The sequence below is a fragment of the Xyrauchen texanus genome, chromosome 13 (genome assembly GCF_025860055.1).
Source record: "Xyrauchen texanus isolate HMW12.3.18 chromosome 13, RBS_HiC_50CHRs, whole genome shotgun sequence".
In the NCBI taxonomy this organism is placed as follows: Eukaryota; Metazoa; Chordata; class Actinopteri; order Cypriniformes; family Catostomidae; genus Xyrauchen; species Xyrauchen texanus.
Window position 1 is genome coordinate 2,461,680 of NC_068288.1, and position 59,931 is coordinate 2,521,610.

General features: G+C 37.6%; 2 protein-coding genes across 3 annotated transcripts in view; both read left to right on the forward strand.

Moving 5' to 3' along the window:
• The window catches only part of LOC127654297 (protein N-terminal asparagine amidohydrolase-like), an 18,069-nt gene extending 13,260 nt beyond the window's left edge, over nucleotides 1-4,809 (forward strand). Inside the window, exons 9-10 of the mRNA XM_052141422.1 lie at nucleotides 3,924-4,037; nucleotides 4,132-4,809. Coding sequence (XP_051997382.1) covers nucleotides 3,924-4,037; nucleotides 4,132-4,302 — 285 coding nt within the window. The 3' untranslated portion in view covers nucleotides 4,303-4,809. The remainder of the gene's footprint in view (nucleotides 1-3,923; nucleotides 4,038-4,131) is intronic.
• Nucleotides 4,810-10,991: 6,182 nt separating this feature from the next.
• On the forward strand, nucleotides 10,992-57,596 carry LOC127654336 (activin receptor type-1B-like). Of its 2 annotated transcripts, XM_052141466.1 has the most exons (10): nucleotides 10,992-11,071; nucleotides 44,295-44,540; nucleotides 47,302-47,529; nucleotides 47,787-48,017; nucleotides 48,120-48,287; nucleotides 49,930-50,086; nucleotides 50,545-50,669; nucleotides 51,036-51,166; nucleotides 54,552-54,635; nucleotides 54,963-57,379. In XM_052141466.1, exons 1-10 carry the CDS (start codon nucleotides 11,008-11,010, stop codon nucleotides 55,086-55,088), a joined length of 1,560 nt encoding a protein of 519 aa, XP_051997426.1. In that variant the 5' UTR covers nucleotides 10,992-11,007; the 3' UTR covers nucleotides 55,089-57,379. The 2 variants fall into 2 exon arrangements, with proteins under 2 accessions (XP_051997426.1, XP_051997427.1); XM_052141467.1 differs by lacking the exon at nucleotides 54,552-54,635 and having other exon boundaries at nucleotides 54,963-57,596.
• The last annotated feature ends 2,335 nt before the right edge of the window (nucleotides 57,597-59,931 follow it).

The following is a 59,931-nucleotide window of genomic DNA, read 5'->3' on the forward strand; positions in this document are numbered from 1 at the left end:
TTCCTGTACAGGCTCTTTCCAAATTTGCTTGACATAACAGGCCATAAGCTGGAAATTGAGCGAGCTCACAGGGTTCCTTCTCAGTGAGCTGCGGAGGGAGACAAGCCCTGATCAATTCTGGTCATTTTCTGAGATCATCCGATAACAATCTTGGTTTACGCGAGGAGAGGAGTAAAGGAAGGTTTTCTTAGAAAAACCACAGCATTTTCTTGTTCCCAGACTTTGCGAATTCGACAAGAGAGAAACGTGATCGATTCAAGGAATGCAAGAAACTTTTACATCAAAGGAAGGTGACTTTTGCGCTGATTTTTTCAGCCAAATTGAGAATAGATGCTAAGGATGGCCATAAAACATTCACATACCCTCAAGTGATGTCCTTCATAAAGTCAGTAGTGTGAGGAAGCCATTGTGGTACTCACTTTGCAGCCACGTGGACCGACTCACTGAACAATCACGACTGTTCGAGGAAACTGAATGCCTTTTTAATTTCCTTTTTGTGCTGGTTCCACCTAGCGGCTGGAGTTTGTTTTGTGGAGTAACACTCCTTCTGGACACTTTGTGGATCAATCTGCATGCTCTTGTGCTTATGCCTCCTATTGGCTTGAGTTTGTTTTGTGGAGTATTTCTTGCAAGACATTGGAGTGATTTGGTCATTTGTTGCACTCATGTTGCAGCCGAGTGGGCCGGCTCACTTAACATTCGTTTGACTTCAAAGAAACTGAGTGTCTTTTTTCTTTTTGTGCTGGTTCCGCCTAGCGGCTGGAGTTTGTTTTGTGGAGTAACACACTTTCGGGACAGTTTTGTGGATGAAGCTGCACACTATTTGTGTTTATTCTGCCTGTTGGCTGAAGTTTGTTTTATAGATTATCTTTTGGTGTGTTATTCTGTCTCACAAAATTTTTATAGAAACACCGGACTTGAGGAATCTGATGGCAAAGTTGTCACGGGGGCTCTCGTAGGCGTGTATGGACTTTTTGAGTTTGGAGGGATGGATGCCAGTTGGCGCTGTCATGCACAGGGTTAATGCGCACATTTTTCTTTTTTCTGTTTGTTTGGTTCTGGGGAAGTATGGGGTTTGATTGTTGCATTAATGTTGGAATGTGGTTGTAGAGATTCAAGGGGAAAGGAGGGCCCATGACACAGGTTTTCTCCTTGTTCAGGTCAGTCTTTTTTTATTATATACAGAACGTTTGCTTTAAGTACATCGAAAACAGCTTTCTCTTTTACAAAAGGCAACAGCCCCCTCAATGGGGTTGCAACGGTATGAGATTTTCACAGTATGATAACCGTCTCAGAAAATATCACGGTATATGGTATTACACAATTACTATTATTAGTGAAAACAGATGGGTCATTTTATATATTTATTTATTTTTGAGCAAACACTTTATTATAAATGAAACTTGAAACCATTTATTTTATTGAAGTATGTGTTACACTTTTAGGAATGATGCGGCGTCCACTCTTGGTACATATGTGCAAAAAAAGTCTCCCTTTTGAAAATAAATAAATAGAAAAAATAAGAAAGCTAGCAGAATTATAATAAACTGAATTATAAACATGATAAAAAATTAACTGTAACTATAACATGTTATATAACTAAAGCATGTTAGTTTACATGTTATCATAACATGTTAAATGAACTAAATAAAATATAACATCAGCTGTGTGAGCTTTTAAAGTAATGTCCTATGATTATTAACAGTTAACATATACTGTAGGTGCACGACCGCTCAGCCAGACTGCTCCTGTCTGTACCTTTATCTCAGTAATTCTCAACTGGTTTTGCTTCAGGACAGATTTTACATTGGAAATCAAGTGTCGACCTGCCATAGATTAATCATAACCTGTATTTAATGTATCCTGGGTTGCATTTCCTTTTATGTTGCATAGTTTTGTTCATGGTTTTCCAGTACAAAGACATGCATCAAGTGTCATTATTTTTGTTGATGATGTCAACAACAAAATCTACAGGAAGTTGTCTCTCCCCCTTTTAAAAATTTAAGAGCTTATTTACTTATATGAGCCAATTATTATCCCGTTTGTTACCTAATATTACATATTTATACACATATTACACAGAAGGAAAGGCTCCTCATTACCATGGTTAGGTCAGTGTGCTAGTCTGAAATATAACAGTTTATTTTACTCATGTAAAATCCTGAAACAAATTATTTAGGTGATGTGTGCAATTATTAATATTTTTAACTATTTTGGTAAAGGGGCCACATCGCCTTGCTTCTCTCAGACATTTTCTCTGCTGCGCGTGTGTGTCGCAAGTTAATGAGTCTGACAGGCAGACAGGTTTCTTTCCACTTTATTGTTCTGTTTTGCCTTTGAACCATTAGTAGCTGCGATAAGAAAGGAGGAGGATTTTCCATGGGTGATGGCGCATAAGCTTTTACATTATGCAGATTATATTTTATTATTAAACTCCGACCTTTCTAGATATATGCCTTGCCTCCAAATAATTATTAATTCCTTTACTAAGTTCTCAGGATACAGAGTTAATTGGTCTAAATCCGAAGTTTTGGCTCTGACAGCGTACTGTCAAGTAACGGCTTTTCAGCCGGGTGCCTTCCAGTGGCCCAAACAGGGCATTAAGTATTTGGGTATTTTATTCCCAGCTAATCTGTGTGATTTTAGAGTTAATTTTGACCCTTTAATAAAAAGGTTTTCGAGCGATGTGGGCAGGTGGGCTTCATTACATTTATCTATTATTGGGAAGGTTAATATTATTAAAATGAATTGTGTTCCAAAATCAACTACCTGCTACAATCTCTCCCTATAGATGTCCCACTCTTTTATTTCAAGCAATTTGATAGCATAGCAAAGTCCTTCGTTTGGAATGGTAAGCATCCCAGATTACATTTTTGTAAGTTACCTAGGCCTATCCAAGATTTTGTTTTATTATTATGCATCCAGTCTCAGACATTTGGCTCATTGGTCGCTTCCACCTGAGAGAGCCCCTACCTGGTTTTGTATTGAACAAGAAGTACTTGCCCCTATCTCGCCATTGCAAAGCCTTTCTTGCAAAATAACCAGAGAAGTTCAGTTACACCCCCTTATCTCACATTTGCACGCGTTATGGGCAACAGTGTACAGGTTTTTTGGTGGTGTGTTAAGATCCAAGAATTCTTGAGGGTTCAGAGTTTTATGTGTGATGTATTGGGCACTCAAATTTCATTTTGCCCCAGACTCTGTATTTTAGGTGATGGGGCGGTCATTTGTATTGGGGATAAATACATAAGAAATTGGGTCCTAGCCAGTGTCATGATCGGTTGACAGATCATACTGAGAAGATGGAAGTTGGCTGGTGCGCCCTCATTTTGGGAGTGGTGCACGGAGATTGGAGGTTTGGCGGCATTTGAGTAGATGTCAGATAGAATGCTAGGCAACTTGGGTTGTTTTATATGAAGTGGGGCAGCTATCTGACCTTTTTGGAAGGTTCTCGGGGAGGGGCAGTGGAGTGATTATGTACATAATTTATGTGATTATTATTAATATATATATATATATATGCTGGAGCAGCTGCCCCCGCGACCCGACTTCGGATAAGCGGTTGAAGATGGATGGATGGATGGATGGATATATATATATATTTGTTTTATTGTGTTTGTGTGTGTGTGTGTGTGTGTGTGTGTGTGTGTGTGTGTGTGTGTGTGTGTGTGTGTGTGTGTGTGAGAGATTTGGCTTTGACTACAGGGATGTTTGTTGGGGGTCAGGGTGGGGTTGGGGATTGGGAGGGGGAAGAGGAATAATGGTGGTTACAAGTTCATTCTGTGCATATTTGTTTGGCTTTTCTGTTTCATGTCTTAGAATCAATTAAAAGTGTTAATCGGAAAATTAATGCGCATAATTATAATTTACATTATAAAAGTGCATTTAAGTGATTGTGAAGTATTTGTGTCTGTAACGGACAGATGGTTGAAGTGTACGATTCTAGCCGAGAGCTTGTGAAAATTGGCCCGTGCAGATGGACCCAGAGTGATGACATGGCCTTCTGGCTCTCACAAGATGATGAAATTATTTTACAAGTGTGTGTTTTTATTAGTCATGCGTTTCATTATGTTGTATGCTCTAAAAGATACATTTTTGTGACACATTCCTCATCTGGTTTTGTACCATCAGTACTTGTCCACCTCCCCGTATGCAGAACCTCCTCACTTCATCCAACACATCAAATCCACCGTTCAGTTCCTTTTGGATCATCTGACCTCTGACGGTCTGTTTCCTGGTGGACAGCCGCATTTTTACCGCCGGACTGAAGAGGGCAAGTGGAAGAGAATTTATCAGCAGTAGTTCAAACACTGGAGCCTCTGATGTCTGTAACCCACTGAATTTCAACTCAAGGCCTTTGGACATCTGCCATTTAATGTAGAAGCCCCTTTATACTGATCTGAAACCTGTTGTGCCATTTCTCTTGAAAGAGTTAAGATTGGGATTAAAGCGCTACAGGTTAGGTTAGTAGGTAGTAGGTTAATTTTAAATAGAGTGAAATATCTAATGATGATTTTATTACCTGCTGGCCCTTACACACAAATATGAGACTTTTCTGTTGACAGTTTTATTTTTTATATTTTGTTATTTGTTATGGGTGTGGATGCAAATGTGTTCATTTACACAGGGATCATAAAACAACTCATCTGCTTTCAGCACATTTGTGGGAATCTGTAAATATACTGTAGTGTGTTGTTCTTTGCTCATTGACATATGATCATTGAAATATTTTTGCCAATTGAAACATGGTATCCTTTTATATTGATACTTTTATTTTGTAACTATATATACAGTATATATATATATATTTGTGACTATTTCTTGTAAATGTGATTCAAATGCAACTTTCACTAGATATAAAGCTGCAGTTGTGAGAAATAAAGTTGCAATTACGAGAAATAAACCCACAATTGTGAATTTATTTTTTTACTCTGTGGCTGGATCAAGGCAACATATTTTTTTTTCTTTAGATAGTATTTGAATATGTATGTGTGTGTGTGTGTGTGTGTGTGTGTGTATATATATATATATATATATACAGTAAATAATCTGATGCAAGATCTCAAAATATCTGATTAATTTCCTTTTTTATTGTTTAAAACCCATATTAGGCCTATTCTATTCCAGAACAAGTTTTCATAAGTAAACTAGAACATACCTTGAATTTGTGAAAATGTTTAGATAAATAGCATAAAAGTGTGCTAACTTGTTAAACAGCACAACATTTTAACTTTAAAGCTGTTTTTCATCTACTGTATGTTGAATTAATTATTGTTTAGCCAGATACCATTTCTGACTAAATCTGCAAACAAAACAATGATCGTGTTTTTTTTTGTATAACAGAATAAGTGCTTCATGCTTCAGCTGTGACTGGACAATTATAAAAAAGATGGTTTGAAAAAGATCAAATGTTTGTGCACCTTAAGCATGGTTTGCTGATTTCTGACATATTTGTTTTGTCTCCATTAACATAATATTTTCTTAGACACTCTCACTGCAATGACAAACAGCTGTCAGAGGCAATCATTGCCAGGTGTTGATCCTTACCATTCTTACCTCCTGATCTCACTCTCCATTCACAAGCCGGTGCTTAACCACGCCCCCACCACCACATACCCCCACCGCTTGACTCAGGCCAGGGAGCCATCCGGCCTGCCCATCACAGCTCTGACCACTGGACCAGGTCTAGGTCTCCCTTTTTATTAAGATCTGTCAGCGGGCTGGTGACATCCAAATAATTAGGCACAAACCTTCTATAACAGCCAGCCAGCTCCAGGAAATGTCTCACCTCCTTTTTGGTCTTGGGTCTCAGGCAGGCCACAACCTCTGCTGTCTTATCAATTTGAGGACGCACCTGACCGTGACCCAAGTGGAACCCCAGATACCGTACATCCACCCGTCCAATTTTGTGCTTCTTGGGGGTTTGCCATGAGTACCGCCCATCGCAGCGACCTCAGAACCAGTAATTACTGTATATAAAGATGTCATCCAGAGAGGCAGCAGCGTACACAGAGTACACTCTGAGGACTACAGGTGCTAAAAACATAGACTGGGCCCCAAACAAACTGAACAGAAAGGTCATGAAATGGTGTAATCCAAACTGTGTGGAGAAGGCGTTTTCTCATGGGACATTGTTGTTAAGGGGATCTGCCAATAACCCTTCGTTAAATCCATTGTCAAATAAAAGCGAGCCGCCCAACCCATCAAGTAGTTCATCAATACAAGGCATTGGATATGCGTCAAATTTAGAGACCACGTTGACATTTCTATACAACAGACCGAGCCAACGCTCTTTGGAACCAGCACCACCTATTACTCCCATATTAATTCAACTAATTAGGACAACTATGTACCACTACTCCTGGGGTTGTTTCAATATGATGTTTTATGAGGTTGGTACAACAGGGAAAGGGTGAGAACAGTCTTTGCAACTGGGCCTCATCTGTGACATGGTGGTGAAAAGTGACCGGGGTGCATCAATTGGCTTTTAAGTTCACCTCCAGTCAAAGCGCCTCCCTCTCCGGTACCGCTGTCGCCAAAGCTACTGGAACCACCTCGCTCCATGGTTTTAAGAGGTTGAGGAAGTACATTTGCCGTTTAACCTCATAATCGACTTCCCTGACTCGCCGTGTGACCTCAAAGGGCCCTTGCCACTTTGTGAGCAATTTAGAGCTTGATGTGGGTTGTAATACAAGGACTTTATCTCCCTGTGTAAATTCCTGTAGCCGAGCTACTCTGTTATACAGCCGGGACTGACGTTCTTGAGCCTGTGATAGTTGCCCCAATGTGTGTAGATTTGCTGTCAGGTCAAGAACGTATTGAATTTCGTTTTTGCTGTTTGAAGGTCCCGCCTCTCAATTTTCCCTCATAACTTCTAAGACACTGTGAGGCTTACGTCCATACAATAATTCAAATGTGGAGAACCTCAGGGAGGCTTGCGGGACCTCTCGAACTGCGAATAACAGGGGTTCAAGCCACTTATCCTAATTCCAAGCATCTTTGTGTACGAACCTACAAATTATGTTTTTCAGGGTTTGATAAAACCATTCGACCAAGCTGTCCGTTTGTGGGTGGTACGTTTGTCCGAATCGATTTAATACCAATAATCCATACAGCTTGCATAGTGTACATGAAAATAGTCCCTTGATCAGTGAGGATTTCCTTTGTGATCCCCACTCGTGAGATGATTCTGTAGAGTGCCTCTCAACACTACGTGCTGAAAAAAAAAGATGATTCTGAAGAGTGCCTCTCAACACTACGTGCTGAAATGTTGCATAGAGGCACTGCTTTCAGATATTATGTTGCGTAGTCCACCAGAAACAACACAAAGCGATATCTGCGTGCCTTCCGCTCTAATGGCCCGACGAGGTCCATGCCAATTCTCTCAATGGGGGCCTCAATCAAAGGAAGTGGGCTCAAAGGCGCTCTTGGGGTGGCCAGCGGATTCACCAGCTGACATTAACATATGCTACACACCACCTGCGAACATCTCTGTGAATGCCCGGCCAATAAAAATGAACCATTATACGGTTTAGTGTTTTTTCGCACCCTAAGTGACCCACCATAGGATTATGATGAGCTGTCTGGAATAACATTTCCTGATGGCTCTCCGTCTGGCATTGCTCCACACGGCCATCCAGCTGGTAGAGGGCCACATGTCAGAGTAAGTGGAGAAAGGTGGACGCGGGAGACGGTGAATCCAAACAAAAAGCTTCCAACACACATGATCGAAACACACACACAAGTGTAGGCTTGGCTCTCTTCACTGGTGTCTGGCTCGCTCTTAAATCCGTCTCCAACTTTCACTGCAATGACAAACAGCTGTAAGAGAAAATCATTGCCAGGTGATAATCCTTACAGTTCTCATCTCCTGATCTCACTCTCCATTCACAAGCTGGTGCTCAACCACGCCCCCACCACCACAGAATATATCTTCCTACTAATTCATGTGTACTATTTACACATACCATGTTCTTTAGAGCAACACCAGAGAATCTGCCAGATAGATCTGTGAGCTCTTTAAGAAGACAGAAGTCCTGGTGGAGAAGAACCAAGTTGATTTCTTCACACCACAAATTTACAATTAACTGATTCAACATAAGACTCCAGCAGTTCATAGAGATTCATCTGCTGCAGAATCTTTTTAACAGCTGTGATTGTTAATTGTTCTCACATTCAACTGTACAATATGTAGTACTGATGATTAATTGTTGTCATCTTTAACAGAAAGGGAAATAAAATATGGTTTGAGTGAAAATAAATATCTCTATCATATATTTCCATTTTTACAGTATTTTTCATAGTAGAAGCACTTATTTGTTTTATTTGCAGGAGGTAAATTACAATTTTAGAGTTCTGCTTTGGAGCAATCCTGGTAATCATTGTTATGATTTTAATTTGCCTTTATGAGCATACTGGTTAACATAAATATATATACACCAATCAGCCACAACATTAAAACACCTGCCTAATAATGTGTAGGTCCCCCTCGTGCCACCAAAATAGCAACAGTTCTTCTCACTACAACTGTACAGAGCGTTTATCTGAGTTGCTGTAGACTTTGACAGTTTGAACCAGTTTGGCCATTCTCGGTTGAACTCTCTTATCAACAAGGAATTTCTGTCATCGGAACTGCCACTCACTGGATGTTTTTTGTTTTTGGCACCGTTCTGAGTAATTTTTTATTGTTTTGTGCGTGAAAATCCCAGGAGATACAGAAATATAGCAGTTACAGAAAAATATTCAAACAAGCCCGTCTGGCACCAACAATCATCCATGCGATTATCTAACCAGCCAATCATGTGGCAGCATTGCATATAATCATGCAGATACGGGTCAGGAGCACATCAGCCATCAGAATGAGGAATTTTTTTTTATCTCAGTGATTTGGACCGTGGCATGATTGTTGGTGGCAGATGGGCTGGTTTGAGTATTTCTGTAACTGTTGATCTCCTGGGATTTTCACATACAACAGTCTAGAATTTTATCCAAAAGGTGCCAAAACCAAAAAACTTCCAGTGAGGTGCTATTCTGTGGATGGAAATGCCTTGTTGATGAGAGAGGTCAACAGAGAATGGTCAGACTGGTTCAAACTTACAAAGTCTACGGTAACTCATATAACCACTCTGTACAATTGTGGTAAGAAGAGCAGCATCTCAGAATGCTATTCTGAAACTGATAGTCAAAAGACTCATAAACTCATCCATGAGAAGAGTCCACAAAGAGACAAAACTGAATGAATCGGTTTCAGCAACAGTCTACAGCCTGTACATTACTAAGTTTGCTCAAAAATTAAACTGAACAAAAATATGCTAAATGTTAATTAGTTAACTGTAAGTTACCTTACCATATTGAATTCTATAGAATTTAACGGAACAATATGTGTAAGTTTTATACGTATAAAAAAAGTTTGGGAAGTAAAAAGTTTGAATAATATAATTTGTGGCAAATTTATGGTATAATTATTGCGAAAATCTATATTATATTCAGCAAGGCAAAATGCATGTACTTTTACAGTAAAATATTGTCAAAGTTATGTTTTTGTTAGTAAAAAATATGAGTCACTGTGAAAAAAAGGAGAAAATAAATAAAGGAATAAATGTCTTGATCAAAAAATATAATTAGTTTTTAATTAAAGTTATTCCTGAATTTATTTTTGTATGACTTTTTTCCTTTATTTATTATTTTCTCTTTTTATTTATTGTTTTCTCTTTTTATTTTTATTCTTTAAAACTTTTTTTATTCTATTTTATTATTATTTATTTATGCATTCATTTATTTTTGTATTTATTTATTCCCACATTTATTTATTTTTGTATTTATTCTTACATTTCTGTCTCTTGTATGATAATTATGTGGGCGGGTCCTGCTTACCATTGGCTTATTGTAGATCGAAGCGTGTGCTCGATTGCTCTTGACTTGTTTTGATGTGACGTTAGGTCATAGACATATTGTGTAAACTATAGCTATTTGTGGGGCTAAAAACAAAAGAGCTTAAGTTAATCCAAGATTTATTGGTTATACTAAAATCACAAAATAAATGGGGAGCTGTTTCTTCAACAAATCCACAAAATGAGCAAGTTTCATAAATGATACGATTTAACCTTATGATTTTCTTTTTTTCCCCTGTGTATATAACTACATATTTTGATGTACGCAAATCCATAATATTGATTTCTGTTGTTATGATTGTTCATTGTAAAAGATACAACCATGCTTCATTTCCCTGATCGTTTATGTATGTATGTATATATAAGTTCTGCAATAAAAAAAAATAAATAAAAAAACTATAGCTGACGCTTCACATATATCTAGAGAGTTGCGCAACTTGCGAATGAAGTCGATAACCACGCATCAAATGACTATGTTTCATTTAGAGTAGAGGTGCTTATTGATGTTTTAGGAGAGCTGTATGCCGGTATGAATGTCGAAGCACATACTGGATTGATGATACTGATAAGTACTATTGAGCTCTTAACCAATGATGCACTGGAGCTACACAAGGACCGCCTCCCTCCTTTCCATGTTGCACACAGAAAAGTAAAAATAAATACGTGTATAAATAAATAAATATATAATGGGAATATATAAATATGGAAATAAATATATGTGGGAATAAATACATATAAAAAAATAAATGAACACATAAATAATAAATTAAAAGTTCAAAAGAATAAAAAATAAATATAGAAAATAATAAAGGAATACAATAATACATTCAGGAATAAATGTAATTAAAAACGAATTATATTTGTTTTATCAAGACATTTATTCCTTTATTTATTTATTTTTTAATTACATTTATTTATTTATTATTTATGCAGGTTTGGGCCTCCATAAGTTTTAAATATTGGTAAGTTAACATTTGATAAAAGCAGACCGAAATAAAGTGGAGCCCATGTTGTACAGATCAAATTAAATAATTACTACGCGGGCTCGAGCTTCACTGAAGCGCGCGCAGAAGCATCGTTATACGCGCATACTCAGTGCGATGGAAGTCCAGTGAGGATGGACTCTCGGCAAATCCTGCAGCTTTTGATCGTTTTGTCGGGATTAAACGGAGCCTGTGACGGTGAGTTTTAAATGTTTGTTTATTTCCGCAGTGTTTCGTTCACCAGTGTGTGTGTCGGTTTGTTTCGTTTACGTTTAATTGCTGAACATTTGGCGTTTAATACACCAGCAACATGGCGCTGGTATTTAACGGCTGACCCCATAAACTCTATTTTCTCCAGTATTTCTCAAATTTTTTGTTAGAAAGATGAAAAAAAAAAAAAAAAATGAGGCTCATTCAATTTTATTCTATCTATATGTGTAGTTTCATTAATAACGAGGAGGTATAATAAAGGTACATATGACAGAAACATTTACCCTTTAAAGGTAAAATGCTAGCCCGCTAACAGGCTAGCTCAGTTTAATACGTGGCTGTAAATCCGGGTAAAACTAAATACAACATCACAAACTCTTTTGCTTGTATCACTTCACAGTTAAAAAAATATTTAGGTTGATGCATACAAGGTACTTTTATATAAATCTGTAGTAAATCTGAATATGATTGTTAAAGAGCATCGTCAAATAATTAATATAACATCTCTATATTGAACACATCCTCTGTAGTTTATCGATGTTTCACCGATCTGTTGCATAATAACAAATGTAAGTTCTTTCACGTGTGTTCTGTCATTGTTTTTAGTTTGTTCATTGGTCTCTGGCATCGAGGAAGTGATATGCGCTATACAGTAATTATGATCAACATTGCAAACTCTTTGTTTGTTTTAAAATTTGGACTTAGTACCAATATGCTACTACTACATCAGATTGGTTTAGTTCGATTCAGACAGAAAAAATATGGGCTAGCCTATGCTCTAAGTCATTGTGACGTTAGAAGAGTTTAGCCTATAGGCTACATAACATACCTAAGCTACACACGTACTTTATATATTGCTATGTAAGATTGTTGTGCATTGTTGTGGGCTAAAGCACATAACTGGTAATCAGAAGGTCGCTGGTTTGATCCCCACAGTCACTACCATTGTGTCCTTGAGCAAGTCACTTAACTCCAGGTTGCTCTGGGAGGATTGCCCCTGTAATAAGTGCACTGTAAGTCTCTTTGGATAAAAGCGTCTGCCAAATGCATAAATGTAAAATGTAAACTTGCCTGTGAAGCTGTGAATGATAAGGTTTTCTTTAAAAATAACCAGTGATGCACAGGTTTTAGTATTGATTGTGAAACGGAGATCATGTTGTGAGATTTTGGGGTCTCTGATCGTTTGAAGGAGGCTGAAACACTGTTTTCTGCTCTATATGGAGACAAATAAAGGCATGACCGAACAGCGACCCCAATGTCTTTGTATCTGTCAGTCTCATTCCTTTAGCATCAGACAGTCACAGCTTGTCAGTGTTTGGTTTGAAAGGTGGTAACTTGTAGCCTGGAGTGCTTTCTTTACTGATGTCAAATGTGATGTAAAAATGAATGCTAGTGATGCACTGATCAGGAAATTTGAGACCGATCCACGATTTTTTTAACACTAAAATCGCCCGATACAGATTTTTTAAAAAGTGTCCTTTGCCTCACTTTTGCAAGTTATATTGTGCAGTAGTATGTTTATTACCCACACAGTTAAATTAAGGTAACACTTTACAAAAAGGTTCCATTTGTTAACATTATTTAACAACATTAACATAAACTAATGAACTTAATCTTAGTTACAACATAAACTATTACATTTTTAAAATCATATGTTGTAGTAAGTTAACATTAGTTAATGCACTATGAACTAGGGCTGAAATGAGTAGTTGATGTTATCGAAAAAACTATTGTCGACATAAATTTCTGTTGTCGAATAGTCATTTGAGATCATTTGAAACGCTAGTGATGACGGGAGAGCAGCACTTCAGCTCGCACTTGATTGAGGAGAGGATGAAAGAACAGCTCGCAGTCAGGGCTCCAGACTACAAAGATGTCTTGGGAGCCATTGGCTCCTAAACTGAAACATTAAGGAGCCAAATGGCTGTTTTAGTCACTAAATCACAGAATTGCTCGATTTAGGTTGCTGTTCAGAAACAAGATAGAAAGCAGAAGAAAAGACAGCTGATAACCCATTAATCAGAAGTTTACACAGTAAATAGTGGAGAAGATAAGTTTGCATTCCCTTTTGTCTCATAAATGTTCACAACCTTTTCATAATTTATATAAATATAACAGACAAAATAATTATTTTATTTAATATTGCTCTTCACAATCTACATTACAGATAATTACATACAATATAGTATGCACATATTAGTGTGTTGTGTTCTTGAGCATCAATGCATGTTTGCACCTTGCGTAAGCCAAGAGCAGTGAGTGGTTTTCTCATTTACTTGTTATGAATGTTTAATTATTATTAACAACAACACAGAGACAGCAGCTATTAGGTTACATTAACTCTTTCATGTCTGACGTTTTGATAAATCAACTTTTTCTCCACTGTTTACGTTGACTTAACTCATTGTGTTTACATGAATGCCTCACCAAGATGGGATTTTTGGCATCATTTTTAAATGTTTTTGACCATTCAGGCACTTATCTGTATTTGCCCTAGCACTTTTGGAGTGCACGCATTTACATATGCCCACACATCCAGAAGCCTCCTGTTCGTCAAACAGTGCACCTCTAAATTGACACACTCTGGATGATTTTCAACAGCAGAATGAATGTTGTAATAAGTAGCAAAGGCCTAGGCTCAAATATAGCTAGTAATTTTTTCATTATTGATGTTTTATTCAGTCTACTTAACTGGTTGGACAAGTAAAATTCTTTCACTTGCCCCTTAAAAAATGCACTTGTCCCAGATAAGAGGACAAGCAATAATGTCGAGCCCTGTTATGCTTTGGCTTCTATTGGAACTATTTTCATTGGCAGAGAAGAAATGCATGCTGACTATTTCTTGTCTGAAACATAAATTGGACGATTCAAAGCTTTTTAGCTATTGAGCCTACATGATTGTAGATTATATTTGTACTTTACAGTCAATGTGAAACCGTAATTACGCACAATGATTTTATTAGTTAAATATTTTTAATTGAGATCAAATGTTTGATTTACTGCAAATGTTTGCCAAGTATACGGAAGATTTAAAGCCCAGGTATATTTCGTTATTGCGTCTTCCAGATTGCCTCGCGCCTGGTCAACCCTGTTGCCTTTGCGAGTATACTCTTCTGACCGCAAACGAATACGAACGTGTTTGACGCATGCCCACTAACTTCTTTATGATACTCTTTTAGTAGAGTCAATGGCAGCACTGTAAACCCGAATAAGTTACCAGAACTCAAAAAAATTGAGGCAATCGATTGCCTCAATTTTTTAAAGTTGATTAACTTAAAAGTCAGAATTTTCCAGAACTTAAAAGGTTGGATGACTTGCTACTTGTACCTTTTGATAACAGTTACATTAAAAGTGCTCATTTAGCTCAACTCAAATATTTGCAGTTAATATGACTTAAAGGTTCGAGTTTTAAAACCACTGGAATAAGTTCACAGAACTTTAAAAAAATAAGTACACAACCACACCATTTTATGTTAACCAAACTCAATGTTTATTAGTTTGTGTTGTCATTGTTTTAAGTACACATTAGTCAAATATGTTGAGATTTTTTTACTTAAAAACATGTGACTCAAAGCTTAACATTTTTCCCTCAATTACATTGAGTTTAACTAACTTAATATATTTAAAAGTGATGAACGTCTGCTATTGAACAGTATTTTCTTGCCTGCTCCCTTTTAGCACACTGCAATGTTAAAATGAAATGGGAAAAATAAATAATTTTTTGTTCTATTTATTTTAATTTATAAATGTTTATACATTTATAAATTAAAATAAATAGACCAAAAAAATTATTTTACTTAAATAAATTGTAGAGCTGTAAGAAGTAGATTAACTGATTATTTGCAAACAAATTTTATTCATAAATTTGAGAGATTTTTAAGAAGGAAAAACTCAAATGCTCCAAATGTGTTCCTGGTCATTTAAGGCCCTAGGAAATAGATTTTTATCACGAATTTCTGAAATTGACCAGACAACTAATCATATAGTCTGGAAATAATCAGAGTAATCAAAAACAATAATAAATAATACCAAAATTAAATAATCTTTCTTTACATCTATAAAAGAAAAAAAAACACTGTGTGCTTTTGGCTTCCTGGCTAATTCCTGAGTAAGGCAACAGGGCAGCAATTTGGATGAAATTCCAAAAATCCTATAGACCGTTTAAGAAAAGTTTTACTTAAAACTCTAAAATGTAAATGTTTTACATTAACCAGTATCAAATGCACAGTGAAATGTGGGTCATCTTGTGCAGACCACAATGGTTGAGAAAAACATTAAAACATACAAAACATTAGCGTTACATTTGCATTATATTAATGAGAACAAAGGCATATTGGCTGAACACCTGCAAAGTAGTGCAGTAACTTTTTGAGGCATTATTTAGACAAAAGGAGATAACTTTGAACTAGCCTTTTATAATTTTTTACCCTGCAGCCTTGTTAGATGAGTTTCTACATCATCAAATCATTCTTGAGGGTCTGCAACCTGGGTGACAGTTTACCACTTTCTAGACCAAGTAAAATCTTTTGAGTGAATTCAAAAGTGTTGGTCAGTGCTTTGGGAAAGCTGAGGATTAGTGCATAGATCAGTCCAAAGATTACTAGGAAGGCATCTGCAAGTCTGGGGAGGCTGACCACGGCATCACTTTCAGTGACGACAGAGATTCTCACAGGGTGGTAGTGAACTGGACTTGTGTCATGGTCACTGATGACAGTAAGATCAGACTCGGTCTGAATGAATGAAAAAGAGATACTAATCACAAACTAACACATGGAACAGAACAGATGACATAATTTATCTTCCTTTAACCAAATACCTATTTTACAATGAAGACCTGGGTCTCATTGTAAGAGGTGAAAAACATAAGATCCATGTTCTGCACACATGAATCAGCCAAATTACCAGAGAATGTAAGTGGTGTGAGACCTAAAGGACATTTACAAGAAAATATTTTACTGAACATTTGTAGTGAGGAGAAAGAAAACAGACCATACACGAAAACAGTATGGGTAGACCAAAGAAATGTAAGTCCTAAAACATGTTAGTATTTTGATTAACTGTTTTCATAATACACAGTAGAATCTGTTAGTGACTTAAGGAGACTCACTTTGCAGGTTCTGAAAAATCCAGAAACGTCCTCATGCAGATACACAGGAAGGGCTTGGAGAACAGTATTGCGCTTGGTGTGGATGTCATGGATTTCCTATTCCGATATAAACAGAACTGTATATACTCGAGTTTACTGAACAAAGCTGCTTTTAAATTTTAAACAGTCCAATCAGAACATATGTCCACAAATAACCTGTTCACATCTTTAATGCAATCAGACAAATGGCAAACACAAAGTGGACTAATTGCAAAATTCACAAAGCTCATTTGAATCATTGAACCTGTTCAATGTTCCACTGGTTCAACCTATGAAATGTGTAATCTATTTACCTGTTCATCGTGGATTTTTAAAATTTCAGCTGAGCATCTGCTGTCTTCCCAGTTTTTGATACCTTCTGTCTGAATAAGGTCATCAGTCGAGGAAGATGGTGGTCAAGCTCAGCATTAAATGTGTTGGGCAGGTTCTGATTCGTAATCCGCTGGAACTCTGCATACAACTACATTGAAATAACTGCAGGAGGAGAATACAGCAACAACACTTAAAAAAAAAGTTCAATTTGAAGAATCTAGCACACATTTATAAAGCAGAAAATAGTGTCCAAATGAGTAAGTATCACAATTTTCACTTTAAAAAGAGAGAGCTGATCCATTTTACCTCGGACTATATTTTGAGAGCAGGCCAGAGGTCCATGAGCTCGTTCACTGGTGGGCAGGACATCACTATGGTCTGTCGGCGTAGGGGAAATATGGTCTCCATCATCTTTCTAATGAGGGGCAGGTTCTTCTCAGTCTTCTTGACTTCTTCAACAATTGTCTGCCTCAACTGCTCAAGGCTTGAAGGATCCATTCCTTGGGGAAAGTTGGGTAGGAAGTTTACTTCTGCTCGCTTGGGTCTTTTAATGTTGGAATGTGAAGGTTCATTTTCAGAATTACTTCTAATTCTTTTTCCAGCATTAACAGTGGTTAATTCTGGAGGTGAAAGAAGCTGCGTACAAATTACACTTCCAGATCATTTTGGAACCAGCAACCTAAAAGGCAGAACACATTCATGAATTGTTGACTCGAATATGGCAAAAAGCTTTATATTTAGAGAGAATGCGGACATGCAGTGTAGGAATTCAGTTTGAGCTTAAAGAGTCCCTATGATGCTCGTTCATGCACTTTTAATATGATATTGGACCTTCGCGGAACACTATTGAAAGTTTCCATCAACAAAACACTAACTATCACATACGAGGTGTCTGTTAGTGCTTCTACTAATGACTAATTGTCTAACACCACCTTTAAGCGGGGAAAGAGCGTGTGATTGCTAGATTCATCCGTCGTCAAATACTTCAGTGAGTCTGGTAGTGGTAGGTCGCTAGTTGTGCTGCTGGAGTGTGTAACGTTAGTGGTCGCGCTAAGTGGCTAGCCCTTTAGCAGCTAACCTATATCTGACTTAACGTCACCTGCAGTTGCCAATGCCCTACAAGACTCCCGTGATAAGTCAGTGAAGGCCGGGGGCTTTGGAGAAGGTCTACGCTCTCTGAGACAAACACATTAACAAATGTATAAAAGAAGTAAAGGTGAATAAATATTAACATTCAAAACTCGCAGTAAGTCCAGTGATGCTGACTGCTGCCGCGTAGGTAGTAACTTTCTGCAAGCCTTCTGTTGCTTCCCGCCACCGTGTACAAACTTTTCTTCTTCTGTTTTTTTCCAAAGAGCGGTAAGGAATTAGTGTAGTATGCACGTTAGCGCCGTGTTTGCTTCGGAGGTTGAATCAGAGATTAAAAAAAAAATTATCCCTGCAGCTGCTCAACACTTCAGTAAAAATACAAAAAATATATAGGCTACATTAAACTGATGATAATAAAAATACAAAAAATAAATAAAATAAATACATTTAGTCTTCCACTAATGTCTAATGCATTTCAGACCATTTGCCCCAATCAGATTGTTACTGTTTTAATAGGCTATGATTGCAATTTATTTGTTATGATCGATTTTACTTATTTGGTGAGGCACTTTGAGATTTCAGCATGTGCTATATAAATTAAGTTTATTTCTAAATCATCCCTATTGGAAACAATAGAAATAACAGGACTTTATAATTCTTGGCATGTAATTGCTTAATTCTATTAAGTTGTACTTAAGTTATGTTTTGAAATTATGCTTACTTATACACAAAATAGTTCCATTTAATCAAAAATTATTAGTTAAAATAAGTTACAATTACTCAAAAAGGAAGAACATGTTACACCAACTTGTCATAATTAAGTTAGTAGAACTTTTCTATAACTTTGAGTAAACACTACTTAATCTATTTAATTACTTTGAACGTTCGGGTTTACAGTGAGGCACCGACGATGCACACAGACTTGTTGAAAAGCAGGGTCAAGTCGCACAGACTGGATTATGATGAGATTTACACCACGCATACTGTATGCAGAGCGATTAGCAACACGGATGTACCAAGTATACTTTGACCTTGAGTCAATCGTAAAATATAGGCCTAATTGACATTGCAGGAAAATGTGGTGGCAACAAAGTTGGAGTTATTATTTTATGTTTTATGTATGTCTCTAAATTATTTATTTATTTTCAAGCAAAAGGTTTAGGACAAGGGTTCTTTATTTCTCAGCCCAGGACCCAAATTAGAAATGTTTTCAAAACTGTATTTGCTATATATTCTTTAATCAAGTGAGTGATTAATTCACTTTTTTAAACAATTGTGATCTAAACCGATTCTTACAGAAATCATTATAATCCTTTAAAAAACCAAAATTAAACATTTTATCATGCACACAAATATGCACACTCTCAGCTGTAGAAATAAGGAAGACAATCTATGTTGAAATTGATCAAATCAATTGCATCCTGTTTAAACTGGAAAGGATCATGTTTTCTAACCCCTACAAATATGCAACTTCATGATAACCTTCGTTTTGCCGAAAATATCAAAGCTACAACAAGTGGGTCATAAATGTTTTTTTTTTTATGACATTCCGACTTAAAAAATATTGCCTTTTACAATTCAGTTTAATTTTTGCCCATAAAAGCTGAGTGTAAACATTTTTGTTTTTTTTTTACACCTTGACAATATTATTTATTTTCTAAGATTATGCAAATAGCATCACAAAACTTACACCACTGATCAGAATAAAATCAATCATAATTTTTTTTTAATTATAATCTTTCACATGAACATTAAACAGTGTAACACCAATTACATTTTAATAAACCATGTGAAAAAGTAACAGTTAAAATGTAAATTATTATATGCACATTTGAGCAGCCTCTTCTTTCTCTGAACTTTGTACTTGGAAGATCTTTTCAAAATGAAGGTTTTTACATTGATAACACCAATGAAATGAAAACAATGGACACATTTCTTTTTTCCACAATTGTTAGGCCTTGCACTAATGTTTAACCAGAGAAAACAAAATGAGAAAAAAAGTAATAGAAGTGGTGTACTAGATGAAGGGGACTATGGGTTTTTCAGGCAATTGCCATTTTAAGATATAATAATAATACAAAAAAAATATATATATATATATATATATTATATAGCCTATATATTATTGTTAAACCATTTCGTTGTATTTTATGAAAGTTTAGAATCATGCTTTTAAAAAAATTTTTTTTACTGTTTGAAATCTTTTATGACTGAAAAGTAAAGGGACAAGTTTGTCACATACAGTATTTTGATAATGTTCCAGGTATTGTTGGAAACTCAGAAATTGAAAATGTGTTAAACAATTACTTGAATAAACCTCTACTATGCTTATGTATATTGCATTTATGTATTTTTGAATGACTAAGGATGTGCAATAATGGTTGACTAATCGTTCAACTACTGACTAGTCAACTAGTCATTTTTAAAAAATAAAAATAATTTACTCTTTAAAATTTTTATATTGAAGATGGTGTGTTAATATTGCAGTTATTGTAGTTTTAAATGTATATTTTTTTAAATAACAAATACCATTACAATTTGTATAAGTATAAACATTGTTTTCATTAATCTAAAGGTAGCCACCTCACGTTATTTGCTGCAGGCGATAAATTGTTAGTATGAGTCATGTCACGAAAATCAAGCGCTGCGTGGACAAGTTTCACAAAAGTGGGAACTGATGTAGTAGCCTGCAATATTTGCAAAATTATGTCAAGATAATGCCAATAATGCTTAGAATGTCAAGGATGTGAACTCCCAAGTAGGGCTGGGCAGTATACCGAGTTTTGACAATTTATCGATATTATTTCTCAACGCGATACAGGATGAGACAATATCGTGTATATCGATATGGTTTGATGCAAACCTCTCCCGCTCAAGCTTCAGTTAACGCGCGCGAACCGGACCACTCCCACTCCATCACACAAGTTCGCCTGACAACATGGAGGAAAACACAGTGACGATCAGACCATCCGAAGACGATCTGGTTTGTAAAAAGAAAAACACTGGTTCGTTTATGTGGAGATGGTTTGGATTTAAAAGATCCGATGAGCAGCAAAACCAAGCTATCTGGAAAGAATGCCATAAAACGGTCGTGTCAAAAAGTGGAAGCACATCAAATCTCTTCCACCACTTACAACGTCACCATAAAGTGCAGTACGATGAGTGTTTAAAACTTCGCGCTTCATCTGCTACAACCTCAGCCACGAAGAATAAGCAGCCCGAAAAGTTTTCTGTCCCAAAACAAAGCTCGTTGGAAGCTTCTTTTACCCGCAGCGTGCCTTACGAAAAGAAAAGTTCCAGATGGAGCGATATTTCTAAGGCGGTAGCTTTCCACATCGCAAAAGATATTGTTCCTGTTGCAACAGTTGAACAGGACGGCTTTAAAACGCTGCTTAAAACCATTGACCCCAGATATCAGTTACCCAGTCGCAAGTACTTTTCAACTAAAGCTCTGCCAGAAATGTACACAGAGGTCAGACGAATTCTGAAAGGGTTTTCAGTTGCAGTGGTAACATTGTTGCCTGCCACAGGGCATCTCTAAAGCCTGAAGCTGTTGATAGGCTAGTTTTCCTTGCACAAAATCTGTAAGTAATATACACTATAAAATACTTTGTTTATTAAAGAATGTTCTACCTCAAATAACCTACTTGTTCTGATAAAGTAGTTAAGTGTTCTACTGTTCTGTTTACATTATTTGCACATCAGAGTTGTGCAGCTGTAAAGTTTCAAACAAGTAGAAAACTTTGTTTTGTATGTTATTTTGATCATCACTGCTTTAATAAAGGTGATTGTGAAAGGCTTTGACTTTTAGAATGTATTGTGATTTTAACTACCTTTTTGCACATAATATATTGCATAGCCGCCATTACATTCACTATATTTGTTTCCATATCCTTGAATATCAACATTGTTTTGCAGGATATCATTGGGCAGGATGTGAAATAATAATAAATAAAAAAATACAGATTTTCTTTATCCAAATAGGAAAAACGTAGAAAGTACTGAGATATATATCGTATATCGCCATTTCACCAAAAAATACCGAGATATGATTTTTTGGCCATATCGCCCAGCCCTACTCCCAAGTCAGGGGCAGAATCTTCATCTGCCGTTGCAGAAGCGAAAAATGGCTAAGCTATATCGCCCGTCAATTGCTGGTTAGTTTTTAGTTTTTTGGGGTAAGGAATATACTACTCAAACATGGTTAGCCGACCTACAGAGCTGGAAATACATGACAAATATCTCCGCGTGGACCCGGAATAAAACCCTCTCCAATGGTGGAAGATGAGAGTCGATATTTTCTAATCTCTCACACAGGACTGCCCCCGACCAAAGATTTTCCTATTCGACTAGTAGGCGTTAATTTAAGACATTAGTTGACTAGTCGCACGATTATATTAATTTAATTACTTATATATATATATATTAGAGATGCACCGATTGCAATTTTCTTGGCCGATTCCGATTTATAATAGTTCTAAGAACTATTATTGACCGCATATACAACCAAAATCTACCTTCAATGCAACATTTTATTTTCATAATAAAATAAATTATTAAATATTACAATTTCCCAAAGTTACAGGATCTTCTCTCACTTAAACAACTCTCAAAATAAAGTGCTGTGTGACTGGAAAGAGGTAGAAATAACAATTAACTGCAAATGAGTTGCTTTATATAACAGATGTCATTTTCCACTATTTTTATAAATGAACCTTGTTCTCTTTATTACTCGTCTAACAAAACAATTATTTAGGTTTATGACCTCAACCTGGCAACCTACAACCCATTTGCGCTGTTGATATCTGCACAGGCAGTAGACGCGGGATGTTAAATCAAGCATCACTGGTAGATGGGAGGAGAAGACTCAGCTGGTGCTCCTGTGGAAAAAAACCAACATATATGTACATTTAACAACAGCTGGAAGAATTTAATTTCATATCGACAATGCCCACGCCTTTTGCAATGTGTGTCGCACTGATTTTAATATTAGACACGGTGGGAAAAATTACGTTACTCAGCACATTAAATCACAACGGCACAATTTCTATAGTATTTAGCCTGCCTCTGCCATCCAGCACCCCACTTCCCCTCTCCCAAATTTGTGTACCCAAATGTTGACAGATAACAGGCTGCGTGTGTGACATGACACGAGATTAAACAACTCGGGCAACGCGACGTCGGAAATTACCTCCTACTCTGTATTGAGGAAATGTATCAGATTTCTGAACCCTCTGTCCTCAACTATGGAGAACAGCTGGTCATCCAGGGCCATGAATTCCGTAATTTTCCTCGTTATTGCTTTGGTCTTTTCGCTGCTCATTCCAAGGGATGATAGGAGAGGTTGCTGACTTTTGGCTGGCTCTGAGCTCTGGCTAGCTTTAGCCACTTCCCTTTTTAGCTTCTTTTTAAAAATGGGCATTTTCAGCTGGGTGATGGTGTTTTAAATGTCTAATTAGGTTTGTTGTTCCGAAAGTTATTGTGGTGGTTCCCCCACGGTTTACTTTGGCCTTACAATTATTACACATTTCGAACTTTATATATTCCATGCCAATGACATGTTTACGTGCGGCTGTGACGTTATTGCCTGCGCCGCTGGCAACAAAACGGACCGGCTTGGAATCGGAAAGACGTGAGGCTGACCGGCCGGTCACCGATCCGGCCGAGCATGCGGAAAATCGGCTAATTCCGGTCCCTGGCCGGTGGATCGGTGCATCTCTAATATATATATATATATATATATATATACAAACACACACACACATACAGTGCATCCGGAAAGTATTCACAGCGCTTCACTTTTTCCACATTTAGTTATGTTACAGCCTTATTTCAAAATGGACTAAATTCATTATTTTCCTCAAAATTCTACAAACAATACCCCATAATGACAACGTTAAAGTTGTTTGTTTTAAATTTTTGCAAATTAATTAAAAATAAAAAACTAAACAAATCACATGTGCTATTCACAGCCTTTGCTCAATAATTTGTTAAAGCACCTTTGGCACCAATTACAGCCTCAAGTCTTTTGTGTATGATGCTACAAGCTTGGCACACCTATTATTGGGCAGTTTCTCCCATTATTCTTTGCAGGACCTCTCAAGCTCCATCAGGTTGGATGGGAAGCGTCGGTGCAAAGCCATTTTCTGATCTCTCCAGAGATGTTCAATCAGGTTCAAGTCTGGGCCTCAAGGACATTCACAGAGTCGTCCCGTAGCCACTCCTTTGTTAACTTGGCTGTGTGCTTATGGTCGTTGTCCTGTTGGAAGATGAAACTTCGCCCCAGTCTGAGGTCCAGAGAACTCTGGAGCAGGTTTTCCTCAAGGATGTCTCTGTACTTTGCTGCATTCATCTTTCCCTCGAACTGGACTAGTCACCCAGTTCCTGCCGCTGGTTGGTATTGGCCAGGTGATGAGGTTTCCTCCAGACATGCCGCTTGCCATTCCCGTCTAGGAGATCAATCTTTGTTTCATTAGACCAGAGAATTTAGTTTCTCATGGTCTGAGAGTCTCCAGGCGGGCTGTCATGTGTCTTTTACTGAGGAGTGTCTTCCGTCTGGCCACGCTACCATACAGGCCTGATTGGTGGAGTGCTGCAGAAGAACAACAATCTCTGCAGCACTCCACCAATCAGGCCTGTATGTAATGCTGGAGCTCTGTCAGATTACCATCGGTTTCTTGGTCACCTCCCTGACTAAGGCCCGTCTCCCCTGATCGCTCAGTTTTGCCGGGCGGCCAGCTTTAGGAAGAGTCCCAGTGGTTACAAACTTCTACCATTTACGGATGATGGAGGCCACTGTGGTCACTGGGACCTTCAATGCTGCAGACATTTTTCTGTGCCTCGATACAATCCTGTCTCTGAGGTCTACAGACAATTCCTTGGACTTCATGGCTTGGTTTGTGCTCTGACATGCACCGTTAACTGTGGGACCTTATATAGACAGGTGTGTGTGTTCCTTTCCAAATCATGTCCAATCAACTGAATTTACCACAGGTGGACTCCAATCAAGTTGTTGAAAAATCTCAAGGATTATCAGTGGAAACAGGTTGCACCTGAGCTCAATTTTGAGTTTCATGGCAAAGGCTACATGTTTTTTTTTTTAATACATTTGCAAACAAGATTTCAAACAAACTTCTTTCAAGTTGTCATTATGGGGTATTGTTTGTAGAATTTTGAGGAAAATAATGAATATAATCAATTTTGTAAAAAGGCTGTAACATAACAAAATGTGGAAAAAGTGAAGCGCTGTGAATACTTTTCCGGATGACTGTATATTGGGGGCATCAGAAAATGGTTTGAGTTCCAGGGCTGAGAAAGAATGTTACAAGCGCTCGCATGAATCCAGCCGCAACAACACCGGCAAAAGTGGTAATGATTCTGAATGTTTCAGAAAAACCAGCAATGAGAACATTTTGTTAATTTATAGAGAGAAATACACATTAGGGTTTTGCCGACAGACGATGATCTTTGGATCGATGATGGTCAGAGTGATCGTCAATAGCTGATGGCAAGACGGTTTGCCCATGTAATTAAATTATTATTATCAAATTAATATTACAAATTATTTGCCCCGTGGCACACAGACACGTGCTTGAAGAAACACATTTTATTATATTTTTAAGAACAGATGACAGAAAAGCTGTCTATTCGCTTGTATGTTTGTACGGAGGCATGCAGTCTCGTGGAACATACGCATTTAAAAGATTCTCACTCTGTTTTTGTCTACTGATTTTTATTTTTTTATTTTTTTTGATAGAGCTATTTTGTATATGAGTGCTGCAAATGACCTCAGACTTCACAGTTCAAGAGGTAGCCTAATTTGGAGAAATAAAGCAAACTGAACTCAGAGCAGTTAATTATGACCACAACTCTGCAGCGGTGATTAAAACATACAATAATACAAAAACACATTCACCTCAAACCATGATGTATGTTTCAGTTATTATTATTATTATTATTAATATATTTTCATTTAAATTGTTTTTATGTCTTTTGTTTGTGTAAGTAATTTTCCGCCTGCATGTTTAGACGGACACTTGCCTGACGTTAAATGGAAAGGTGGTTACACACACACCTACAAATGTTTCAAATTAGATAAAATGTTTTGAATGCAAGTACGTAACGAATATGTGTTTTGTGCCGTCTGGTTGTTTTCTTCACTGTATAAACTGCGCATTGCCACCACTGATATATATATATATATATATATATATATATATATCTATCTCTATCTCTATCTCTCTATATATAACTGGATTGCTCATAGAAACTGCCAGCAGTAGGTGACGCTACCGGAAGTGCTCTGGCGGCCATCTTAATATTCCCTACCGACAGAGGGCATCGCCGCATGTGTGGCGTTTAACCACGAAACAACACTCACTTAAGGATGTGGCTAAAGTGCCCACAGGTTGTAATTTATGACTATGTACCTGTTAAGCACACATTAGTCGTTATCCCCAAGTGGTATAACGATCATAATCTTTAATAATCAACAGTAAAAATACAACACCAAAGTGTATTAATGATTACCTTTTTAAAGCAAAAGTATCCACTAGCGACATCTGCAGATTGTTACAGGATGCAATGTTTCTCAGCCTTCATAGTTTAAACCTGTTGATGCTCATTGTTCATAATGTTGACAAATTATACATCTGCATAATTTGCCAACATTATTAACGCTTTCCCGGTCCGACGTGCCGAACTCGACCCACGGTGTGTTTCAGAGGTTTATGTTTTTGAAAGATAAAACTCCAAAAAAAAAAAAAGTAAACATAATAAATATATTTGGAAAGCTGAGATACTCGTGATTCGAACGATGTAAACCTTTTTAAGATACAATCACAACAGCAGGTACAATCTATATCTTTGTCAGACCACCAACATATAAACAACCAAAAACAAAATTTAGGCAACTCACCTATGAAGCCTCATAGTAGTCCACTGAGCCATAACTTCCCGACAAAAGCGGTGTTGTTTCATTGTCAAATGTCCAAACGATCAAATCAAGTAAAATGTTTAGTCCAAATCACATTATTACATCAATAAATATCCACAGACTCTTGTTGCATCATTTCAAAGCACCTGGCAGCTGTGCCTAATCTTTCACATATTATCGGTAATAACTTCAGTTCAGATGTAAACATTTCCTGTATCCGGTATCAAAATGGAAGCACGCACTCTGACCTTTCGATTGACACCTCATTTGACCCAATAGGAGCTTCCATGTCCTATCCAAAGCCTTCAATACCCAACCACAGTCTGTGTCGAATGTAAGGGCATACCCACATTCCTTTTGTTTACTGATCAAACCAATTACATCGAAGAGTGGAAATGACTGACGCATCGTATAGCCAATGAAATTCTGAAAACAGTGATATGCGGCTTTAGTGGATTGATTAGAGCACGATTCTGTTATGCGTGTGCGTAAGCAGCCTCGAAGTTTACCGACAGTTTTACGCCTCGCGCATAAAGCCATTGGAGAACTGTTTTGGAACTGTTTACACATTTGGCGATTTAAATATGGTGAAACGGACCTGAAAAACAGGATTTTCACCCCAGGATGTGATATAAGAAGGCATTCATTGTCAAAATTCTGAGTTTGGAGATGAAATTTCTGAAAACAATACGGATGATTTGGAGGCAGAGGAAATATGGAGAGATGAGACATGGCTCTGGACAAGTAAGTGTTTTCTTGTGTTTTATAACATATATTACTGTATATTCCGCATAAATAAGCTTTAGTTTGAATAATGAACACATTTTGTAATTACCCTTTGTCGTGTGTTTCCTCAGTGAGTGTTTGAACCGTTTGTGCGTGTTTTTTGTATTTGTATGTGCGTGTGTGAGGTTTTAGTTCATTGTTTGTTTCAGATCTATTGACATGCTATATAGATGTTTTGTATATTTACTGTAAATATATATATATATATATATATATATATATAAGTTGAAAATAAGAATATATGTTGTGTTTGAGAGTCTATTTGTTACAATGCGGGGAGGTGGGGGAGGTGTAGGCCCATCTATTTGTTACAATGCTGAATTGATGGGGGGAGGTGTAGGCCCATCTCTTTGTTCCATAGTACATTGGCAAAGTATACAGTATTTACAGTAAATATACATACAATAATGCATATTTACACACTCGAAAAGAAAAACTATATATATATATATATATATATATATATATATATATATATATAATACAGAAAAGATGGAAAAGTTGTGTCTAGCTTTGTAAATTACATTTATTTATTCTCCCCACTCAGCAAGCGGCCACATAAAGTGGAGCAGCAGGACAGCACCTCATCAAGAGAGGAGGGCTTTCAGAGAGACCCTTGCTGAGGAGCATGGCAGAGTTGGGGTCTCACTCCACAGCCAGACCCGTATCTCCTGCTCCACGAAGAGCAGATCACAGGCCGTTGCACATCACCAAATCTTGCACCGCTGGTCGTCTGAAGTGCAGGCAGTGTCATGCAAAGACACCAGTGAAGTACTCTTCCTGTGTTGTGCCTATGTGCTTTGTACACAAATGTGACTGCTACAATGACTGGCATGTTGCTAGAAACGTACAATTTTATAATGGTTTGTAAATACTTTGTGTAAAAATTCATGTAAATAGTTTGTTGTGTATTTTTTATATAAACAAATTGTCCACCATAGCACTAGTTTTGACTCTTTTATATGCACAACATTTAGTTTCAAGAAGGGAAAAGGCACTCTAATGTGTTTATGCATCAGTTACTCTGTGTCAGCAAAACTAATAGTGGATCTGGATATGGAATATGATAGCTCTAAGTGTCATCTTTCATTAGAGCCCAAAATTATGACTGTACGTTGAAGCGTTCAAAAGTAGGAGCCTTTTTGTCCTAGGTTACCAAAGGGTCCTTTTGGAATGTGACCAAAACCATGCATGTACTCCAAACGGTTCAAGAACAGCTTTAAATTTACTTTGGGTATGCCTTGGTATGGTTTTGGTCACATTTGAAAGGGGACACTCTGAAGTTTTTTCCCCAGCAGTCAGAATTACTGTAAGTGCTACTGATTCTGAGTAATAGAAGTTTGAACACAATGAAATAGAAGTTTTTTTTCCTACCTGAAATTTTTTTTGCATACAGATGCCTGCAGATGACTATAACTTGTAGCTATTAGCTTGAGAACACAATGGGATCACAGCATGAATCCTTACCTAGTCCAAGTTCAAATGTTATAACAATACCATAAAAAATGAATATTTTACACATGTTTTTCTAAGGGTACACCCAGGCGTTTTACAAAAGTGCCTTTTGGATACTCCAAAAGGACCCTTTGGTAACCTAGGACAAAAAGGCTACTACTTTTGAACACTTCAACATACAGTCATAATTTTGGGCTCTAATGAAAGATGACACTTAGAGCTATCATATTCCATATCCAGATCCACTATTAGTTTTGCTGACACAGAGTAACTGATGCATAAACACATTAGAGTGCCTTTTCCCTTCTTGAAACTAAATGTTGTGCATATAAAAGAGTCAAAACTAGTGCTATGGTGGACAATTTGTTTATATAAAAAATACACAACAAACTATTTACATGAATTTTTACACAAAGTATTTACAAACCATTATAAAATTGTACGTTTCTAGCAACATGCCAGTCATTGTAGCAGTCACATTTGTGTACAAAGCACATAGGCACAACACAGGAAGAGTACTTCACTGGTGTCTTTGCATGACACTGCCTGCACTTCAGACGACCAGCGGTGCAAGATTTGGTAATGTGCAACGGCCTGTGATGTGCTCTTCGTGGAGCAGGAGATACGGGTCTGGCTGTGGATTGAGACCCCAACTCTGCCAGCTCCTCAGCAAGGGTCTCTCTGAAAGCCCTCCTCTCTTGATGAGGTGCTGTCCTGCTGCTCCACTTTATGTGGCCGCTTGCTGAGTGGGGAGAATAAATAAATGTAATTTAGAAAGCTAGACACAACTTTTCCATCTTTTCTGTATTCTATATATATATATATATATATATATATATATATATATATATATATATATATATATATATATTAGTTTTTCTTTTCTAGTGTGTAAATATGTATTATTGTATGTATATTTACTGTAAATACTGTATACTTTGCCAATGTACTATGGAACAAAGAGATGGGCCTACACCTCCCCCATGAATTCAGCATTGTAACAAATAGATGGGCCTACCCTCCCCCACCTACCCACATTGTAACAAATAGAGTCTCAAACACAACATATTCTTATTTTCAACTTATATTTATTGATATATATATATATATATATATATATATATATATATATATATTTATTTCAGATCCATATATATATATATATATATTTACAGTAAATATACAAAACATCTATATAGCATGTCAATAGATCTGAAACAAACAATGAACTAAAAACACGCACAAACGGTTCAAACACTCACTGAGGAAACACCACGACAAAGGGTTATTACAAAATGTGTATTCATTATTCAAACTAAAGCTTATTTATGCGGAATATACAGTAATATATGTTATAAAACACAAGAAAACACTTACTTGTCCAGAGCAATGTCTCATCTCTCCATATTTCCTCTGCCTCCAAATCATCCGTAGTGTTTTCAGAAATTTCATCTCCAAACTCAAAATTTTCACAATGAATGCCTTCTTATATCACATCCTGAGGTGAAAATCCTGTTTTCGCGTCCGTTTCACCATATTTAAATCGCCAAATGTGTAAACAGTTCCAAAACAACTCTCCAATGGCTTTACGCTGAGGCGTATAACAGTGGGTAAAGGAGATTATAGTTTGCTACACGCATAACAGAATCGTGCTCTAATCGTTCCACTAAAGCCGCATATCACTGTTTTCAGAATTTCATTGGCTATACGATCGTCAGTCATTTCCACTCTTCAATGTAATTGGTTTGATCAGTAAACAAAGGAAAGTGGGTATGCCCTTACATTCGACACAGACTGTGGTTGGGTATTGAAGGCTTTGGACAGGACATGGAAGCTCCTATTGGGTCAAATGAGGTGTCAATCGAAAGGTCAGAGTGCGTGCTTCCATTTTGATACCGGATATAGGAAATGTTTACATCTGAACTGAAGTTAGTACCGATTATATGTGAAAGATTAGGCACAGCTGCCAGGTGCTTTGAAATGATGCAACAAGAGTCTGTGGATATTTATTGATGTAATAATGTGATTTGGACTAAACATTTTACTTGATTTGATCATTTGGACATTTGACAATGAAACAACACCGTTTTTGTCGGGAAGTTATGGCTCAGTGGACTACTATGAAGCTTCATAGGTGAGTTGCCTAAATTTTGTTATTGGTTGTTTATATGTTGGTGGTCTGACAAAGATATAGATTGTACCTGCTGTTGTGATTGTATCTTAAAATGGTTTATATCAATAGAAAATCAAGAAATGTAGCTTTCCAAAGATATGTGGCATGTGTACCAATGTAACACACAGCTGTTTTGTTTATCGCATACTTTTATTTTGTACATTTAAGGGCCCGTCCGCGGGCTTAGGTTTCCATGGCGTTAACTCTTTTTATTGACTAAATTATATAGTAAATGTGAACAAATTTTTGGGGGATTTTGCATGCACATCAACAAGTTTTAAAGTTGTTAATAAAAACGACTAGCTTTGTGTTGATATTGTAACTAGAAAGTACCTCTTAAGAATAAATCCTGAAGAACCAAATATAAAAATGTAGTATATACACACAAACATACACACACGTGCGTGTTCTTCATTTATGCCCTGTCCTGCTCTGCACACTTTGCTGCTTTTCCCTGTGTGTGTGTGTGTGTGTGTGTGTGTGTGTGTGTGTGTGTGTGTGTGTGTGTGAGTGAGTAGGCGTGAGGCACCATAAGTTAGCGTGGTTCCAGAGAGTCTTTAGACCATAATGTTTTTTCCTTTTAAATGTAGCTTTATTTATCTTCAAGTTACAAGCCTTTAATAATAAACATATAGATTTATTTTCTAATTTTGTGAAAATGTAACAGATGTTATCATCTCTGGCAGGGAAAGACAATAAAATGATTAGTTGGTAGCCTAGTTTTTTTTTTTCACTTTAATGAAAATATAACAATGGTCCATTTCAAACTTCTAAATTTTTTCTCGGGACACCCCTGGATCCCATACTGTATCATTCCTTAGTCAAAAGGGCTTCTATGCCCTCATACTTGTGTATCTGAATGTACAAATATATAAAAAATATGTAATCAACGTAAAAATATTCAAACAAATACTGGACTGATGTCAATGAGCTTCATAATTAACAGATGACCTTTTAACATTTATATCAGACTGCATTTGATTGACACTCTATAAAATATTGTAATATTTTGGTAGAAGATCCCTTAGACCAGGGGTGCCCAATACGTCGATTGCGATCTACCAGTCGGTCGCAAAGGCAATGCTGGTAGATCGCACAACAATTAAATGTACTTTCGTTAAGTTTGAATAAAAATAAATATAATGTCTTTCCTTCTTTTAGTTTCTGTCTGACTTGCACTTGACGAGTAAATATTGACCAGGCGAGGTTTTGTTTATTCAGTTGCCATGATAACTAGGTTTGCGCATACGCGCCTTCCAAGGACTTCTGAGAACAGAGCGCGAAATTGTCTGATTCCATTCAGTTTTGCCTAATCCGGGCAGTAGCATCGCAATTTCGTGCTCTGTTTCAGAAGTCCTTGGAAGGCGCGTATGCTAAACCTAGTTGTCATGGCAACTGAATAAACAAAACCTTGCCTGGTCAATATTTACTCGTCATCAGAATAAGGTAAATGCCCTGGCTATTGTAATCTATTGTGCTGTAGGTGTTTTGGGTTTAATTTTAAAACTGAATGATATCAACATTGAACATTTATTATATATTTTTTTATTAATTAGTAGATGAATTCCATGTAGGGATACATGCAGTAGTCCCAACAAGCATTTTCTTTTTTTAAATGAAACTGTGTTTTGTTTTAGTTGGTAGATCTTATTGAGTTGGTCATTTAAAAGTAGATCATCACACAAAAAAGTGTGGGCATCCCCTGCCTTAGACCCAACTGCTTTTGCTGTTTCTGGGCCCTCAATGCAGTTTTTTTAGAGACTGTTTTAAAGGTTTAGGATTTAATTTGTTTCTTGTGCCAATTTGATGTGCAAATGTGTGTATATATATATATATATATATATATATATATATATATATATATATATCAAACAATATGAAGGAATATTGTGATAATATTTTTGGCCATATTGCCCAGCCCGATTTACTCAATGTTGAGGGCTCTATAAGCAAACCATTTGTGGGTTGATTTCCCCAAGAATAACACTGTGGATTTGTGCTGCTATCAAAACATTACTCTGTTGTTTGAGTGGTCCAGTATCAATTGTGTGAGTCTGGGCCGGACTTTATGGAAAATTTGCAAATATCAGTGAATTTTCAAACTGATTTCTTGGTCTGGAAAAGTAATAGAAGATTTTGTAGCCACAGTAATTTTCCAATATATTTAATTGGCTGAAGAAAATACATTTTACAGTGAAAAGGAGTGACTTGGAAAGTCTCTGAAAAGTCATGTAATTTCCATGATCAAAGGTGTGTGGGATCCCTGATCATGATATATATGCTGATATTTACCACATTTACATGATAGCAAATTAGATGCATATGAGATTTTTTTTTAAACAATATTCACAAAAATTATTTTAAAAAGTGCATTATCCACACACATCTGTTTTGCACTTTTGTTAATTGGCAAAGCAGGTATGGTCAATGGCTGATCCCAATAATCTAAAAATATTGTGTTAGGGGTATAACAGTTGTGACCCGGACCAGATATGGAGAAAGAAGAGAAACCAGGAGTCGAGAAATTCAATTAAAGAATCAAAATTTACTGAAGAATAGTTTGCAGTGAAATTGGTAGAGCCAGCGACAAAGTCTCACGAGGAGATCGAAAGCTAACTCGTACCTTACACAAAATCTTACATCAATTATACCATTTGCAAGGACGTACATTCCATTATTTTACTCCTGATTGGCTAAAAGAACATAAAGTCACAACATATAGATAGTTAAATGGCCTATCAACATTAATCAGCGCACTTGTCGTCCGCGCCCGAGATTTACATCTGAAGTGACCTCGCAGATGGTCGCGGGGCGTCTTCGAGTCGGCCTGGTGTGCATCCCTGGTTCAAAAACTGGGTAGAAGGTCAAACGCACACACAAAACACTGACGAACGACAGTTCTTCTCTGGGCACAAGAGAGCCAGAGCACACATTATCAGGCCATTTAAACCAAAACAGAGAGATAAAATATTCACTCCTCGGGCAGAGGAGAGGGTTGAAATAACATGCATTTCTTCCCTAAAGAAATAATAATAGAAAATCACACTTCTACTATTCAGGTAGTATTACATAGGACTTTAAACCATATAATTAGTCATGGAAAGGTAACAATCAAACACAGAATACATCTGGAACACATGTTTAACTCATTCCCCCTGACCCCCTCCCCTGAGAGGCTGGAGAGCGTCACAAATAAGCTTATCCCCCAAAAGACCTTCGGCCGACGTGCAGGACAGAGAGACTCTGGAATGTTCCTAAAAGAGACTAATTAACATTCAACACACATATGATTCAAAGTATATTTCAGTTATGCATAAGAAAATAGAATTGATTATGTGATCATGCATATAGTTAATTCATCACTTTATTAAAGAAGTTAAGCAACAGAATACAGATATTGATATAAAAGGATATATATATATATATATGTATTGATATATCTGAAGAGCCAAGGGATTTTCACCCTTCAGTCCCCCGTTTTAGACCAATGTGGGGTCCAATACCGCCACGTCTGGTCTACCAAGTGAGGTCACTACGGAAGGTGGAGTGGTAACGAATGCTTCCCTGACGGGTCACACTTGTTTCTTCGCCTCATTGCGGACATGCTGGATACTAAAAATTCCCAGTCCCCACGCGAAGGCTCTCCCACCTTCCACTCACAACAGGGCATGGATGTTATCCTTCTTAAGTTTCTCTTCCAAGCGTGTCGTCAGTTTTCTCAGTCGGTTCTCCTCCTCGGAAGGGTTCAAGTTACTGCAAGCAGACCTGCATACATAAGAAAAACAGAAACGAACACACATCCACACACACACAGACAGAGGACACCCACTCCCAAAAGAGCTCCAAAAGCATATAACACATATTTAACAGCTCCCATGACCAAATCCTCTGACGCTAGCCACAAACTCCTCCCAAGCTTCCTCCACATATTCCTCCACTGTTTCCGTCATGTCAGTAAATATTGCTCCTACCGAAAAAGCCAAAACCAATGCTACTGCTATAGCAGACGGAGGTTCGAATCAGTATACCATGGAGTGCCCTTAGATTTAAGCCATACAGAATTCAAATACTCATAACCTGCAAATGGATCATTAGTTTTTATCTGTTCCAGAAATGCAGTGATAAATTTCTGCCGAGCTGTTTGCCCCTTCAACCGAGGAAAGTATTCAGTCTCCTGCTTCAACTCTGCAACACAAAGAGACAGCTCTGCTTCGTTAGCCTTCTTACTCTTATCAACTGGACGCCATGCAGGACCCATGGGGTGTGTCAACCTGTGTTTAGCACAGTCCTCTGATGGAGTCTTAGACTCTAGAGCTCTGATTTCCTGTACTGAAGGAATTGGACTCAGAAATTGTCTAAATTGTTTTGCCCTGTCAAACCACTCATCTCCAATAGCTACATCGGCCAACTGAGGCCACATCCTCACCTGAAATGATTTATAATTGTCCCACAACAGCTCCTCATACTTTAAAGGTACCAGGCTAGTCTTTGCTCGAGTGTACATCGTTTCAATATTCAGTTTAAACACTTGCAAATGCATCCAGGCTGTCACATTATAAGCCATCGATGTAGAATTATAACATTTATCTTCAAGGTAATCATGCAAGTGATCCATGTTGAAAACAGTTTTGTTAGCAAGGTTCCTAGCAAACTCATACTGGTGCAACACATCAGAAAAACTAGCCCAAGTGTAACCTGACTTAACAAAAGAAGCATTACACACCTCCCAGGGTATCTCCATCATCTTCACACCGGTGAGCTTCTCAGAAATTTCTCTACATTTATCAACATCTCCAGGAGGAAACATCTTAAACCACTGTTGAATTTCTGTACCTAAACAACGCTCAACATGTGCAGTCTCCTTCCAAGGGTCATCGAATCTAGTGTACCTGGGCCAAGAGAGGGACAAAGCATTAATAGCAGGCAAACCATTTTTACTGCCATTCAGATCGAACTTGTCCTTGTCAGTTTTATCTATCCGTCCTAACCTATCACAGACTGCACCGTAAGCCCTATTAGTGTCCCATCGGATCATGTGGCATTTAGTTGGGACTAACACTCCCCATCTCATCAAATCCTTATCATTTATTGCTGTTTGATACTCATCAGACCCCGGTTCTTCTCTAATCACAATATTGCTGTATATATAACTTTGGGCTATATCTTTAACGACTTTGTTGTAACCAAGTTCATTCTTAGCTTTGGGAAGATAGTATGACATGATGTGGCGAGGATCAGGAGCACTTGGGTAGAACGGAAGTTTCACTGATTTTCCACCTAAAATCATGTGGGAGTCATTCACATCTGCTACCTGACGCCTCCTTCGTTCTGCTCTACTCTCACCTTTTCTAGATTTTAACAAATATTGATTAACCATCTCCATTCGTATAGAGCATGCACTCATGTTTTCACGAGCTATGTGGTCAGGGATCCAGCTCATTGAACTGAAATCTCCTTCAAACAGGTCAACGCCTCCACTCCTCATCCACCGACCTTTTTGCATAATGAGGGTAGTATCGGGATAATTTGGGGAGTGACCAAGCCAATAGGTCACTGTCTCATTTCCGTCCAGACGATAACAACGATAATTTACCTTTTGGTACATAGTCGGAATTAAATTTAGACCCTCAGTTGAATTTAGACATGGGTATTGTACCCATGATGGACGGTTATCGATCTCCTCGCAATCCCAATGAGTTAAACGCATGGAATCTCCCTGTCCAATTTGAATCCACATCAAAAATGATAAAGCGATCAGAATTATAAATACCAACGAGAGCGGAAGTACCAATCGGATGAAAGCTCGTTTCACTTTCAGTCGTCTCTCACTACGCACTTCTTCTTGAAGAATTAGCAGCTTCAGTATGTCGTCGGATTCAGCCATCTGTAATGATAAAAAATTTGTCTAAGAATTCTAGAATTTTAACATACACGACAGACATTTAATGATCCCGAGGTAGTAAGTTGTTACATTTTCAAGTGGTTTCACCTGTGACCAATGTCTCCATACTGTACCCAAAACCCCCCTGTCCAGTAGAACAGAGGTGTTAGTGGTCAATACCACCTGCTAAGGCCCATCAAATTTCGGACCTAAGGGGGAAACTATCTTCCGCTGTAACATCACATTGTCACCTATTTCAGGCAAAGCAGGCATGTCTTTTTGCTCAACATTATCTCGATCTGCTTGTCGTGTGCTAACACTAACCCGTGTGTCTCGCAGACTGTCCTCCAAAGCTTTCAGATAATTTTGTAAAGCGTCTTTCAAAGGCCCGGATGGTCCCTCGTGTTGCAAGGGGGCATCCCAGGGCAGCCGCATGTAGCGACCTGTCATTACCTCAAAAGGGCTGAGCTGTGTAGTCTTGTTAGGGCTGGCTCTCATGCTTAACAAAATTGCTGGGACAGCCGCATGCCACCCTTTCCCCCACTCCAACAATCTCTTTCTCAATGAAGTTTTAAGCGTACGATTAGTGCGTTCAATAGATCTGCTAGATTGGGGCCTAAATGGAATGTGAAAGTGTTGCCTCACCCCCATCAACTTCATGACATTTTTCATCACCTTCCCAGTAAAATGTGTACCCTGATCTGAATCAATTTGTAAGGGCAAACCCCATCTTGGGAAAACTTCATTCAACATAATCTTGGCGGTTGCATCTGCGGTACAGTTTCTCAGTGGAAATGCCTCAACCCATCTGGAAAACAGATCAACAATCATTAGAATGTATGTAAAACCTCCACTAGGGGGCAGTGGACCTATAAAATCAATTTGGAGGTGTGTCCACGGCCCTTGAGGTCGAGGGGCATGTCCTAAGGGAATTTTCAGCTTAGAAGAAGAATTAACCTTAAGGCATACTAGACATCTCTTACAAAAATCATTGCAAGAAGCCCTCAGTCGGGGCCACCACCAGGTTTTGGAAATCATTGCATGTAGTTTTTCAGGACCTGCATGTGCCAAACCATGATACAAAGACAATTAGTTCAGTTCTAGCAGAAACAGGACAAACTAAACGCTCATTAAATTTCCACAGTCCTTCTGCATTTTTCTGAGCTCCTAATTTTGTCCATTGTTCTATCTCTTCAGGGTCATCCTCATCATAGAGTTTAAAAATGTCTCTGGGGTCTCACTCTCCTGAGGAGCAAGAGCCATAACACTCACGCAAGTCTCAGTCCGTGTTGCAGCCTCTCTGGCAGCTGTGTCAGCAGCTCGGTTTCCTGCGGCCTCAGGAGATTTGTCCGTTGCATGTCCAGTGACTTTGATAACTGCTCCTGTTGCAGGAAGATCACAGGCATTCATAAGTTCTTTTACCTGCTGTTGATGAGAGATCGGCAGACCGGCAGTGGTTAGAAATCCTCTGCGTCTCCACACAGGGCCGAAGTCATGAACAGCACCATATGCATAACGGCTGTCAGTGTAAACATTGACTCGTTTCCCCTGGCCATACTGCAATGCTCGTGTCAATGCGACCAGCTCGGCCACTTGAGCCCCTCCTCCTGAAAGAGAACCACAGTCAACAGTTTCACCATGTTCATTTACAACAGCCCAGCCAGTGAAGCGTTTTCCCTGTTCATGAAAGCTGGAACCATCCACGAACAGCTTCATGGCATCAGAAAGTGGTTCAGATTGAAGAGGGCTCTGGCTGTCCGTCTCGATCAGTCGGGCACAGTTGTGTGCAGTTCCTTCTTCTGGAAGCAAGGAGGTATTGTTGATAGCAGTTTCAATGTCAATATTTATATCCACATTTTCACTCAAGAGAGTGGCCTCCCATTTAGCTCGTCTTTGATTAGAGATAGAGCCTAAACGAGTGTTTGTTAACAGTTTCAGAATCTGGTGTCTAGTGTGCAGTATCACCTTCTGATGAGTCACAATGTCCTCTGTAACCTTTACAGCCCACTCTGCACAGTCGCATATCAACAAGCACGGATGCTGTCCTGCCATTGAAACAGGAATAGGGGCTGAATAATATTCTACCATCCCATAGGAGTTTCTTCCTGGAACCCTTTGACCCAGGGCCGCTGAATAGGATCGAGTTCCCACCCATGTCCATAGATAGAACGGCCTGCTGGCATCGGCATGACGTAATGCTGGGGAGGAAGCAAGAGTTTCTTTGATACTCACAAATGCCTCCTCCATCTCCTCAGTCCAGTCGATCAGCTCCGATCCAGGTTTTCCTCCTTTCAGCGCCTCTGTGAGTGGTTTAGAAAGTTCAGTGTATTCAGAAACATATTGGCGGCAATAATTCAAAAGACCCATTACTTGCCTTAGACCAGTGACCGTGTTTGGTTTTGGAAGTTCAATGATAGCTTTAACTCGTTCAGGAGTGATGCGTCTGCCGTGCACACCCACAATTTGCCCCAAATAAGTCACTTCAGGCAGTGCTAGCTGTGCTTTCTTCAAGTTCACTTTGAATCCCCTGTTTTGGAGGGCATTCAAAACAGTCTGTACAGCAGTCAAATGTTTTAACTTGGTTGGACTAGCAATTAAAATGTCATCCACATATTGTAGGACAACAGATCCGTCATATTCAAGTTGTTTTCTTACCGGATCCATGAAGGATGCTAGTACCTGATGAAACAGTGTGGGTGAGTTGCAGAAACCTTGTGGCAAACGACTCCATGTCCATTGGCGACCCCTGCTGGTGAAAGCAAATCTGCCTTGGTCCTCCTTGGCTAGGGGACAAGTCCAAAAACCGTTAGAAATGTCTGAAGTAGTAAAAAGACAATGTTCAGATCCTATCTCATGTAGGATAGTTGCGGGGTTGGCCACCAGCGGGTGCATTTTCTCAGACACTGCATTCAGAGAAGTGTAATCAATGGTCAAATGCCAGCTCCCATCTGGCTTTTTGACAGGCCACATGGGAGAGTTAGTGGGAGAGGCACAGGGAATCACAATCCCCCGTTTGCATAGTTCATCAACAACCATGTCAGCCCCCTGTCGAGCTTCATTTTTCAAAGGATATTGTCTTTTGGCTTCATGCAAAGGACCTGGGATGCTCAGTGGCTGAATCTGTGCTAAACCACAATCATATTTATCTTTTGCCCATACATCAGGAAATTTGGAAATTATAAACTTCCACTCAGGGCGAGTTTCAGTCAGACTAGCAGGTTCAGCCACTGCACATCTCTGCTCATGGTGGGGGCCACTCTGAGATAAGCGACTTGTTTCATTGCAGCCAAGCACTAGCTTATCTTGAGAAAGCAAAACATCAGCTTCGAGTTCTTTCAGAATGTCAACACCGATTAGAGTCCCTACAGTATTTTTCCCCTACCCAAAATTCAGTCCAATAGACCTTTTCAGAGTTAGAAATGGATAGAGGGATAGGAACAGATTTATGATATACATTTGTGCCATTTAGACATTCTATATACAACGTTTCAGAAGTGATCTCAAGATCGAGATCTGTAATTGATACAGTCGCGCCCGTGTCAATCAAAATAAGGCATTGCCGGCCTCCTAACAACGCATGTATGAATGGGCGGGTGTCTGCATAATTACATGAACCGGAGGCCGCTGACCCCTATTCGTCCCCTATCAGCTGCCTCAGCTTTTTGAGCTCAGCTGTAGTCAGAGAGTTAAGCTTCGGAGCATCACTGTTGACAGAAACATTATCTTTAGGACCTTCCTTTTTCTCATCAGTCATCTGAACAAACGGTTTGTTTACATCCGGCAGACCCAAAGTGGGAGCCAGAGCCATTTTCTCTTTCATGTTAGCAAATGCCTCTTCGGCTTCGCTTGCCCAAACAAGCTTGTCACATGACCTCAGACCTTTCCCTGTCATCAGGGCTCGCAAAGGCTGTTCAAGAATGTCATAATTAGGAATAAATGTACGACAATAAGCACACATTCCTAAAAATTACAATAAATGTTTTTTTGTAATTGGTTTTGGCACATCTTTTATGGCCTGTACCCGTTTGTCACAGATGGATTTACTGTTTGGTCTGATAACATTTCTCAAAAACTTTATTTCCTGTTTCACAAACTGCAATTTCGAAAGACTGACTTTGTGTCCCTCCCATTCTAAGTGCTTCAAAAGAGACACAGAGTCAGTCAAACACGTAGCTTCATCACATGCACAGATCAACAAATCATCCACATATTGCAACAAAGCCGTTCCAGCTGTCAGTGTTAGGGGTTCAAGGCTTCTTCGAAGCGCTTCATTATAGATCGTTGGGGATTCAGTGTACCCCTGGCACAACCGTGTGAACGTATAACCCTCATTGTCAAAATCAAACGCAAACCAGAACTGGCTCTCCTGGTCCACAGGCACGCTAAAAATGCATTAGCCAAATCTACCACAGTAAAATACATTGCATTTTGCGGAATTTGTGACAAAATTGTGTAAGGGTTTGGTACACGTGCAGCCCTAGCAATGACAGCTGAATTTACGGCCTGAAGACCTTGCACAAATCGCCACTCAGTTGGTGAATTCTTATCTCTTATTTTCTTCACAGGGAAGATTGGAGTGCGAACTGGAGAATCATGACATGTTATAATTATGCCCTCCTTCAACAAGGAGTCAAAAACTGGCATAATACCCTGCAATGCCTCCTCTTTTAGGGGGCATTGCACTTGACACGGTCTGTAATCAGATTTTGGGGTTATTACAACCGGTTCACATCCTATGATTAAACCCACATCATATTTGTGTTTAACCCATAACCTAGGAGGTGCTTCTGTCAGAGCCCCCTTCCATGTTTCTCCACCGCACTCTCCACAATAGCAGTTACAGTTCTCTGTACCTCGATCTCAAAATCACATTTTGACATAAATGCTCCTATAGTTTTGCTGTGTTTCACTTCTGCACATATTTAGCCCAATCTGTTGGTTTAATTGCATTCTGTCACAAAGGGGCCCAAATCTGCTCACAGCTGCTCTTTGGCCTTGATCACTGATAGGGTGCCTCAGTGTTCCCTGCTATCAAAATAGAACTGCATTTGTTTTTCTGTCAGGCAAGCTGAGAGCACACACACACACTTTTTCCCAGAAAATCTTATCACATTTCACAGTCTCATTTTTCACAGTATTTTCTGCTTTTTCACAAACAGCCTCGAAACCCTTACTCAAACTACACAGATCACAGCCGACTTCCTGCCCAATAATTTTTGCCACTCTATCACGCTGGGCAATCAAACTAGACCATCTGTCCATCACATTTGGAATTGCCTTTTCATGGTTTAACGGTATACCACCCAGTTTACAAATCCATGAATAGGCAAACACTGATAGATATTTGGCCCTATCAGCGTCTTTTTTGTTCTGCAGCCAGTCAATCTGCTGCATGACGTTCCAATCAGAATCAAACCCCTGACTGACCATTTTCTTAATGAGCTGTGCACATTTCTTTGATTTGAGCTCGTCAGAGCAGAGCTGTTTACAGCATGTGCCCTCCTCGTTTTGGTCAGAACTACTCAGAAAATTCTCTTTATCAGACATGTTTCTTGGTCACAGTTGAAAATCACTACCGAAAAGATTTTAGCAGTAAATATTTTACGCGGATAAATTAACTATAGCAGCAACAATACTGGATTTCTACCAATTTCACCACAAAGTATTCTTCACAAACATCCTGGTCACATATACTGATCCATACCAATTTGGGTCATAATTTATTTATTTACTTGGGACCGCTCCTGATGCATCCCTGGCAAAACAATCCCTATTGTATTTTATTTTATACCTAATATCTGAATCCCTAACTGCCTGATTCACTAAGCTCGGGGTACCCCTATCAGAGGTGGAAGAGATTGAGCAGGTTTACGGTGCCACTCTGCCGGGGTGGTGCTACACCAATGCCCACCTGGGCACCCCACAGAGCACGTTTCACTTGCGCTGTTTGCTGTTTTAACCCTTAACAGCTCTCTCAGCGACTTCTTATACTCTCAATAGTATAATTAAATTACTCTTCACTCGCCTCGTCGGAGTGAAGCTCTCCCGCTCCCCTTCAAAAATCTCTTCCAGTCAGACAGCCCTAACAATTAATAAAAGCTTCCTACCTTGTTAGCTGATTTGCCAGAGATGTCACCACGGAGTGATTGCCCGCCGAATCCTCCACCAAACTGTTAGGGCTATAAGAGTTATGACCCGGACCAGATATGGAGAAAGAAAACCAGGAGTCGAGAAATTCAATTAAAGAATCAAAATTTACTGAAGAATAGTTTGCCGTGAAATTGGTAGAGCCAGCGACAAAGTCTCACGAGGAGATCGAAAGCTAACTCGTACCTTACACAAAATCTTACATCAATTATACCATTTGCAAGGACGTACATTCCATTATTTTACTCCTGATTGGCTAAAAGAACATAAAGTCACAACATATAGATAGTTAAATGGCCTATCAACATTAATCAGCGCACTTGTCGTCCGCGCCCGAGATTTACATCTGAAGTGACCTCGCAGATGGTCGCGGGGCGTCTTCGAGTCGGCCTGGTGTGCATCCCTGGTTCAAAAACTGGGTAGAAGGTCAAACGCACACACAAAACACTGACGAATGACAGTTCTTCTCTGGGCACAAGAGAGCCAGAGCACACATTATCAGGCCATTTAAACCAAAACAGAGAGATAAAATATTCACTCCTCGGGCAGAGGAGAGGGTTGAAATAACATACATTTCTTCCCTAAAGAAATAATAATAGAAAATCACACTTCTACTATTCAGGTAGTATTACATAGGACTTTAAACCATATAATTAGTCATGGAAAGGTAACAATCAAACACAGAATACATGTGGAACACATGTTTAATGCATTCCCCCTGACCCCCTCCCCTGAGAGGCTGGAGAGCGTCACAAATAAGCTTATCCCCCAAAAGACCTTCAGCCGACGAGCAGGACAGAGAGACTCTGGAATGTTCCTAAAAGAGACTAATTAACATTCAACACACATATGATTCAAAGTATATTTCAGTTATGCATAAGAAAATAGAACTGATTATGTGATCATGCATATAGTTAATTCATCACTTTATTAAAGAAGTTAAGCAACAGAATACAGATATATATATATATATATATATATTATATATTGATATATCTGAAGAGCCAAGGGATTTTGACCCTCACCCTTCAATTGGCTAACAAATTGGCCTGGGCTGTGTTTCCCAAAAGCATTGTAAGCTTAAGTTGATTTCGTAGAGACCATTGGCACCAGTGGTTTCTACGATCAATTCATCGGTCACTAATTAAACCGTTTTAGGATTGATGAATGTCACCACCTGCTATAGAAATAGGATATAACAGTCCACTGGTCTGCTGAATTGACTGCTGAGTGTTCTTAAACAGTGTTCAAAGTTTTAAAATTTATTTTTGTTATTTCTCTCTGCAGCTCTGTTCTGTAACTGCACCTTACCACACTGTGAAAAGAATGGTTTTAGGTGCGAGACAAATGGGGCATGTGTGGCCTCCACATCTATCATTGATGGAGAGGAGCAGCATGTGCGGCTCTGCATTCAAAAAGATAAACTGGTTCCTCCAGGTCAGCCGTTTTACTGCCTCAGTGCTGAAGGACTGATGAACACACACTGCTGTTATACAGATTACTGCAACAGCATTGTCCTCAGACTACAAACCGGTGAGCATCAATACATCAGTACTATACAAAAACTATCAACCAATTTCATCAGCTTTAAAAGCCAGTTCAAAACGTTGTTAATACAGTCTTTAAATTAAAGTGAACAATATAATACTTTTACGAAGGTGTTTCCTCACAGACAACTTACAAACTCTGTTGACTAAAGAATTAATTTAGCTGTGATTTATTTAATTTAGGGTGGTGATTCCTCACAAATAATTTGAAGATCTTACCTAGGAATTTATAAACCTCTTAACAGGACTAATGTAAGCTATTTCTTGCATGATTTATTTTAAATTCTTAAAATTACAATTTTGTGGCTTTAAAGGCCCCGGGGAAGTTCTTTTTTGCTCAGAGCCAAAAAGATCAAAACAGCTTAGCAACAGTATACTGTTTGTGAATATTCAGACACTGGCCACACCACTGGGGGAGGAGTTTAGGGAAGCATTTAAATAAGAGGACACACAAGACTACAAATCTCACATTATCAATGACTCATTCTATGAGTAAAATTCACATGAGATCAGTAAGAGTTGTTTTAACCATTTATTGATGATTTAATGAAGAGGTGTAACGATTCACTCATGTCATGATGCGGTTCACGAGACTCATCACCAGGGGTGTAAAGTAACGAATTACAAATACTCACATTACTGTAATTAACTAATTTTTCCCAAGAATTTTACTTTTAAGTAGTTTTAAAATTGTGTACTTTTTACCAGTACATTTATAAGTGCTGTAACTGTACTTTTACTCTGCTATTTTCCCACCGTCTGTGTTCGCTATTTCCCTGTCCTGATTTTATTTGTATCTATCAATATGATTGGCTAGGGAGAGTCTCGTGAATCCAATCAAATCACACATAAAAAAAACTTGAACTGCAGATCTGGCGCCATCTGTTATGGACGTGGAGAATGCCACAAGCAGTTTACAGCTGAACATAATCGGCCGCACCTGGAAGGGATTTTCGTAGTGATAAAGGCCAATTGCATGATCGTGTCATGCGAGTTTAACTTGCTCAAGCCAGATATCAGCATTAATCCTGCCTCTAAATTGAAGAAATATATTGAGGTAAATTTCATATTTCTGCTTACTAGATTCTGTGTGTCTATAATGTAGCCTGTAATTTAACTGTCTATCACTGAGATTATTGGGCTGCTGTGAGAGATTTATGAAATGTTATCAATAGGGCTGGGAAATAAAATGATTTGATGTTTATCGGAAAAAGAGAGAGAAACTACACTACTCATGAGTACTTTTAAATGAGCTACTATTTACTCGTACTTGTAGTTTTTAGGACAGCTATTTTTACTCTACTCACACTACATTTTTTGGGAAGTAACAGTACTTCTACTTGAGTATGATTTTTCAGTACTCTTTCCACCCCTGCTCATCACAGTTTGGTTCATGATCTTTTAAACTAAGCCTGAATCAAGAAAAGTTAAGATTGACCGTTTATTTTATTATAATTATTTTAAAGACAAATTTCCTTTAAAATTAAGCTAAAAGTACTGTTCTATATATTTAATATTGTCACTGATACTACTGCAAAGATGGGTGTATAAAAAGAGTTAATGGGTGGAATACAGACAAAAGAATGAAAGGCATATCTTACAGCAGATGTGTGAAATGCTTTCGGCTGCAGATGGCACATGAGTGATAAAGCATATAAAACAACAGATTGAATGGGTACTTAAGAGTATTCGAGTAGATTTGATTCCTATTGTAGACTTAAATTTTTTTTTGCAGAACATGTTCTTGAAAAATGTCTCTACGCCAACGATCGTACAGATGTTCATAAGTTTGCACCAGCATGCTAATTACTTTGCTCACCTGTGTGTTCATGTTGACTGGGCTGAACTGACTGAACCGGAATTAGCTGCCGGCTTCGAAGTAAGTTGAGCTCCAGGTCGCACCTACCAATGACTTGGCAGCCGAAAGGACGTTTTCCTGGCTTGTGATGGCAAGCTGTTACAAAACAACCTCAAAAACACCTTTGTTTTGGCTAGATTTGGTGCGAAATGATGCCACACCCATTCGTTCTTTGATTTCGAATCAAGTACACCAGGGCCTTTAGTCAATGTATTTTAGTTTTGAGGTGATCTGTATGTACTCCTTAAACATGACAAAATTCACTTTGAGCAAATATTCACATTTAATATTAACTGTATTTCTCTTCTAGAAAAATAGCCAAAAAATCTTGAAATTAGGTGTATCTAAATTTTTGTCCAATAAAATGCTCTCTAGAATGAGAATTTCCTTCCCACTGATACTACCTTCTACTGACTAGCAATAGCAAGAAGCAAATCATGATTTTTCCAAGCTGTGACTTAAACTAAAGCCTGTTGGCTATATAAAAAGGACAGGCTTGTCCCAACTTCCTGTTCAATAGGAAATGCACTAAACACAGGAAGGAAAACTGCTCTTGTGAAACTCTTTTATGCATCTTTAAATGAGACATTTCACATACAAATTTTATTTCCAATCAATATTTATGACTATAAACAAGATTTGTGCTGCTACGTGCAAAGTTATCAGTCTATTAATAATAAAGTTTCATATGTCGTTGTATGGAGTGCACAATAAATCTGCACATATGAGATAGAAATGCCCTGTACCCTTATTACTACAAGTGGCCTTCAGAGTGAGTATTACTTATGAAATGCCCAGTTTCCCATAAACCTGCTTGTGTGAAATGGTGATAACATTTGAGAGACTAATCCAGTGTTTCCTCTGTCATTGACAAACCGCTTGGATGCAGGCCAGGATTGGGGTCCAGTGGAGCTCACAGCAGTAGTGGCAGGTCCACTGTTTGTGCTGTGTGTTCTGGTTCTGCTGGGGATGTTCCTCTTCCAGCACAACCAAAGGGCTTACAGTCACCGACAGAGACTGGAGGTGGAGGATCCCAGCACTGAACACATGTTTCTGGCCAAGGACAAGACCTTACATGACCTCATCTATGACCTCTCCACTTCTGGATCTGGGTCCGGTTAGTATTGGAAGGATTGTGCAAATGGATTCGGGGTGTGTTCAGCTTCTCTTGAACTCCAGCTCATGATTTGTCCTGCACCGTTTGTGCTACGGACATGAAGGATATCTCAAATCATGTTGAGGAGAGGTGTTCTATTGGCATATATTTTTCATGCGGTAGATTAAAAGAAATCCAATAGACTTGCATTTAATGTGATACCCAACCCATGTCTTGAGACCACAATAACAGAGATGCTTTTTGCTCTCTTTAAACAGGTCTGCCTCTATTTGTCCAAAGAACAGTTGCTCGTACTATAGTACTGCAGGAGATCATCGGTAAAGGTCGGTTTGGGGAGGTGTGGAGGGGTAAGTGGAGAGGAGGAGATGTTGCAGTTAAGATCTTCTCCTCTCGTGAAGAACGCTCCTGGTTTCGTGAAGCTGAAATCTATCAGACCATCATGCTTCGACATGAGAATATTCTGGGCTTCATTGCAGCAGACAACAAAGGTAAATAAACAAACAAGGAATGCATTTTTATAAGCTGGTATATAATTAATTTTGTTATCTAGTGAGTTATGGTTTAATTATATTTTGTTCTCTTTGCCACAGATAATGGCACATGGACTCAGTTGTGGCTGGTGTCAGACTATCATGAGAACGGTTCTCTGTTTGACTATCTGAACCGATTTTCAGTCACCATTGAAGGCATGATTAAACTGGCACTGTCAGCTGCCAGTGGACTGGCACACCTGCACATGGAGATTTTGGGCACTCAGGGTGAGTGTGTGTGTGTGCTTTTGTCAAGGATATCATATTATACAGCATTCAGATAGTAGCATTAGCGTCAGATAATAGCATGTTGCTAAGCTAACGACATGATACTCTTAAGTGTGAAAAATTAGAACACAAATATTGGGTTAAATAGTATTGTTTTTTTCTGTTTTTTTAAACTATTCAATACTAAATAACAGAGTTCCCATGGACCCTTAAGTCTTAAAATGTATTGAATGAATGGTCATAAAGTCTTATTATATCTTAAATGATACAAAAAAAATCTTAATTTTTATTCAAAGAGGTCTTAAATTTGGAGGCAGAAAAACAGGAAACGTGATATGACCTAATGTGAGTATCAAACATCAAAAGAATATGATTTATTGTATAAGTGCATATGCTGCATCCTTCAAAGTAAAAACATGACTGTTGTATTTTCTCCAAGCACATGGGGGCTTGTGAGTGTTTCCAGCTGTTGCAGAGCAGATCACAATCAATAGGACATATCAGATATTTATGACAAGCGATCACTAATGATCATCTTTTGATGATGATGATATAGTGTTGATGAAATATGACAATGTTTAATTGTTTATATTGTAGTACGTTGTAGATCATTGCTGGTGTGCACATTTTATTTCCCTTATTTTGTTTAAATGAGCAGCTAGAAGCAGTAAAGTGCAAACATTTCATAATAAGAGTCCCCGGTGTATTTCAACCTTTAAAATTAAAAGTTCTGCACTATGAATCAAATGTATATTGTTTTTCCATAGTTATTGGTATTTTGTTTGCACCATAAACTGCATCTGGAATATAATTACATTTGGACTCTTGTAGCCTCTGTCTGGCCCTCCCCATTACAGGAAGGAAAGACTAAGAACATTTTGTATAGGCTATAGATTTTGTTTTTAACTTTTTGCAGATTAATTGCCTTTCAACACATTATCGAATCAGCAAAATCCTATATTGGTCGACCTCTTACTTGTATTTATTTATGTAATGGTACATAAACCAATTTTAATGTGATTTATAAATGTGGAAAACATGCCTTGAATATTTTAAACTTGCATTCAGCTTACCCTGTTTTAGTTATAAACAATGTTAAGGCCATGTTGAATGTGTGCTCCTGCCTGTTTAAGAGACTGTGATGCATGATTTATTTTGAGATTGCGTGGGTTTGTTTTGGGATGGAGATGCGGTATTAATTGTATTTGTTCAGGTCTTAAAAAGTCTTACATTTTAAAAACTCTGCAGCAACCCTGAAAAAAGTACATATTTATAATCGACATATGTCTTGACACTGTCATCTTGAATGAAATGATATTTAAAGCAGCATAACATCCATAAAGTCCAAAGGTGAAAGGCTGCAGCTGGTTCTTCCCATACGGGTCAAAATTGAACCATTAAGATAATGGAAAGAACAATTTGTTTTAAATAGTTATTTCCCTTAAACAATTTTAAACAAAAACAGATAACATTTTTTGTTTGTTTTGATGGTCTTGACAAAGTCACAACATTTAGTTCCAAAAACTTTGCAGTATTTGTAACATTCTTTTCATATCCCAGGACCCTAAGACAAAAGGATTGTTAAAACTATAATAACACGGGGTGTAGTTTTATAGCTGATGTTTTTGTTGTTGGTCAACAGGTAAGCCTGGCATCGCTCACCGTGACCTGAAATCAAAAAATATCTTGGTGAAAAAAAACTGTACGTGTGCTATCGCTGATCTCGGCCTGGCAGTTCGTCACGAGTCTGTCACAGACACCATCGACATTGCACCCAACCAACGTGTTGGCACTAAGAGGTACTCCAACCTTTTTTATTTATAGAGACATCTGCAAACATGAAAAAACAGACAGGTACATTCCAATCACCCAATTGTGTTGCATTTTTAAATAAACACACATGGATGTATTATATACATTTATACAGTATATCTGAAAATATGGCCATTTATTATATTTGTTTACCAGTGTTCACACTGAATGGTGAACAGGGGACTCTCCTAGTATATCATGTCATCATAATGAAAACTTTTTCAAAACAATTTTAAGTGTTGTCTGTCCATTGCATGGCAACTTTTACAAATATGCCCTGTTCAATGAACACTACTTGGACCCTGTGAATCAGAAAACAACTATAAACTATTAAAATAAGCTGCCTCAAAATATAGTTTTGCTGTCATTTGTGTTTTGCTGTTTTGAGTTGTGTTTTTTCACTTTTCACTTTTTTTTTAATAACTATTTTATTTGTGTTCATCAGGTATATGGCACCTGAGGTTCTGGAAGAGAGCATAAACATGTGTCACTTTGACTCGTTTAAATGCGCTGATATCTACGCCTTGGGACTCGTGTATTGGGAGATCACTCGCCGCTGCAATGCTGGGGGTACTGAAATTAAACACGTTTTTTTTCTAAAAAGATGTTACACTTGAGACAATTGGTCTGCATTGTTTCTTTTTTACTGACCAATGTGCACAGAATTGCTGAATTTAAATGAACACTTATATTACACAATAATTGATCAAACTTCATTAGACTTTCAATTGAGTTTGGAAATGGGCTGATGCCAGTAATCTTTAAATGGCAAAATATCGACAGATTGACCGGCCTGGATAATATATATATATCAGTCTATCACTGGTGAACAAACTGAATTTTGAATTTTTTTTCTGCCCACCTAATATGTAAAATAGTAAGATACATTTCTGTACTGATTAATAGATTGTGGATGTATGTGTGTGTGTCTGTCAGGTATTCATGAAGAGTACCAATTGCCCTACTATGACCTGGTGCCCTCTGACCCTTCTATAGAGGAAATGAGGAAGGTGGTGTGTGACCAGAGGTTACGACCCAACATCCCCAACTGGTGGCAGAGCTATGAGGTGAGAGCTCACAACCCTGCTTCATATAGCATATGTATTTCTTCATGTCAGTTTATATAAATGGTCTAGGTGGAGTTTTGAGTTCTGAATATTTGAGTATGTCAACATGGCACTTTCCACAAATAAGGTACAATATAGAACTTGAAAATGTCAGATAAAAAAAAAGTCTGATTTTTATTTTGTGAAAAAAGGTGCTAAAACTTTATATATGGTTGTTATTGATCTTAATCTAAAAATTGACATTTTAGGAGTTTTACAATGTTGCAGAATGTAATAAGAACAAAAATTTAGTTTGATAATTTTTCTTACAATAACTTTACAATTGCAGGGCTGGATCGTTGAGCTTTATGGCCAATTTTATAATTTGGAAAATGTGATGTTAGAAACTAGCTATTTTTCATGTTCTGAAAAGGGTGTTCAGAAGTAAGAAACTGAGGAATAGGGAACCTGGGTAATATGTGGTGAGGGCTTGTGCTGAGGTAGTATGCCATACGGATCTGGTGGCACGGAGTTACAGAGAGTTAAAGTACACATCTCTGTGACAGTTGGCCAACAGGGAGACGTCCCTGACCGCTGCCCCACCAGCAGGAGATGTTCTGGGATTAATGGGGCAAAACATTGAAAATAGGTGGCTCGCTGCTGATGACCTGCACAGCTGGGCTGAAGGCACTGCTATTCGTTGAAAGTGCCCCAAAGTAGAGGTCGACCTGACCGATTGTGGATTTTGCCAATAGTGTTAAACTAGGGTGGTGGAAAAGACAGATAACTGATTAATTGGCTGATAGTTTTTAAAATCGATTTATAGAATATTACAAAATTCCTTACTATGACAGTTACATACACAGAGGCTACAAGAGTCCAACATTAATACAATCCCAGAAGTGTGTGCAACCAAAATCCCAATAACCAGAAAACAATTGGATTGGAAGGTTTTGTGCAGAATGTGTCAGTAAACAAGCCCAAAACACACATTTTGAAATGTCACTGACTTGGCTCCATTAAGCTTTTTATACCACATATATACACTCACCTAAAGGATTATTAGGAACACCATACTAATACTGTGTTTGACCCCCTTTCGCCTTCAGAACTGCCTTAATTCTACGTGGCATTGATTCAACAAGGTGCTGAAAGCATTCTTTAGAAATGTTGGCCCCATATTGATAGGATAGCATCTTGCAGTTGATGGAGATTTGTGGGATGCACATCCAGGGCACGAAGCTCCCGTTCCACCACATCCCAAAGATGCTCTATTGGGTTGAGATCTGGTGACTGTGGGGGCCATTTTAGTACAGTGAACTCATTGTCATGTTCAAGAAACCAATTTGAAATGATTCGAGCTTTGTGACATGGTGCATTATCCTGCTGGAAGTAGCCATCAGAGGATGGGTACATGGTGGCCATAAAGGGATGGACATGGTCAAAAACAATGCTCAGGTAGGCCGTGGCATTTAAACGATGCCCAATTGGCACTAAGGGGCCTAAAGTGTGCCAAGAAAACATCCCCCACACCATTACACCACCACCACCAGCCTGCACAGTGGTAACAAGGCATGATGGATCCATGTTCTCATTCTGTTTACGCCAAATTCTGACTCTGAAATCGAGACTCATCAGACCAGGCAACATTTTTCCAGTCTTCAACTGTCCAATTTTGGTGAGCTGTTGCAAATTGTAGCCTCTTTTTCCTATTTGTAGTGGAGATGAGTGGTACCCGGTGGGGTCTTCTGCTGTTGTAGCCCATCCGCCCCAAGGTTGTGCGTGTTGTGGCTTCACAAATGCTTTGCTGCATACCTCGGTTGTAACGAGTGCTTATTTCAGGCATAGTTGCTCTTCTATCAGCTTGAATCAGTCGGCCCATTCTCCTCTGACCTCTAGCATCAACAAGGCATTTTCGCCCACAGGACTGCCGCATACTGGATGTTTTTCCCTTTTCACACCATTCTTTGTAAACCCTAGAAATGGTTGTGCGTGAAAATCCCAGTAACTGAGCAGATTGTGAAATACTCAGACCGGCCCGTCTGGCACCAACAACCATGCCACGCTCAAAATTGCTTAAATCACCTTTCTTTCCCATTCTGACATTCAGTTTGGAGTTCTGGAGATTGTCTTGACCAGGACCACACCCCTAAATGCATTGAAGCAACTGCCATGTGATTGGTTGATTAGATAATTGCATTAATGAGAAATTGAATAGGTGTTCCTAATAATCCTTTAGGTGAGTGTATATAATCGGATGAAGAATTTGTGTGCACGCGTGTATGTGTGTGTGTATAAATATATGTGTGTATGTATGTATGTATGTATGTATGTATGTATGTATGTGATATATATATATATATATATATATATATATATATATATATATATATATATATATATATATATATATATATATATATATATATTAGGGCTGTCGATTTAACGCGTTAATTCAGTGCGATTAATTTGAAACAAAATAATGCGTTAAAAAAATTAACGCAATTTATCGCACTGACCCTGGACCATAATAAGGAAGATTCCTGAGAAATGCAAGCTTGTAGTTCCACCTGTTTACTCCAGAGGGTAGTAAGTGAAATTTCAGCTGGATGAGCAACGCGCAGTATATACAGTGAAGAAAACACTTCAGTAGGCAGAACAACACAAACATGTGTTACGTTCTTGCGTTCAAAAGACTTGGAGCGCAAAACCGAACTAAGGGATCTCAAGATGTGTTTAAAGATTGAGTATTAAACTATATTTAACTTGACACAGTGACCTAAACATTTTATGTTTGACACAACGCACCCGAGATGCTACACAAGCATGTCTGAAGTATGTGTAAATTGACTGGGTCCTTAAACAAGCCCTCATAATAAATCTCGAACTGATTGACAAATTCACTTGTGAAATGGATTGCTGTGAACAGTGTGCCAATGATTGGATTATGATCAATAATATGGTAGTAAACAATACATTGTATTCTAAAGCCGCTTTTTGCATTGTCTTATGAATGATTAACTCTTCTGCTACAAGAATGTAATGCATTGTAATTATCTGAATATTTTTATATATATATATATATATATGCATGTATGTATGTATGTATGTATATATATATATATATATATATATATATATATATATGTATGTATATATATATATATGTATATGTGAATGTGTGTATATACACACGTGTGTGTATGTGTATATATATATATATATATATATATATATATATATATATATATAAAGATAATTATATATTGATATAAATATGTATAATCATTAAATATTGAATTATTGTTATATGATGGGCTTTCTCAGCAAAATATTTTATATGCATGTAATTAATTCAATAAAAAATTTTAATCGATTGACAGCCCTAATATATAAATATCTCCAGATGAGCTACGATGTATCTGCTGATGGGACTACATTTCCATGTAGTCGCATATTTCTTTGCATGCCCTCACTTCGATTTAAAAACGTAAGTATCTATTTCAAATTACAAAATATGCATTGAAGTGAGGATATGAATATGGTCAATGATAAAAGATTTAGATAAAGCAAATCCTCATGTTATTGTGTTAATCAGGAATAAAACTACATTATAGATTTTTCCAAAAAGCAACTATCTGCACCATTTTTGGTAAAACTGATATATCGGTCTTCCTTTACCCCATAGTACATCAAACTTTTTTTTTATTAAATGAAAGCAAATAAAACAAAATCCTGTTTTCAACGATATGATTGCTTTAATAAAAACATATACATTGTAAATAGTCCCTAAATTCACTGTTTTTCCTCCCTCCAGGCATTGCGCGTGATGGGGAAGATCATGCGAGAGTGTTGGTATGCGAACGGTGCTGCCCGACTGACGGCTCTTCGTATAAAAAAAACCCTATCTCAACTCAGCGTGGACGAAGATGTCAAAATCTAAATGAAATGCTACCTTCTGTGACAGACTGTAACACTCCCAGGAAAGCAAAAGTGTACAGAAACACTACCACTCTAAACTATCCTGCCAATTTGAAAGAAAAGTATTTCTGCCCACTAAGTTGTGACAGAGGCTACCTCATCCCCACCGCCAAATCTACTGAATCCTATGGTACCCTAAAGCCCTTTCTGCAACCGTCTCTTCCTTCTTTTCATATTCCAGTCTTTATCCTCTGAAATTAACTCCAATAAATACCCAAAACAAGTACTACTGACACAGCAAATAACTAACCTTTGCTGAACACATTTTTAACATAACATTTCTCTTTAAATCCCCAAAGATCACTTGTTTAAAAACAGGAATTCTAGAATGACTAGGTATTGTTAGTAACCCTTTTAATTTCTAGCCAACTGTTTGCTAAAGATATACAGCAAAAATTATTTTCTTAATCAGTATGTCTTTTTGTTTGTAAAATATCTAAACATCCTTAAAACAAGATATTTTTATGCGAGAAGCAGAATTTAATATATTAATATTTGATTCAAAGAATGAATCTTGGCTGACTTTTTCTATTTATCGGGAAATGTATATATTTTTTAACATCACAGCATTTTGTTAGATTTATGCTGAAAACAGTTTTAAGCAACAGTTTTCCAATGGGGTAAGAACAAATAAAACACCGTCAAAAGTATATCTAACTTGGTCAAAGTACCAAATGTAACTTTTGTTTGTACATTTATCTTGTTTTATGGAAGTTTGAATATTTGTACTTCAAAAACAAGAAAAAAAGTACTGGTTAAAAAAAAAATATCATAAGAAGATTTGTGGTTTTGATGCACTTTTGGTCTTAGATCTGTCAAAAGCTAGCACACTACCTCGTTTAAGCAGTTTAGGCTCAAATATAGCTCTGTAAACTATGTTGTGAAACCTGATGCAGATAGATCACACTCCAGTTTGGTGGAGGACATAACGGACAGTTTAGCTTGGTAAATGGTGTGAATTAGTGCAAGAATGGCAGATCAGACACATTTAACCTGATGGTACTGCTGGTTAATGGTCTTGAGACATGATCAGTCATTTTCTTTTATTAGCACAAAATAACCTTATTTGCACATTATTATGGTGGTTTTGTGATAATGAAGTGGATTATAGCCATCTTGGTTTTGGAATCGCATACTGGCACACACGTCTATACTTACTACTGATTGGTACGGAGATATCTATTTATTTTAGCTTTTAGATCGTTCATATTGTCCTTATTTTTTTATTGCCATTCAAATTTCATCTCTGACTCCATGGGCAACAACGCTACTGTACATAGTATATTTTTAAAGTGTGGAAATGTAAATAACTTACCCTTTTTTTTCTTTTAATTTACGAATCCTTTGACTAAGCTAATTTAAAGTGTTGGGTTCTTCACTTGATGTTTTTACTTTCTGAGCATTTGGCAATCAGGTGTTATGAATGGTGGAAATCGTATGGGTCACAGGTTTGGTCCGTAAAGCCCAGTAAGAACTATGTCAAGTACTGGAAATGTTATATTGAATTTTTGGTTTTCTTTAGCTAAAAGTGTTTTGCATTTCACTGTAGCAGTAAATTACACTAAAATTGATTGGACACTGATAACGCACATTTTAGCTGAGGACTAATTGGAAATTATTTGTAGGGAATTCTGATATTTATTTACCCTCAAGTTGTTCCAAACCTGAATTACTTGTATTTCTTTCTTCAGTGAAACACACAAGATGTTTAGCAGAATGTCCACACTGCTCTTTTCCATACAAACAAAAGCAGCTCTAAAATGACCAAAAAAAAGCACTATAAATGTCATACAACATCTTTTAAGTGACGGGCAGACCAATAAAGACTAATAAATTTTGTTTTCACCAAAGCGCTCAAATTTAATTCCCAGTTCAAATTTGTCATGATCATCATAAAATGTGCAAGAACCCCTGACATCTTAGATGTCAAACCTATGAGAATATGTGCGAATGAGATTTGAGAACTGCAGCGGAGGGTAACAAGTGTGTAGAGCACTACAAATATGAATTAAAATTTTTGTCCCTTCTTTAAAAAAGCTCAAATCTGGGTTACAGTGAGGCACTTACAATGGAAGTCTAAGGGGCCAATCCATAAACCTTTAAATACTCACGGTTTCAAAAGTATAGCCACAAGATGTAAACCATATATGTGATCTTACAAAATAAAAACCCTTTTCTGTGTAAAGTTATATACCTAAATATGTAAAAACAACAATTTAAACAACTCTACAGCTCAAAATAATTCACCAGTTTTAACAGAATTAATGGAAGTGCTTTTATACAATTTTAAGCTTTTAAATAATTTATCAACATTATGTAATCAACATTATGCCACAAATGCTGTCGATTGAGCTTAACTTGTTTTGAACCCAGAATATTCCTTTAATGACTTGTTGGTCATCGCATAACTTCCGTGCAATAGACTATTTTCTATTATGAAAAGAACAAATTAATGTGATTATTTCTTAGTGTTTCACAGAGCAAAGTTATACGGTTTGGAATAAAATAGGTGACTAATTGGTGACTGCGTGTTCAATTATAGGTGAACCATTTCTTAAGGCAGGTTAAGATGAGGCTGTTATTATGTGATTCTAGAGGAAAGATTTTATTTTTCATTCACTGGGCCTGCAATGAGAAGAACCACTTGAAAATTTAACTTGAAAATTTTGCAGTTAAAAAGCGAACCTCTTTATACCTTATACACTGTATTTATGACAACTGACCTTTGATGGATATTCTGTTTGTCTCACAAACTCTGAAATACTACTGCCAATCGGTCACTCCCTGCATCCATATGGAATATGCAAGATGTAAATTTAGTTTCTATAATGTTATCTTTTTTTCTTATCAGTTTTACTTTTTATTCAGTAGACAATTATGTGGTTGTAGCTATTTTAAGTCATTTGTTTTGTGGTTTGTTTTTAAATGTGATGATTCAATTTTAATTCAGGTTTATTTGTATTGCGCTTTTAACAGTAGAAAATGTCTTGAAATAGCTGTACAGGGTTTATGGTCACCAGTCCTTTCATTTTATGTGAATTTATTTAATTTTACTGTCTCAAGAATGTTTTTTCAGGACTGATGTCTCATTTGTCTGGCGTTTTGAGTGTATTGACAATCGAAATAGCAAGTTCTCGGTTGCTCTGTATGTTGCAACAATTCAAAGCCACCTTACACAAAATATATATTAATGTGCATTCTTGAAAAGCCAAAAAGATTGGTATATTTGAAATTTTGCTGTTTAATGGCTCTGATGTTTCTTTTGGATTTTTATTTATTTTTTTATTCATTATAATTCATTGGATCCAAAAAGAAAACATACCATGTCAACATATGTTATCCTCATTTGTAACACAGGATTGACTTTCAAAGGGATAGCTCACCCAAAAGTTTTTATTTTGTCATTATTAAATCATATTCATGTTGTTCTAAAACCTTTTATTTTTCTGTGGAACACAATAGATGATGTTAGGCAGAATGTTGGCCTCAGTCACTTTCACTTTAATTGCATCCTCCTCCTATACAATTAAAGTGAATGGTGACTGAGACAGTCATTCTGCATCTCTTGTGTTCCATGGAAGAAATGGTCATATTGGGTTGGAAACAACAGGGTTACATTTTTGAGTGAAGTATCCCTTATATAGTTATAACACTACTAAAAAAAGATAAGACTGCACTAGCACACTGCTAATCATGAAACCTTCTGTCAGTCTTGCACATACAATTATTTGGGGGTGGGATTTGGTTTGTCCCTGTATTTGCTGATACTGTTAAAATGAGTACTTTTTTTATTCATTTTTCGAATTGTCCAATTCAAAGTGTGTACATATATTTATAGCTATATAAAAAAATGGTCTGCTGCTTGGCAGGGTTTAGGTTAAATAAATTACTTTTTATCCATTTCCCATAGCTCTTTCCCCGCCAGCGTTTTTTTAAAAAAAGTCGCCAGCCACCGCCAGGGTTTTTGACGATTTTCGCTAAATTTTAATGGCCCGCAGAATATTTTCTTCCATGAATATATGAAGATGCTATATATCACAATAAAGATCTGAGCCTCTGCTTTTAGGCAAACTTGAACAGAGGTCGGTTTTGTCAAAAAACATTTCAGACAAAAAGCTGATTAAAAAGGCATGTTTATGTCTGATATTTTGAGCTTCTCAATACTCCACTTCTTCATATTTGAGACGATCGCAGTCTGTTTCTTTGATCAAAGAGTTGCGTACTCTTTCAAAACATGCGGAGGGGTCTTCCTTACCGTATAACACCTAAAACACGAAAACCCGGAAAATTCCGTGTTTTTTGGGGAAGCGTTTTTTCATAAAACACGGAAAATTCCGTGTTTGGCGGGGAAAGAGATAGTGGATACCTCAGCTGGATAACTAATGTGACAATAAGACTATTGCCTTGCAGAGTGTCATGTCTTGAATTGTCACAAAGAAAAGCTTCTGTGATCTTTTGGCCTCAAAACCTAAATATAATCTGAGTGTATTTCCAAAATCCAAATGGAGACTTTTCAGGAATTTCAGTTTTTCAATCATGTACAAGGATAATTATTAATTGGTACTAAATTCAATTTTCCTACATTTAACTCATCTGTCTCTTAAAATTTAGCAATTTTTATTGGATTCTCATGGAACCGGTTAAGAAAATCCTATTTTGCTTTTAAATCAAGATAAACAAAAATTGTATTACTTTGCAAATAGAATATTTTTCTATTTTGCATATTTTTTATGACCATTAGGATTTTTTGCATTGTAACTTTGAGTTACACACATTGCAAAATGTAAATAATAAAAAAAAAGTGC

Excerpts from the sequence above, each read along its gene's own strand:
- LOC127654336 (XM_052141466.1), top strand. The coding sequence starts at position 11,008 with ATGGACTCTCGGCAAATCCTGCAGCTTTTGATCGTTTTGTCGGGATTA. Across the intron at positions 48,288-49,929 it reads GGAGATTTTGGGCACTCAGG|GTAAGCCTGGCATCGCTCAC; the intron begins GTGAGTGTGTGT and ends GTTGGTCAACAG. Across the intron at positions 54,636-54,962 it reads CCTCACTTCGATTTAAAAAC|GCATTGCGCGTGATGGGGAA; the intron begins GTAAGTATCTAT and ends TCCTCCCTCCAG.